Source organism: Gossypium raimondii, chromosome 11 (genome assembly GCF_025698545.1).
Source record: "Gossypium raimondii isolate GPD5lz chromosome 11, ASM2569854v1, whole genome shotgun sequence".
Lineage (NCBI taxonomy): Eukaryota > Viridiplantae > Streptophyta > Magnoliopsida > Malvales > Malvaceae > Gossypium > Gossypium raimondii.
In genome coordinates, this window is record NC_068575.1 from 26,633,320 (window position 1) to 26,705,408 (window position 72,089).

The 72,089-nt window shown below is 34.3% G+C and overlaps 1 long non-coding RNA gene, 1 other non-coding gene and 1 pseudogene across 2 annotated transcripts; 1 reads left to right on the forward strand and 2 right to left on the reverse strand.

Annotated features, from left to right (window-relative positions):
• The first annotated feature begins 22,665 nt into the window (after nt 1-22,665).
• LOC128034560 (uncharacterized) lies at nt 22,666-23,240 on the forward strand. Its single transcript, XR_008190623.1, has 2 exons — nt 22,666-22,741; nt 22,930-23,240. It is a non-coding gene; the product is annotated as an uncharacterized LOC128034560 (long non-coding RNA).
• A 496-nt stretch (nt 23,241-23,736) lies between these two features.
• Nucleotides 23,737-27,995, reverse strand: LOC105804291 (putative hydrolase C777.06c; annotated as a pseudogene).
• Nucleotides 27,996-61,388: 33,393 nt separating this feature from the next.
• LOC128035107 (small nucleolar RNA R71) lies at nt 61,389-61,495 on the reverse strand. Its single transcript, XR_008191511.1, has one exon. It is a non-coding gene; the product is annotated as a small nucleolar RNA R71 (small nucleolar RNA).
• Between the last annotated feature and the right edge of the window lie 10,594 nt (nt 61,496-72,089).

Sequence of the window (72,089 nt, forward strand, 5' to 3'; positions counted from 1 at the left end):
GATTTTATAGACGATTCATGAAAGACTTTTCGAAAATCGCGCAACCGCTTTGCAGTCTGTTACAAAAGGATAAATAATTTGAATTTTACCAAACTTGCAAAGACGCATTTGACATGCTAAAGCAGAAATTGGTCTCCGCTCCCATAGTGCAACCACCAAATTGGAACTTCCCGTTCGAAATCATGTGTGACGCAAGTGACCGAAGTGTGGGAGCTGTTCTTGGCCAAAGAATAAGGAAAGAGCCTCATGTTATCTACTATGCTTCGAAGACTTTGGATGCTACCGAAAGCAATTACACAACCACTGAAAAAGAATTATTAGCTGTTGTGTCTGCTTTAGACAAATTTAGATCTTACATGCTAGGAAATAAAGTTATTATCTTTTCTGATCATCCAGCTTTGAAATATTTAATAGGGAAGAAGGAGGCAAAACCTCGACTGATTAGGTGGATTCTGATCCTACAAGAGTTAGATTTTGAAATCCGGGATAAAACGGGATGCAAAAACTGAGTAGCTGACCATCTGAGTCGATTACCAATTCCAGTAGACAACACACCGTTGAAAGACAACCTCCCAGATGAAAACATGTTTTCAGCCAATGTGGTTCATCTCTAGTATGCAGACATAGTAAATTATCTCGTTACAGGTACTGTTCCTTCGAAATTACCAACGTCTAAAAAATATAAGATAAAGAAAGATGCTCGGTATTACATTTGGGATGACCCTTACCTTTGGAAGCATTGCTCCGATCAGGTAACTCGATGGTGTGTAGCAGAAACAAAGGTACAGTCTATCTTAACTTTTTGTCATTCTTATGCATGTGGAGGACACTTTGGACCTAAATGCACCGCACATAAAATTCTCGAATGTGAACTATTTTGACCAAACATATTTCATGATACCTTTTTATTCTACAAAACCTGTGAAAGGTGCCAAAAAGTTGGCAATCTTAGTCGTCAAAATGAGATGCCCCTTACTCCTATTCATATTTGCGAAATTTTTGATGTGAAGAGCATCGATTTTATGGGTCCTTTCGTTTCTTCTTTCGGTAATTTTTATATACTCTTAGCTGTTGATTACGTTTATAAGTGGATAGAGGTGAAAGCCACTCGCAATGATAATACTAAGACTGTGGTTGACTTTCTTAAAAGTTTTATCTTTTCCAAGTATGGCACTTTACGAGCATTAATCAGTGACAGAGGAACTCATTTTTACAATAAGCTCGTAAATGCACTTATAGAGAAATATGGAGTGACTCAGCGAATTGCCACTGCTTACCCCACACACAAACGGGCAAGCTGAAGTGTCGAATCGAGAAATCAAGTCCATTTTGGAAAAGACTGTTAAACTTAACAGAAAGGATTAGAGTTTGAGACTAAATGACGCACTTTGGGATTATAGGACAACTTACAAGGGACCAATAGGCATGTCACCTTACCGACTCATTTTTGGTAAATTGTGCCATCTCCCGGTCGAATTAGAGCACAAAGCATTTTCGGTAGTTAAGCAGTGTAATATGGAGATGGAGTCTGCAGGAAGGTCTCAGAAGTTGGACATCAAAGAACTCGATGAAATTAGAAACGATGTATATGAAAATGCTTGAGTTTATAAAGAAAAGACGAAGGCGTGTCATGATAAGTTAGTCATTAGGAAGCAGTTTTCAACAGGACAAAAAGTTCTCCTATACGGCTCCACCATAAAATTTTTTGCTGGTAAGCTTTGATCCAAATGGATATGTCCATTCACTATTACTAATTTATTTTCGAATGGTGCAGTGGAAATTCAAAGCGAAGAAACCCGAAAGTGCTTTAAGGTGAATGATCAATGACTGAAACCCTTTTACGAGAATTTTCAAATGCACACAGTTGAGGAGATTGTTCTCGAGGAGCCCAGAATTTGAATAACAGGTCGTCGACCTAATGACGTTAAACAAAGCGCTGTTGGGAGGCAACCCAAAATTTTCCCTTTATGCAAAGAAATGTTTTGGAAGGTAAAACGGAATGTGAAAATGCATGTCGAAGATCAGTTGTGTCTAAGGAAAGATTTAGTACTTAAGAATGCTCATTGTGACTCACCTCTCTTTCCTGGGAACTTACCTGGTGCATTTATCACGACTATTTTACTAAATCCCATAATCTAGGTTTTTAATAATTTAAGCATAGCATTAGCTAATCTATAAATTTGAGAAATAAAAATTACACATTTTATTTTTATTTTTATTTTTATTTTTATTCCTTCTATTTTATTTTATTTTGCATGTAGACCTTCTAAGACAAAGTTGAAGCCCCCCACATCTGTCGAAACTCGATTAACCCAAATCGAGGAAGGACTCGACTCTTTACACACCTTAGTAATAGACGTTCTCACACACCTACGAGGCAACCCTCCACGACGCTGAAATACATGGGGAGTTTTTTTTTCCTTTTCCTACTTACTTTTAATTTATATCCTTTAATTTAATTCAATTACATTGGGACAATGTAAAATAAGTATGGGGGAGGGGAACATAAATTGATTCTAATTTGCTTATCTATTGTCGCTTTTTGCATGTTTCTTGTAAAAGGTAAAAAAATTTCTTTATAAATTGGGATGGTCCACTTATGGTTTGACATAATTAGGTATTTAGATCTTTATGTATAAACTTTTCAACAGCTTTGGATTGGCAAAAAAAGAAGAAGTAATATTACTCCTCTGATACGAATGTTAAGAGTGAAAATTGGGGTTGTACACTGGACTGAGTAACCGAAATATGTTGCTTGGGTTGTCATCACATCTCGCGTAAAAAGGTTCGTGTGGCTGTCCAATTTCTTTGCACTGACTTCACTAACTAGCTATCACGAGTAGGGCTAAATAACCCACTTAGAGATATCCGAATCGAGTAACCGGAACATGGTGCTTGGATTGTCATCATGTCTCGTGTCAAAAAATTCGAAAATGTCCCAAGTACAAAAATAAATAAAATGAAGGGTAGGTCCTTCTTATTTCTTAGGCTTGGTTATTTGAGATGATAATATGTAAGGACTAAATTGTTGAATTGTGCAAACCATGGGGGTCAAATCCCATTATAGAGGAAATTTTTCCTTTTACAGATACATACAAAATGCTCGAGGACTAGCATGAACTAAATAGGGGGATTTGATTAATACAAAAAGTACATATTTTATGTAATTTAATTGGTCAATTTATGAGAATGCACCACTGATTTTTCCATGTTTATATTGAATTTTATATAGGGGTGCAATTTGGGGCTAAATAGAAAAAAAAGAAAACAATTGGGATAGATTGAAGAAAGGAGCAAAGAAGACGGGTAAAAACGAAATTTTTCCAAGATGTAATTAGCTGAAATTTTATTTTGACTTAGTGGGGGATTATGTAAGGATTTTTTATATCATGGGAATATTTTTCCTTAATTTTCTATGGCTAGTTGCCTTTAATTAGGCAAATTTGTTCAGGGCCACTAGTATAAATAGGGGCTACTATGTTCATTCATTCATCAAGTTTTCAATCAAGCTTTCATCTTTTGAATTCAATCTTTTCTTTCCTCTTTGCAAATTTATTTGCTGACATTGATTCTTTATATTTTTTCCATTTATTAGTTTCCAGCTTTGGAAATTCTGCACCCAAACCTTGCGTCACCCACATTCATCCACTTACATTTCTTTTTCATTTTTCCAACTCTCTCCAAATATGCCCAACTCCAATATGCCCCAAACCTTAGTTAACTAAACCCATTTCTTACTTTAAGTCGGTGTTAGCTACGTTAAGATCCGTGAATTACGAACCCAGGAAATTCAATTCCTAATTTTCAGTATTTATTACTTCTCCGGATTAAGAGTATGACTTCATCAACTTACAAAGTTGAATCAACATTAAGTCAAAAAAGACGTTGTTTAAGTTAGTGTGGTTAGACGTACAGTTGAAATTCCGAAAGGATCGATTGTCTAATCGATTTTCCGTGAACACATTGGCATGCCAAGTGGGGATTTATATTTGGTTTCGTCAAAGGAAGTAGTAACCGGATTTAAATGTCCCACACGGTTGAGGACATTGGTTCGTGCTAGGCTCTTCTAGAACGCAAAGTTACCGGAGTTCTAAACCACGAACGTTTCGTTGGTTGTTCGATCGGTAAGGGTTAGGTATAGGACGTTCCATAACCAATTTACACAAGAAAGAGTTGGTGTTCGAGGCGTCCTTGGTAGCTATAACTAGCTTATTGGAAAAGAGGAGTTCATCTAATTTCGAGGATCGGTTCAAAGACGAGGAAAAACCCGTGCCTGAAGTTGAGCTAAGTTTAATTGATTTTCCTTTTGTTTTATTTAACTGTTTTTTATTTAATTGTTTTCAGCTTTTACTTTTTACTCATTTTTATTTAATTTCTTGGGCATGACAACTGTCCAGACACGAATCTGGTCGAGAAAGAGCAACAATTTTACGTGAACCCAGTCTCTGAGGGATCGACCCTACTCCCTATACTGCTCAAGTTTGCAAATTAGGTGTAGGATTATATTAGAGGAATCGACAACCATCATATTGTTACGAATAAGTTCACGGCAACTCAGTAATTTGATAACTTATGAACATACTCACCTACCAAAATCTATTTATCTCTTGACTATATCCCTATGTAAATTCAACCGATTAAACAAATCTTAATAGGCAAATATGTTATTGCGCATACATACTTATTAAATCGAAATAATCTCTTGTACATATCCCTATGTCAATTCAAACAATTAACTTGATTTAATAAGCACATAAAAGACTATGTGAGGTAACAAAGTATCCTTACCTTGAAACAATTTAATCACAATAATCTTGCAAGTTATGCAAGGCAAATGTATTGTCAGATACCATTGCTAATCTAACCCTCCTCTACCTTAGATGATTAAACATGCACTAATTAAGTACCATGTCCATTAGTTACAATTTCAATCCATTTAAATAATTAATTCATTTGTTACCTAACAATTGCTACTCCAAATAGCTGATGAATGCCCTTTTCCCAAGAGGAGAAATCAGCAAGAGAGCAAGGGAATTTTGGAATGGAAAAGAAGAGAGAAAGTGGAGAGAAGAGAGGAACTATGTGAATGCTTGAGGTGTGTTTCTAAAATGACCAGCCTAAGGGGGTTTTTATAGTTGAGGAGGGCTTCTAAAAATAGCTAAAATTATCAGCCAAAGAGCCCTCCCTTGGCTGGCCACACATGTGGCAAGGTTGATAGTTTCAACTTTTCTAATTTATGCTTGGGGCAAATCTATAAAGCCACCAATTGTGGAGGGGTTTGAAAGAAACTTGAACAAGTCTTCAAGGGCCTCTTTGCAAGATTAAATAATCAGGTAATAAGCTGATTTGGGTCAACTATTGGGACGGTTTTTGGGCTGTCTATTTCTTGGTTGGTTCAGTTCACTCGGTCCAGTTCAACTAGACCACTTATTCATAATTAATTAATAATAATTTATTAACCCAAATGAAATTGGATATAAATTAATACATATAATTTTGGACAGTCTTAGGGTGAAATTTTGTTCACCTCGATACTTCAAATTGCTTCTCGGTTTTGCCTTTCTAGCAGTGTCTGCTGAGCCATTTTTCGCCCTTTGTGCAAATCTGTCGGAAATAACCAAAATTCATCAAAATTAATTATAAAATTAACTAAAATTCAACATGTTCATATTTTTAGTGCACTTCAATTATTTTGTAAAAATTAATTATTTTTTCGACAAGAATTTTATCGAAATTGTATTATTTTAAGTTAAAAAGGGTATGTAAAAATGTGTAAATTTTTGTGTTTCCAGGGTGGCACGATGGAGGTCGGGTATTGAGGCAGTTCGGTTGCACACAACCTATCCTGAACCCTCCTGTCGACATCAAATAAGTCCACAGAATGGAGAAAAAGGGTTCAAGTCGGGACACTTAAATTGGGCGGAAAAACATAAACCATATATCTTTCTGTGGAATGATCGACATTCGACGCGCCCTCCCTTGTATGTCTGAGAGGGAGGGTTCTCTTCTACGCGTGAGTACGCAGAATGATTTATGGCACACGGGAAGCCCTTTATATTCCAAGCTTGTTATATACTGATCCTGAATGACGCGCAACCGGAATCTTTCCGATGGAAACATGGGAACACATGACCGCACCGTAACCGAGTTCCACCATTCGGGAACACCGAAACTGATTCTGCCTCGAACCCCGATCCCAAGCCCCAACACAAAGTATCCAGTTCGTCATCACACCATCCGGAGCCCGAGCTCGAGCCCCAATTTCCTCCATCGTTCAAGGATATTTTTGGTGACGACCCCGAGCCTCAACATTCGACACGATCTGGGTCATCCTCATACCACCTGAAGCTCAATCGGGAAGCATGTACACCTACTACTGAGGATATTTTTCCATTGGCACCTCCAGTCACACAATACCCCTTAACTCCCGGTTATGGTTTATATGATTATACTACTTTTCTAAGTACACTGGGTGGGACACCGGAGGCCGGACCGAGCAACTATCAAACGCCTCATCAAGGTGCACGGCATCACCGATGGAGGCAGCTCGACCATTACACACCAGCGCCAGGGACGTCGCCGAGATCACAACAATTTTGATTTTTATTTGTAAATATTTATTTTATTTTGTAATTATTCTCTTTTTAATTTTAATTTAATTTCTCTAAAATAATTATTTGTTTGAATAAATGACTTCGAAATATTTAATAAAAATATATAATTGAAAAGTAATAGTACAAAAAATTAAATTCTGAGATACAATAAAATACAAACATTCTACAATATTAATACACAAAATATAAAAATGAAACAAAATGATACGCACAAAATTAAATTTAAACACCCAACAAACTACAAGCAGATGGGTAAAATTAATACGAAAATTTTAAATTAAAACTACATATAATACGAATAAATTAAATTTACAGATACAAAAAAACATAAGCATTCTAAGAAATTAATACACGAAAATATAGAAATGAAACCTTAAATCCTAAAAAACTACATTAAATTTACAAATATAAAAAAATACAAACATTCTAAAGAAAAAATACAATTATTCTAAATAGTAGTTTCTTCACAATTACTCGTCTTCTACTTGAATCAGGACTACATTGCATTAGTACCCCACTTATAAGTTGCGGAATAAATGCTATTGCACCATAGATAATGTCCATCTGCGTTGGACATCTCGGTTAGCCATCTATGGCGTAGAAAGTCATCCAACCCTTAATGGCATAACCTTTAAGGTGGACATGACAGTATATAATTCAACTCCGTTAAAACATGACAGTATATAATTCAACCTTGAATTCGGTTGTACACTATGAAAAATTCCCATCTACAATCCACTACAAAAAAACTCATTTGATGATATACTACAAAACACTTTCATTTTGATGGCTCTCTCAAAAAAAATTTCTCATCCATTTCCACTATCAGAACCCAAACCACCCACTAAATATAGGGTATGGTGCTGGCCGTCTGTGTTCCAAAATAAGAAAAAAAATTTAATGTGATAAAGTTGGTGCCATCCATCGGTGTCCCAAAACCAAAAAAAAAGAATTTTGGGACCCAAAAAAGGTGGTGCCGGCCATCAGTGTCCCAAAGTAAAAAAAACTTACATTAGGAGGCAAAAAATGTATTTGGTGCCTACCATTACATGGCCAGCACCCAAAATTTTTTTTAAATACACTGTTGCCGACCATTAGTGTTCCAAAATAATAAAAATATGCATTGGGAACCGAAAATTGTACTTGGTGTCCCAATTTTTTTTAAATACACTGGTGCCAGCCATCAGTGTCCCAAAGTAAAAAAAAATGTGCCTTGGGAACAGAAAATTGTACCTGGTGCCGGCCATCTACTGGCCAGCACCAAAATTTTTTTTTGTTGTCTCTAGTGTTGGCCATTAAATTGCCAGAACCAATTTTTTTTGAAATATTGGTATTTTTGCATACCAATATGATACGATTTAAAAAAAATACCTTGGTGCCGGCCATTAGGTTCCCAAACTCAAAAAAAATCATTTTTTTTAAAGCTTGACACAATCATCAAGTAATGATGGGGCCAAAACACTAGGTAGTGCCACCCATTGGATTCCCAAAACCCAAATCTATTATTCATTTCAAGCCATTTTGGTGAATGTTTTTGAAGCAGGGTCATTTTTGTAAATATTAATATTTTTGGGTTAGATGGGTAAAATAGCCCCTCTTCGAAATTCTGTGTCTTCAAACTCAAGAAGAAAACTATTGAACAACTCGATCTCTCCTCAGATCAAAGGCATCTCTATAATGTGCAAATTTTGCATCCTAACTCTTCCCTCCATCAATTTGAGTTTTGTTCAATCAAATCTGAGACATAGACTAGATTTTGATCAATTTCAGCATGCTGGATTTTATATTCATCAGTACTCGGGACCCATGTCTCATTCCTAAACCAACACGCCAACACATCCCTTTCTCAATGAGTCCTTTAGCCAACATAAACTTTTATAGGTATATGATGGTAAGTTTCCCAACCTTGCTTATATGAAATCTGAATTTCGGTAGTATTTAGCTTTCAATGATTTAGCTAATAACGAAGATGGATAACAGATTAAATGCCGACCTTATTTTGCTAACAAAGCCACGATAAACTTTGATAAGCATCTAAAGCCTATTCCCCCATCTTCTTTCAACTCTCTAAGTATCCTCCAATCACACCAGTAGATTCCATGTTTATCATGTCATTTTTGCCACCAAAATTGCCCCATAATGTTTTCCAATTCTACGTAAAAAGATTTTGGTAATAAAAAACATGCCATAGAATAGGTAGGAATTTCCTGTAATACTTCTTTTATGAACACCTCCTTACCCCCAATTGACAAGAATTTTGTACTCCACCCTTTAACTTTGCATGCAATCCTATCTTTAAGGATCTAAAAAGTTCTTTTTTATCCCTCTCTGCCATGTTTGGAAGCCCCAAATATTTCTTTGAATTTCATGAGGTTCAGACTTCCAAAATATTTGCTATTTGCTCCATTGTTTGCTCCGTAACATTTGAACTAAAGAAAGCCATTGATTTATCAAAAATTATGCGTTGACCAAAGCAAATTTCATGTTCTCATAAGATAGTCTTAAGATCATGGGCTCCCATTTCTGTATCGTCCCCAAATAAAATACAATCATCAACGAAAAGAAGATGCGAAATAGTAGGGCCCTTACAGCTTACCTTTGCCCCTTTAATAGTACCTTCCTGAACTGCTAACCTCATCAACGAGGTTAAGTCCTCACCGCAAATTAAAAATAAGTAGGGGCTTAAGAGATCACCTCTTCGCAATCCCCTCGTTGGTTTGAAACATTCATCTCTCTTTCCATTCAAACATACCGAATAAGTTACTGTTGTAATACACTGCATGATTAAGGACACAAATCGTTTCGGAAATCCCAGCTTCTTCATTCCTTTCTCCAAAAAGGACCACTCCACCCTATCATACACCTTAGTCATGTCCAATTTTAAAGCTAAACTTCCATGTTGTCCCAATCATTTTTGTTTTCAAGAATGCATTAATTCATAAGCTAAAAGAACATTATCCGTAATGAGTCTTCTTGGCACAAAAGTACTTTGGGCTTTATCAATACAAATGTTCAATACTATTTGAAGTCAATTAGCCACTGCCTTTGAAATAATATTCTAAATAACTGTAGAAAGGCTGATAGGGCAAAAAAATTTTGAAGTTGGTCGGACTTGCTACTTTAGGAATGTAAGACAATGTTTGTCAAATTAATCTCATCAACCAGGCCTTCATTATTTAAAATGTCAAGATAGAATTCTCCAATCTTTTGCCTAACAATGTGCTAATACTTTTGGAAAAAAAGTGCTAGGAACCCATCACACCCGGAAGCTTTGGTTGGCCTCATGCTTTTAAGAGCAAGAATAATTTCTTCCATAGTAAAGTCTTCAATTAGGTCTTTTTTCATACTAATTGAAATACATTCCTTAATCCTAAATAAAAAAATACTCAGGATTTCTAACTTCTCCTGAAGAAAACATGTTTTCAAAATATCCCTTTACTACATCAGCCATTGCTCTTTTGTCCATAGTTATTTGTCCCTGTTTATTCTCAATTTAATCAACCCAATTTGCTCTTATTCTCTGGGATGCATAATTATGAATTATTTTATTTTTATCACCCTCTTTTAACCAATTCCTCCATGCTCGTTGCTCCCAATATCATTCTTCTTTCTCAATTCTCATATTTAAGTGAATTTTAACAACAATCAGTTCTGCCAAATTCTCATATGTTCTCTCCATTCAATCAAGTTCTTCAATTCAGGTAAGTAACTTTCTAGACAACCCTCTCCAAATTTTTTTTAATTCACATTGCCCGCCTTTGTAGTCGTTTTCCTACTGCCTCTAATCTCTCCATCACCCTTCCTCTACTCGTCAACCATAACCTCTTAACTTTCCCCTCACAAGACATCTTTATGGTCCACCATGTTTCAAATCTAAAGCCTTCCCTTCTTCAGTTCACCCTTTCTTGTTTAGTTTGAAAAGACAAAGAACAATAGTCAGAAAAAGAATAAGGCAAATACCAAATTGAATATTCAGGAAATAAATCGATCCATTCACTCTTCGCAACCCCTCTATCAGGCCATTCTTTAATATTTGTTTCAGGAAGGTTACCTCACTCCTATGTAAACCACCTACCAACAAAACCCACATCCTTCAATCGACAATCATTCAAAGCTGTCCTAAATTCTTCCATACGTCTTTCATCCCTTAGCAAACCCCGTTCCTTTTCAAACGAGTAAAAAATCTCATTAAAGTCACCACAAAGCAACCATGACATAACTTTCTCTCTTCCCAAATGCCTCAAGTATATTCCATGCCTCATTTCTTTCGCGAGCCTCCAGTGCTCCACAAAACCCCGTCATTCGCCAAGTTGATCCAACTCCATTATCCTCAATATTAACATCAATGTGATTATTTGAAACTCCTTAAACTTCTTGAAACATCATCTTTCCATCGAAGACTTAACCCCGCTCTTGTACCAATTGCCACTACATCAACCCCATAATGAAATCCATATCATCGCCCAACCCTTTCATTCTAAAAGTTGTCTAATTTTGTCTCCAAGAAGAAGACAACCTGGGGATTATATATTTTTAGCATATGCTGAAGTCTTCTAATGCCCCGTGGACTCCCTAAGCCATAGACGTTCCAACTTAAGATTTTCATTGTGTCTAGTCGGCTTTCCTAATGGTAGCCATCGATATCTCCTCATTGTAAAAAGTTTTTCTTTGTTCTCCTTGTTCAACCACCCCTTTATGTACAAATCCACTTTGTACTTGACAATCTGACCTATGTCTCGTCTTCCCTTCACCATTCTCGAAAGGTATCTCCCCATTATCCTTATCCATATCCTCTTTATCCTCCTCATTTACCCATATTTGTAACACCCCTAACCCGTATCTGTCGTCAGAACAGGGTTATAGAGTATTACCAAAGTTTACAGTACAAACAAACATAATTTCAATCATTACATAACTTATACATATTCATAATAAAACTAATTAAAACCATACATACTGTTCCTTATATGAGCCCTAGAGGCCCTAAATTCGCATTAGAAACAAGTCAGGACTAAATCAAAAACTTGTAGAATTTTTCAAAAAACATTGCAAATTTTCAAAACTGCAGGGGTCACACGGCCATGTGGGCATTCTAAATAAAGACACACGGCCGTGTCTCAGCCCATGTCCTTACCCGTGTAACTCACTAACTTGGGTCACACGGCCAAGCCACACGCCCGTGTGCTAGGCCATGTGCTAGGCCGTGTAACAGCCTGACTTACAACCATTTGAAACCTATAGGGGACACAGGACTGTGTCACCTGGCTGTCTCTCTGGCCGTGTAATACGATAACACTATCATGCTATAGACCATAAAATAATAATAAAATAAATTTTTTGACCTCAAATTTGTGGTCCCGAAACCACTATTCCTATTGCGCTGAAAACGGGTTGTTACAATATTACCCCTTTTCCTTTATCTTGCCTCTTTCTACCTTCCACATTAAACCCTAAGGTATGGTTCATGAGTCCAAAACTATGTTGTACACCGAAATCACTTATCCCTCTTCCTTTAATTTGAACATCTTCCTCACCCCCTTCTTTTCCAAAATTTCTTCCCATATTATCTTCCCTTAACCATACACTCGGTGCAATGCTTGCTCGTCATGGTGGAGCCGTTAGGGATACGTCCCATCCAAATTCCACCTTTCTCAACCCTAGATTGATCCTTTTTCGACAAAATCTATCTCTATGCCCCAAACATCAACAAAGAAAACAAAATAAAGATAGTTTTTCATATCAAAATTTCACATAAATTGGGTCTGAATGGGGAATCAAAAAATTTTTCTTCCTCTTTAACAATTTTCTAATATCAATCTAAACCCTAATGCGCATAAAATTTCTAAAGCCCTGATTAAGTTGTTTTGTATCATGTTCCAGCAAATTTTCCAGAAATTTACCAACAAAATCCCCCAATTGTTGTGCCACATGATCAGAGAAAAATCCAGTTGAAAGTTCATGAACTTGTACCTAGAAATTAGAAAACACCAATGGCATTAAATTCAGACCATCACATTCTTTGAGTCTATAAAGCAAAAGAAGATGGTTATTGAAGGTCCAAGGCGTTCCAATCATCATCCACTCCACATCAACCTGATTCTACATCAACCTGATAGAAGAATCTAAAAATTTAGTGTTTCTTTCCTAGGTTAGAAATTTGGATACCCCAAATGAATGTCATAAATTCACCATCGTGTTCTTCATTGCCTAAAAGTGAATGACACTTGCTGTGAGACAACAAGCCAATTAAACACAAATCATACATCGGTTTTTGTAGGGTGACCTCAAAAGCGAATTGCAAGCCTTCGACTTCTTCCTCATCAAGACTTCACTCTGCCAATTCTTTTTCCGTCAACGCCATCTCTACCACAACTCAATTGATAGCACTTTTTCTTATATGTAATTAAGATACTGACCCTTCCATTATCAATATTTTACAATCGCAATTTAGAATTTAAATATTTTCCCAATGAATACTTAGTCGGTGTGAGAAAATAAATTCTTGCAGAAAACAAAAAAAGTTTAGACTCCCCTCTGGGAAGATAAAAAATTCTTGTCAGCACTTAAAACCAAACCCTAGAAACAACCTTTTATTTTTTTCTACTTTTTCGTCCAAAAATTTCCTTAAAATGCTACCTCTGACTTTTAAAGAACAAAAGACAAAAAAACACTGCCACTTCAAAATCAATAAAAAGCCACAAGACTTTCTTTTGAAAGAATAAAAAAAACTTATTGTCGATGCTATTGGAGCAGACGATAACGTGCTATGGGAGCAAACTTTTATTTAAATTCAATTTTTAATTTTTAATTTTTAATTTAAATTTTTTGAGGCATTTATAACTACCAAAAAAATACATATTCATTTTACATTTAAATATTAAATTACATATTTGTTGAATGAACTACGGTGAAAATTTTGTTAATTCAAAACCATTATTAATTTTGCTTTAGCTCAGAAATAAAAAAATCGCAAAAAGTGCCATTATATTCAAATTTTCTAACCTTTACATTTATAATGTAAAAATCTCATGCTAAAGTTCTACAAAATATTGCATGTCAAAGTGATAAAACTAACAAAGTCATAACAATGATTTCAAAAATAAAATAAAATTTCATACAAAATGTAACATTCTACACTTGACCCGATTAGAATATCCAAATACAAGGTACCACATTCGTTACTGAACCAACTCAAATAAACAATTAAAACAACTATTGAATATATAATACAAAAGTGTGACAATTAAAACATGTAATGCATATTAATTGAGCTTAAATGGGCTCACAAATAAGAAACTAAGATTAGACACAGTAAAAAAAGGATAGACTACGAAACCTAGGACAAAATGGCCATATGCAAGACAATGTCTCAAGACAACAAAGTCATGTCTCGAGACATGTCTCCCATATATCTCAATTTTTGCTTCAAAGTTTTACATATCAAGATAATGGGACCATGTCTAAAGATCCTGGGCTGAAGGATCTCTAATTTAGCTCCAATGTTTTATTTACTCTTAAGACAATGTCACCATATCTCTAGACTTCACAATTTACGTCTCGAGACATGCTCTTGGTCTGTCAATACACAAGTGTAAAATTGTAGGAAAACAACATTCCAAGACATGCAAAAGGTCTCTTATATGCTCCTAAACATGTATAACATTTCACCAAATCATTTCCCACATAATATTCATATTGGAACAAGTCTAAAACACATTAGTTCACTTTATATAACTCATTAAATAAAAGTATCGCTAGGTAAGTATTTGAAACATGTAAAACATATTTGAAATATATCAAATCCTTCACCAAAATTTAGCACAAAAGAGTCCAAGAGACTAATACAGTAACCACATATACCAAATAAAAAGAAGCATTCAAAATACCAACACTTAAAGCTTTTAGACAAGAGATTCATCTAAAGACCTAGGTACATACCATTACTACAAAAAGATTCAAAAAAAAATTACAAACTTAAGAGGAAAGTTGAGATCTAAGTCTTTGGGTTTTGTGAGGAAAAATAATAAGTATAACATCCCTGAAATTTCAAGAATTTGAAATAGTGATAAATAAATAGTGAATTAGTTGTAATATGAGAAAGTCATAAATTGAAATTTTTCAGTTTTATAAGGTAGTGAAGACAAATGCTAAAGAAGTTTGGAAAAGACTATAGATTGAGCGAAATAAATCCGGGGTCTTGACTAGATTGTAAGGAAGTGAAAAGCATTGGAGTCAAAGTAAGAAATTAAGAATTGAAATGATTAAATTAAATTAAAGGAAAAAAGATGAGGGATTAGAGGTAAAAATTTACCAAAAAGAAACATGAACCATGAGTGATATTATAGGAAAAGTTGAAGTACAAAATGGTAATTATATGAAATAGATAATTATGGAAAGTGTAATGATTAAGGATTAACTTGTGTCATAACATGATTGGTGGGGAAATGGTAATTTTCATTTTAAGGATTATTTTAATGAGATATTTTTATGGAATATTGAAGAAAAAGATGGAGAAATCTATCTATTTAAGACCATTTTCACGTCACCTTCATACGCCTCCATTTAAATTTTTGAACTTTTTACAAATAGGTCATTTTTACCATTTCTAAGCCAATTAAGCTTAATCCCTCCAATTTCTCTCATGATTAGTGAGTGAAATCAATAGAAAAGTGTAGTAGCCACCTAAATTTCATAAGAAGTGCATCCATGAATGCCTTGGAGAAGGGAAAAAATAAGGGTTAGTGTTGAATATAAGTGATTGAGGTAAGAATGATTAACTTTTCTTGAAATTCATGTTAGTTTCAATAGAAGAACATAGATTATGATGTTTTATAATTGAAAATGATGAAATGAAGGAAAGTTAAAAATAAGTGGAAAACTAAAGCAAATGAGGAGCCATGTAACAGCCCGATTTTAGCTAAATCAGAATAGTGGTTTCGAAACCACAAATTCAAAGTTTTAAAATTATTTTAAAATTATTTTATGTGTTTACAGCATGTGAATTAATATGTGTGAAATTTTCATGAAATAATTTTATCTATTGGTTGTTTAATTTGATAAAATGACTTAATCGCGTAAAATGCAAAAGTAGCATGGTATATGTTAAAGTGCTTAATTGCTTAATTAATTATTTATAAGGTCCTTATGTTGTGATTTGGCCATTGAATAATGGTGTGGACGGTTATGGGTTTATAATAAGTGATTTTGTAATGTATAAATGATGGATAAAATTGTAAATTTTATATTATTATGTAATTAAATAAAACAAAACATAAAATGCATGCATTATCATCTTGGTTGGCCGAATGTACCAAAGAAAAAGAATCCATTTTTGAAGCTTGAATTTTGGCACTTAGGGGACTTGATTTAGGTATGTTTTTTGCTCGGTTATTGATAATTTTTACATTTTTGAGATCGTTGCTTCGTATACTAGCTAGCCCATGCTTAAAATTTTGAATTGGTTGATGTATTCATGACATGCCATTGATGAATAATTAAGCTTTTTATTGTTTGATGATGGATTATAAGAGTTTGATGTTAGATTATCATGTGTTACTAAGTAATTTTTGATAAAAATGCTTATTAAGGATTAAAATCTGAAATTTGTAAATTGAGGGTTTTAAATGTGAAATAAATAGAATTAATGGGCTTCTAGGGACCTAAGGGACATTTGGCCAAACATGGGTTAAATGAAATTTTGAGTATTTTGTGTTGTTTTGAAATAGGGACTAATTATGAAAATGTAAAATGTTAGGGGCTAAAGTGCAATATGCCCATTTATGTGTTTTTGGATGAAATTGAATGAATATGTCTTTAAATAAGTTAAATTTAAATATATTTAGATCAATAAAGGAAGAAATTGAATTTGAATCAGGGAAAGTTGAAAGTTGTTAAATAGTCGTTTCGATCTGTTCGTTTCCATTCGAGGTGAGTTCATAAGTAATTAAATATTTTTAAATTCAAATGTATATATATTATATGTAGCCAAATTGAATTGTATGTATTGATATATATTGCCGAATTGATTTGAGCATTGGATGACTAGTTTCGAGCATGAATTTGTTCAATCACGAAGTCGAAAGCCCGAACGAACCTTAGGAAATGTATAGGATACTGATGTCATGACATAAGGACTTTCGAGATATGATTTCATGTAAGACCATATCTGGGACATTGGCATCAAAGTGAGAGAACGTGTAAGGCCATGCCTGAGACATTGACATCGTATATGAGTCGTATAAGACCCTGTCTGAGACAGTGGCATCGAAATGTGTTAACATGTAAGACCATATCTGGGATATAGCATTGTACGAGCCTTATATTATTTTTGTGTATCCTTAACAATTTCGAATGGTTCATCGGGCATTGACAAAACGAGACCAAAGAAGAAATTGAGGTTTATATATTCATGAAAGATCAAGGTAAGTGTAATATTTAATGTGGTAGTATGCAATTATATAAGGAAGATGATTTTATATGTGTATGAGGTTGATTAAATTTGACCTATTTGAATTGAACTATTAATGTTCTTGTGATAATTTAATTGCTTATGACTTACTAAGTTTTCAAAGCTTACTTTGTGTGTCTTTTCATTTTTTTTTAGATTTTGAAAGCTAGTTTTCGTTATCGGGGATTGTCAAGGATCGTCGTCACACTATCAATTCCTATTTCGGTACTTTAAGAGTTTGTACTATTGACGTATGGCATGTATAGGCTAGTTTTGTTATGGTTGGTTTTGATTTGTATATGTATAGCCACACGAATTGGCTTGAAAGTGAGTGTGTTATATGGTATATCTTGTGCGATGTATGATTTTATGAACCGGTTTGAGTGATGTTAATGTAGTTGATGGATGTATTTATGAGTAGTGGTTCTATCCATGCGAGTTGGTTAGTAAATGGTGTAATTGTTGGAAGTTACTTTGACTATATAAATGAGCTTATTTTGTGCATTGATAAATGATAGATGATGTCTATAATCTATCTTGAGATTCAGCAAATTTGATATTTTCATGTGGTTAGTTATTCGATTAAATGTTAATGTTGGTATGTGTTTGTATTTTCTATGTGATGACTATGCTATGCCATGTGAATTTGGCTATTTGGTGTGGCTTATTAATAACCTATGTTTTGATGTATAAATTGCCTTGTAAGTTGTTTTGTGAATGATGAAAATTGCTTTGGTCATTAGGTGAGATAAATTATGATACATATATGATGCATATTTATATACTTGGTTCATTTTGATAAGCATGAGATTTTGGTATTTGGTATAATTAGTGTAAAATTTAATTGCGGTATTGATATGATTTATGAGGGTATTGATTTGTTGAATATAAGATGTTTTGACATGATATTTTGTTTTGAAATTGGTATGCTTGATTTGTTATTTGTGCTCAAAATGGGTAATTTTGTTATGGTGGAATCGCATGAATTTTGGTAATGTATAAAATTATATTTAACTATTTGTTAATGTTTGCTAATGAATCATATTTGGATAACTAATAAATGGTATAATATGATTTTTTAACTCGTTATGTGGAAGTGCATAGGTATATAAAATGGCTCGTATAATAATTAGCCATTGAAATAGATGTATACTAAAGAATGAGGTGATATATGTGATTGATATATGGAATAAAATATGCTTGAATTTAATTTAGGTATTCAAATACCATGAATGCGATGCCTTTATGGTTCGTATGTTATATTTATAAAGTACATGTAATACGACTTTGTTACATGTTAGTTGGTTCAAATATGTGATTAAATAAATGACTGTGCTAAACTATATTTTGTACAGTAATGCCTCGTAACTCTAATCCGACGACGGTTATGGGTTAAGGGTGTTACAAGCCAAAAGAAGAAGAAGAAGAAGAAGACGAAGAAAAGGGTTTGATTTTACACTACACCAAAACAGGCCTTTAGCGGTATTTTTAGTGGCGTTTGAATAAAAAACACCGCTAAAAATCGAGCATTAGCGACGCTTTACACAAAACATCGCTAAAGATCGAAAGCGCCACTAAAAACTAGCATTAGCGACGTTTCTTAGAGAAACACCGTAAAAAACCTAAGCACAACGACATCGTCTTCTGATCTTTTGGGGCTTTAGCGGCGTTTTTGGAAAAGCGCCGCTAATGCTCGGGGCTTAAGCGGCGTTTTTTAAAAAGCGCCACTAATGTTCGGGCATTTAGCGGCGTTTTTTAAAAAGCGCCGCTAATGCTCAGAGCTTTAGTGGTGTTTTCCAATAAGTGCCACTAATGCTCGGGGCTTTAGCAGAGTTTTCCAATATGACCCGCTAATGCTAGGGGCTTTAGCGGCGTTTTTGGAAAAGCGCCGCTAATGCTCGAGGATTTAGCGGTGTTTTTGAAAAAGCGCCGCTAATGCTAAGGGATTTAGCGGCGTTTTTGAAAAAGCGCCACTAATGCTCAGAGCTTTAGCGGCGTTTTCCAATAATCGTCGTTAATGCTCAGGGCTTTAGCGGCGTTTTTGAAAAGGCGCCGCAAAAAAAATTTTATTTGCCTATTTACATTTAATGTTTATTTATATTAATTAAAATTCAATTTATTTTTAATTGAATATTTGTTAAAAATGGATAAATTTGAAATAATGACACGTAGAAATAATTTGAAATAAAAAACATAGAAAAATATTTGTTAAAAATAGAAAAATTAAAATAATATTATTTAAAATAATTTTAAAATTTTTTGGGTACATGACTGATTGATTTTTAATTTATATATTAAATAATTTCATATATAATTGTAAAAGATACGATAGTATTAATTTTAAAATATTTAATTAATTATCATTATAGTTTAGGGTTTAATATATATGGTTTAGGGTATATGGTTAATTTAGGATTTAAGGTCGGTTTAGGAGTTACAATTTTAAGGTTTATAAATTTTGGAATTAGGGATTCTGGTTAAGGGTTGTGATTTAGGGGTTAGGGGTTAAGGGTTAGAGATTAAGAGTTCGGGATTTAGAGTTTATAGATTTAATGTCAGGTTAGGGTTTAGGGTTTAGATTAATTAGTTATTTTAATTTATATTAAATAAAGTTTAGGGGTTAGGGGTTAGGGATTTGGGTTAGGGTTAGGGTTTAGCGTTTAGATTAATTAGTGTTTTTTAATGTATATATTAAATAAGGTTTAGGGCTTAGTAGTTAGAGGTTAGGGGTTAGGGGTTAGGGGTTAGGGGTTAAGAGTTAGTGACTTAAGGTTTAGAGATTTGGGGTTAGGTTAGGGTTTAAGGTTTAGATTAATTAGTATTTTTTAATTTATATATTAATTAAGTTCTTATATAATTGTAAAAGAGGGGTTAGGGGTTTAGGGTTTATGTTTTATGATTTAGGGTTTAGAAGATAGGGGTTAAGAGTTTAGGGTTTAGAATTTAGTGTTTAAGTTTGTTCTTTGGAGTTTAGTTTTTATAGTCAGAGTCTTAGTGTTTAAATATGGTTTTAAGGGTTAGGATATTAGGGTTTAAGGGTTAGGGATTTTGATAAAAATGATAAAAAAAATAAAGTTATTTTAGTGTTTATGCATTAGTGGCGTTTTAGTAAAAAATGCCACAAATATGTCAGAGTATGCAAAACGCTGACATTTTATTTTGTGTTTCTAGTGGCGTTTATTGAAAAACGCCGCAAATTTGTTTCAGAAATGGCAAAACGTTGCGTTGTGATCCGTGTTCTTAGTGGCTTTTTTCACCAAACGCCGCAAAAGGATAGAAATTAGTAGCGTTTTTGTAAAAAGCGCCGCAAAATTTGTGCCTGATACTGCAAAACGTTACGTTTTGATGCAAAATTTTAGTGGCATTTTTTTGAAAACGCCGCAAAAGACTATGCTTTAGTGGCGCTTCAGCAGAAAACGCCATAAATAGGTTTTAATAGTTCCCAAACGATACCGCTTTTTCCTATGCTTTTAGTGGCGCTTATTAAGAATCGCCGCAAAATTTAATAAATCTAACCTAAACGACGTCGTTTTATTAACCTTGAATTTCCTTTAGTTTTCCCCATGTCAGATTTCCCCGACTTCATTTCCCCAATTTCCTAACTTCGTTTCCCCTAAATTTCCCTAAGTTATTCTTCCCCAAATTATTTTCCCCAATTCCCAAACTTCCAATCCCTTTGTGATCCAAACCCCTAATTTTCCAAATCCCTTTATTTCTTATCGGGTTCCTCCATGCTACGCCTTCCATTTTCTCCCAAATTCAAACTTTTCCTTTCAAAATTTAAGCTCCCAATTCGCCGGAAAGCTCGATTCTTCAACAAAAAGGTGTTGGAACTGCGTCGCATACAAGACTAGAACAATGCCGTTCCTCTATTCTGATTCTTGCAGGAGCATTCGACCCGTTGCTTTATGCATCGATTACTTTCAGATTTTTGGGCTGTAAGTGTTCTTTCTTTTTTTCCCACTAGTATAGAATTTGAATTTACTTTTTTGTTCCGTAATTGCTTTTTTTAATTAACACAGAAAATAAGTATGAAATTGAGGTTGACGGTTTAGAAGGGAAGTACGAGGTTTGGCAGAGGAAATTGCACCCTAACCTTGTTCTCAAAATCCACCAGGTTCAAAATCCCTCAACTTAACCCTCGTCTATTTTTGTTTTTCTAAAAATTTTATAATTTTTAAACTATTTATTTCTTAAAATTTTACATATATATGAAAGGCATAAATGCCTTTACAATAAGAACTGTTGATTTTAAATTTTTGTAATAATTAAATTAGCATTAGATTAAATCGTAATTGAAAATTTTATAAATAGTACAATGATGTCTTCCATGGTCAAGCATGCAAGAAAAAATAAAAACAAAACCATATGTTTGAAAGGGAAAAAGAAGTCTCTTAATACGTTACAACCTTTTTTTTGTATAGGCATTTTTCTTGTGATATAGCTGTCTTATGCATGTATGTTTGTGTTAAAATTTTTGATTATATCAAGTCATAAAAGTGATCTTTTTTGTACATATGCCTTTATGCTTAATAAATTGTTATGTTTTACAGAAGTTAAGTGCTCTTCATGGTGCCCTCATGACAAATTTGGACATGTCCGTGATGTGTCATTTCAACATCCAATAAAAATTTACTTTGGTATTAGTCTTTTTTTCTTCCTGGAGTTATTATTTTATGCTGAGATTAGCATCATTTCTTATATTTGTTGTAATTAATTAAAAAATTGAAATAAGAAGAAAAATCTTAATGCCACAAAAAGCTTATTTTTGCTTTTATTAGCTGCTGAAGTGAACCATCTTTTGGAATATGTGGTTGTCTTAGGTACTGGTCCTTTTGAAATTTACGTAAATGCTTTATATTGAAAAATTAGGCTAATTTTATATTAATTAAAATTCAATTTATTTTTTTTCTTCCTGTTTTGGTTTTGTGGATAATATGTTTTGTGTAGTTATGGTTAAGTAAATATCTTTCTTCTCCATCTGCTGACTTTTAATGTTAGGGATGTTGGGTCTTTAGCTATAATAAAGATTCTTTCATGGCAAGCTTAAAGTTTGTCCTTGATGTAGTTGCTAAACTCGCTGGCTAATGATTGTTCTATAGATGGCATGATTTGGGGGATTCCTTTATTATTATTATTATTATTATTATTATTATTATTATTATTATTAATGATTTTTTTTTCTTTGATCTCAATTGGCACATGATAGAATCAGTTTGATTTTATGAATAAATAGGTAGCATATCTAATCTTATAGCATAAATTAATTTATTTATGTTCATCATAGTCCAAGCAATCGACTTCACTTTCCGATTTTGATATAATCACTTTCACTTTCGATGAAGATTATATTTTGATGATTAAAGAAATTGCTTGAGTTGTCTTGTTGCCCTTCTTGGTAGTGATTTATTTTGCAAGTAATTTAGGGTGGCGATTACATGGTCGATACACTTTGGTGATATATATATATATAAGAAAATTGTAGACATATATGGCGTTTCAGAACAGTAGAGATTTGCATTTTGTTTGAGTTTGGATTGTAAAGTAGAGATGATTGAGTGAGCTCATAATAATCAAAATTCCACATGCTCTCCGCTTTGCTTTGTTCGGCCTTTTTATTATTTGATCCCTTATTAGGCCACTTTTTCGTATCCATGAAAGCTAAGTTCTCTCTTTCAAGGTAACTAAAGTTTTCTTTGCTTTGTCTTATTTGTTATTTTTTAATTTTATTTTTTTCACAGTTTTTTTCTTGCTCTGCCTGTATTTATTTGCAGCATGAAAAGAGCAAAGAGGAAAAAAGAAATATTGGAAAAAAAAGTTGACAATCAAAGTTCAAAGATTTATAACAATGAAAATCTATTTTTCCAGGTTGGTTTTGGCACGTGGGTTTTAACGTTCGAGTTCTTCTATGAAGGTTAGACATGTGTTTTTCTTTTTCTTTTTTAAAATCTATTCTTTTGCATGTTTATATACGTTTCTTATCAACAGTTTATTAGTTAATGTAGTTTTTTTCACTGTTTTCTAGCTTTTTTTTAGTTTGTAATAACTTCAATGAAATGGAGTGACATGTTTTCTTGATTGATTTCATTTTAATGGATACTACAGTTTCAATGAGATTGATTGATGTTGATGTATTGACGGCTATATGTAATTGGGATTAGTTTTGGATTTTGGTTTAATGTTCACTACACCTAAACAGGCTTTTAGCGGCGCTTTTTTAGGCCTTTAACGGCGCATTTTAGCGCTGCTATAGCGTAACTAACTTTAGCGGCGTTTTTTAAAATAAACGCCACTAAAGACCATGACCTTTAGCGGCGCTTTTTCCATAAACGCCGCTAAAGACCATGACCTTTAACGATGCTTTTACCACAAACGCCGCTAAATATCATGACCTTTAACGACGCTTCTCCCAGAAACGCCGCTAAAGACCATGGCTTTTAGCGACGCTTTTCCCACAAACGCCGCTATAAAATAGACCTTTAGCGACGATTTTCACACAAACGCCGCTAAAAATATATCTTTTAAAAAATAAATTTTTTTCAAATAATATTTATTTCTATGATAAATATTATATTATGTTTTAAGGATAAATAAAAAAATATTATTTAAATTAAATTTTCTACGAAAATTTTAACTTTAAAACTAAATATAAAAATAAAAATTAATGAATTTAAATTTAGAATTTAAAATAATAAATTAATAACACAATTAAAATCAAAAAGTTAGAACACTTTAGTAAAAATAAAAATTTAAAATCAAAACTAAAATAAATAATACATATGCAAGGTAATAAAATATACAATGCATTTTCTTAATCAAGAAAATCTTGTAATGAACTCAAAGCAATGAGCTTTAGAGAAAAACTTTTGAGCATGGCTTCGAATTTGAACCGCAAATTTGGCTCCTACATGCTCTGCATAAAAATAAGAATAACTTAATCTGTTCAAACCATAGTGAACATGGCAAAGATAAGTAAATTAGTTCAACTTTTTAAGATTGTTTTATAATGTTATAGTAAATTAGGTGTCTTATAATGTCATAGTAAATTATTAAAAAATACATCTAAAAATAATAATAATATCTCAACTTTTTAAGATTGTTTGTGGAATAAAAAAATGTACACTACTGATATATCTACTCACTTAAGTCAATATAGGTAGAAAGTATTCATCAATATAAATTTAAACTATTAGAACATATCATGCTTAAATTCCAATTAAACCCTTAAGCCTATATTCTTAAATTCCAATTGCCATCAACAATTGCAGAATCTCCTTATTAGCTTCTTTGTAGAATATTTGAACATGATATTCCATAGTCAGAATACATACATCAACAGCTTAAATCAAAGTATTAGAACATATCATGCTTAAAGATGATAATTAGATTTATCTAAAATCAAGCCCGATTTAACTAGTACTAAGTAAACCTATTTCAAGTTTTTTTTTTCTGGGCAGCCCAATTTTTGGAAAAATTTAGAACAAACCTGAGGTAAGCATAAGTGAACGTTATGGGATCCTTTCTGCCATGCAGAAAACATAAAACATTAGTTCAGAAAAGATATATACAATTAAAAATACAATAAATAATAAAACAGAAGAGTAATTTTACTATTGCAGTGTACATTCATCACAAAAATTACTAAGATATCCGTGATAATCAGACAAAGGAAACATCTCAAAATTTTCATAACCATTTAATTCATTTCTATATTCATTATATCTCTATAATAGTAGTTTTGAAGTTCCTGAAAATCGAGTTAATACTAATAACTTTTTCAGGACTTACAATTAAATAAGCCACCATTTGTAACCCAAAAGCAAATCCACACATGGCCTTTCAACTATGTTAAACAATAACCTATGGTACAACACAGTGATGTAACAAGAAAGAACATAATATGCACAGCAGCACATACATAGATGCAGATAGGTTATGAAAGAATCAGCATGGATTAAGATTGTCTTTTTGTATTTTTCTAATTCTAGACAATTCACTAACAAAAAAAGATGAAGAAAAGTATTCAACAACTGTGAAAAAGAAAGAAGCAAGGGAGTAACACACCTTGTACAAACAATCCAATATCAGAAGATCCAATTGGCCACTGCCGCTTTTGGAAATAACTGTGAACATAATATTCTGATCAAACACAATTCATGACGTAACATATTTTACCATGAAAACAAAAATCACAAACAAACAATTCATAAAAGTGAGAAAACATGTGCTTTCTTTTCACCAAGTTGCACTCAATATCAAGAGATCAGAGTAAATGCGTAATGAGATGATCCCAAACTATCTTATCTTTTGAATTTTTAGTCAAGTCATAAGAGGTTTCCTGTTTGTGAACCGTGCAGAGAAGCACTTTCATTAAGGTTGACAACAATAATCTGTCTCAAGTGACAAAAAAAAGGATTTGAGTAAAATATTAAAACAAATGCTTGAAGGGCTCTTCAATTGTTAAGTCATGAGGAAAATCCAATAAACATATATTCTTACAACTTTAACATAGACAAGCTACTAAAAGTAACATGTAGAAAATAGAAGTGTCCCCACCACATTTAACATCACAAGAAGGAGAAAAAATGTATAAAAGGTGTAAATGCATGTGCGCCAACATGAAAAGGTGCAAAAGCAACACCTACCATACTCTGTGTTTGAAGGAAAACGTGAGACATCAGAAATATAAGCCACTTTAGACTTTTCACCAAAAAGAAAATCTAAACAAATATAATCTTCTCCATGCATCACCTGCATCAAAAGTATGATTAAACACTTAGGCATAAACGATAAGGTGGAAACTAGATACTATCTCAAGAAAGCATACTAACTGGTAAAGGAACAAATTTTAGTCCTGAAGCAACAAATGGTTTGTCATAGTCATCCTCAATTATCCTCCAGTCAAGTTGTGCCACCCGCCTTACTTCTTGGCCTTCTCTAAGTTTCTTCCAAACCAATTATGGAAATTTTGAAGCAACGCTGTTTAGGGACATACAAAGTAAACATCATCCAACATTGCTATAGACATCATAAACCCAGAACAGATCCTTTTTGCTATTGATAGCTTGCTTGGGAAATAACCTTCAATTTTGTATAACCTACTTAAAAGCATGTTAAATCAGTAGCCTCTCACATTAGAAAAAACATGTGAAACAACAGATGTCTTGATAATGAATCAGCATAACAAGCAATTTGTAGGCTATGATCAATGACCCCATGAATAATTAAAAAAACCCCATATTATACCTATCCATCACGTACTGAGTTAGGTAAATTGCAGTGGGGTCGATATCATTCGTAGGACTATGTGGTTGCACAACACGTATATCATCCAGACCAAGAACTGCATCAGCATGTTCATGAGTCAAAACAATCTGCAGTTCATACAGTAATCAGTACTAGTTTTGGAATTCCATTCAACAACAGAAGAGATTATATTTGTAAAAAAAAAAAAGCACAAAGCCATCATATACATCAACAAACTCGGTATAAATCCTATAAAAAAAACATGAGAACAACTAAAACCAAATGTAAATACTAACTGTTATCCCAAGTTACTACAAAAAAATAAACATAAAACATAAAATAAGATAGATACTCTGCAAAGACACAGCACAAAAACCCAGCAAGACATATCAAATTTTAAAGCAAATTGCTGATGGTATTTCAAACTGAAGAATGACTAACTGATGCTTGTATTTCCTCTAGTGTTCGTCCTTTAGTCTCGGGCACCATTATCGCTAATAGGATGAAATTTGCACAGCAAAAGGCTGAAAATATGAAGAATGTCCCTGAAACAATGCCAAAAGAGATGCAGTCATTTGTAAGATAAAAGAAGCTTGAGACCTATACATAATACATACATGCTTACATACATTACATACATTTGAATTGTAAAGGCGATTATGAAAACCGACTAAATGCAGGAGCATGGATTTGAAGTTCAAGTTGAATCCATCAATCAATACACAAACACTAATTGACATGCTACTTGATTGAGGCAGTAAAATTGTAGTTTGCTTTAGATGCAACTATGTAATAACTAACCTCATAGCCTTAACACCCATATCCATGATGCATGCTCGATTCTCATCATCGTCGCTTGGGACCTTCTCAAGTTCCTTACTATAATGGAGGATATCATTTGTAAATGCCCTGCACCAGCACACCTTCACAAAGAAACAGAACAAACTCAGCACCATTTAAGGGTTAAAAAGCCAATAACTGGAATGTTAAATGGCAAAGGGCAGGGATAAAAAAATTGGTTGTCTAAAATATGAAACAAAATAAAAGCCTTGAAATGAGAAAAATTAAAGAAGCAAAAGGTGGGCACGTTCAACTGAGTCCAGAAAGAAAAGAAAAAGAAGAAATAAACTCAGTACAGTAATCCATCATTTTGCTCTCTGGACCACCTGAATCACGAATCTGATTATACATATTGCTGGTATGGTAAAAGAGTGAGAAGATAAACTTCATCCTGATTCTTTAATATCTAAATAAAGGGGGAAAAGAGAAAAAAAGTAAATGAGACATACCTTTCAATAATAGTATCAACATTTGCTTTGCTTTTAGGACCATGCATGAGAACTCTTATAACTGTGACTGCAATTCGATATCAGAGTCATCAAAATCGTCTTTGAAGTTGTTGAAGAAATCGACATCGGCGAGATTGTTGTCGTAAGCGATGACTCCTTTGCTGAAGATCTTTCGGGAAAATTTGGATTTTCCTGAAAAATACACCGACCGGATAAACGAGAGAAAAACAAAGACGATAAACGAGAGAAAAACAAAGACGGTGGTTGAGAAGAAGAGGAGCTTAAAGTAGCAAAAGTAGGGAACGATGATGATGAAAGACGTGGTGGCAGAGAGAAACACCTAAAGGGTGTTTTGAGGATACCCATTTTAGAGGGAAAAATTAGGGGTTTTAGGGGGAAATTTAGGAAAACAAGGCGCAATTCTTTTTAAAGTAAAATGATTTTGCGCCTTTTGAATAAAATGATATTGTTTTGCTAAAAATTTTTACTATTTTTTTATTTATTAATTTTTTTAAATCTAATATTTAAATATATCAAATAGTTTAGATTAAATATTTTAAATATAAAAGCATTAATTGATTATATAAAATTTCATCATTTAACAAATTTCAATTAAACCTTAAATCTGAACCATTTAATATATATAAAGTTTACTTATTATCTCTTAAATAATTTAAACTATAATCATAATTTTAATATATTAAAATTAAAATTATCTCTTTACAATTATATAAGAAATTATTTAATATATAAATTAAAAACACTAATTAATCTAAACTCTTAATCTTTATCCTCTAAACCTTGAATCGTGAAATATAAACCCTAAACCACTAACCACTAAATCCTAAACCCTAAACCTTAAACCCTAACCCTTAAAGCGTAAACCATAAACAATAATCCCTAAACCTATAATCCCTAAACTATAATGATAATTAATTCAATACTTTATAATTAATACTATCTCTTTTACGATTATATAAGAAATTATTTAATATATAAATATCAAACACGTCATAGACACTTAAAACTTTGAGATAGTTATACTATTTTTTATTTCACTTATAGGAACCTCATATACTCAAGCACTGCAAGTCTTTTGTGAATTAACCAATGCTTATGAAGATCTACTACTTACTGTTATCAATGCTAGTTGGAATCACAAATATATATTAACAAGAATCAGACATAGATAGCAAAATTAATCAAGCACTTTCAAGGGACATCATTCTAGCAGTTCTTTAAAGAAATGGATTTCAATCCAAAATTCAGCAGTTCTGTAACTAGCCTAGCAAACAAATGGAAAAATAATATTTATTTTAGAGATCAGTCTACCTCTTAAGTGGAATAACTTTCTGTAAACTTTAACCTTGTGAACTTTTTTATTAATATATTTCTTCTAATACTTCTTAGGGATAATCACAGTCAAGAGATTCAACCATTAAGATTCAATGGATGGTTAATATAAGACCAAACAAAGACAATGCATCTAATTTAATAAGCTAAGCAGTGCTCATGAACAAAGCAAAGGAGAATTATATTCACCTCAAAAACTTCCATGTGGAAGTATGAATTAATTTCATTTATCGTTGCTTTTGTAGGGGCTGTTAAAGCTCTTTGAATGACCAAAATAACATTATAAACATTATCTACTTGCATACACTTTGCACAATTTCTTACCATAGGAAACACCAACCTTTACTTCTGCAGGAAAGAAAACATAAATCTAGAGAGAGAAATACCATCAGTACATCAACATTGAAGTTATAAAATTATTTGTAACAAAAAAGTAAAGAAAAGGGAGTTGCTCTATATTTCTAATATTAGAGTTAAAAGCAATGACCCGTTCTAACTATGCAATCATTTAAAACAAGAAAGTGCAAACTCATGCAGACTGTTTAAAGAATTCTAAACATTTCAAAAATTTCAAATATGGGCTTCTGATTTATAGGTGATGATTACGAAATAAGCGCACGACTTGCTAATTTGATATGCTTATTACCTTGTATAAGAAATTATTTAATATGTAATTTAAAAACATTCAGTAATGTACCCAAAAAACTTCAAAATTATTTTGAATAATAGTATTTTAATTTTTCCATTTTAACAAATATTTTTCTATGTTTTTTATTTCAAATTATTTCTACGTGTCATTAGTTTTTTTGCGAAGATTTTGAATTCTATTAAAAATAATTTGAATTTTAATTAATATAAACAAACCAATTAAATAAGAGAGATAAAATATTTTTTGCGGCGCTTTTTCAAAAACGCCGCTAAAAATAGAGCAATAGCGGCGCTTTTTCAAAAACACCGCTAAAGACTCGAGCATTAGCAGCGCTTTTTAAAAAACGCTGCTAAAGCCCAGAGCATTAGCGGCGCTTCTTCAAAAACACCGCTAAAGCCCAGAGCATTAGCAGCGCCTTTTCAGAAACGTCGCTAAAGCACAGAGCATTAGTGGCGCTTCTTCAAAAACGCCCCTAAAGCCCAGAGCATTAGCGGCGCTTCTTCAAAAACGCCCCTAAAGCCCAGAGCATTAGCGGCGCTTTCTCAGAAACGCCGCTAAAGCCTCGAAAACTCAAAAAATGACATTGTTGTGCTTAGGTTTTTTGCGGCGCTTTTTGGAAAACGCCACTAATGCTCATTTTTAGTGGCATTTTCCAAAAAATGCCGCTAATACTGGATCTTTAGCGGCGTTTTTTCTAAAGCGCCGCTAATGCTTGATTTTTAGCGGCGTTTTTTATCCAAACGCCACTAAAAACGCCGCTAAAAGCCTTTTTTGGTGTAGTGGTTGTTCTTTGTCTGCTCAATGGGCTTGTCAACAATTTGTGCCTGGAACTCGAATGGCGGTATGCACATGATTACTAGAAAATATAAATGTCAGTAATGACTTGAGCTTCATACTTGAGTTAAAGGCTCCCGTTTCTTTTTTCTGCTTGGAGTTGTATGTTAGTAAATTTATTCACTATGCTTGGTTTAATATTTGTGGAGCTTTTGGTTGTATTTGCATTTCAAGATTATAGAATTTATGATTTTTGGCTGATGACCTTAGACTGAACAAGCTTTTTTTCTTTTCAATCTCAAAATGTTGAAAAATTGCCCTGATAATTTTTTCCATCCATATAAAATCCCTATGTTTGCATTCAAGACCCTCTGAAGTAAATTTCAACTCAATTGTTTTTTATGCGATACTTTTCTCTTGAAAAGTGTTAGTCTTGAAATGATCCTTGTATGGCAATGTCTTAGATTCTTATGATTGTTCTTGACTTCACGAACTCAAATTCATCATGCTATATTTTTCTTATTTCATGTTGAATGCGGCATTGTAATTTATGATTTGAGGTAAACATCTTGACACATGAAGTTAGTCATAGGTTACGCACGATCAATGGTGAGAAATTTGCCAAAGGTGGAGCTGGAGAAAGTAGTTGTAGCTATCAATGCACTGAAACTAAAGTTGATTCAACGATGGGATTAGCAGTTGATTTATTTGATTTTTATGTTGTTTGTTTTGGATTCGTTATTCTTCATACTAAATTGTTTGATAAATTTATGGTTTTGCTCTACGAAAATCCTTTTGTTTTCACATGTTGTCATGCTAAACTAGTAGCACACTTATCTTAATTTTGCAGTCACTATTCAGAGGTAGGTTCTTGCATGAAAGACCTGTTGAAGAGGAGAGACCACCTTCAATGATAGTGAGTGAATTAAATCAATTAAGTCACTACTCAGAAGTAAAATATCCATTAGCCTGTTACTTTATCAGAATGTGTTATATTTCCTCAACAATGTCTAATTTGAGTTTATAGAAGCAATAAACTCATGTAGTAAACAGTGGATGTAGTAAACCCATTTCAGTCTAATTTCAAAGGGTTTTTGAATTCCCATTTTAGTCTATAAATTTTCAAGTTTATTATTGTACATTTTGAACTTGTGCATTTTTTTTGCAATCAATTAGTTGCACTATTTGAACTTGTAATTTTGCTATTTAAATATTAATATGATTTTCAATATTTTGACTAAAAAATTAATTTATTATATGATTAAATACTATCTTTTTGACTAAAAGTATATATATTTAATACTAATTAATTTTTTATATTAATAATGTTTGATTTTAATATTTAATATTTTTAAATGTTTTTTAAAAGTTAGTGCAATTTTTCCATAAACGCCGCTAAAGAACGGTATTTTTAGCGGCGTTTGTAATCAAAGCGTCGCTAAAGGTCTTGAGCTATAGCGGTGTTTTTGGGAAAAGCGCCGCTAAAGGTCCTAAGTTATAGTGGCATTTTTGGGAAAAGCGCTGCTAAAGGTCTTGATCTATAGCGGCGTTTGTGGGAAAAGCGCCGCTAAAGGTCCTGATCTATAGCGGCATTTGTGGAAAAAGCGCCGCTAAAGCTCTTGATCTATAGCGGCGTTTGTGGAAAAAGCACCGCTAAAGCTCCTGATCTATAGCAGCGTTTTTGGGAAAAGCGCCGCTAAAGGTCATGATCTATAGCGGCGTTTATTTCTAAAAATGTTACAAACGTTTGCGGCGTTGACAATAGCGGCATTTTTTGCGGCGCTTTAAAAAACGCCGCAAATACTTTTAACGGCGCTAAAGGCATAAAAAAATGCCGTTAAAAACCTGTTTTGGTGTAGTGTTAAAGCTTCGGTAGTATGTAAAACTAGAATTCTACTTACTTTAAATAAGTTGTTAATTGTTAAGTTAATTGGATGAGTAAAAGTCTTTACATGATATTTAAATATAAGTTGACATGTCACATAACTGAAGAATAAGATATGATAATGAATAAAAATAAGAAAGTGATGATTTTATTTTATTTACTAAGTAGTTAAATTACGAGAAAAAGAAAGAAAAGTGAGAAAGATTGAAAGGAGATAAAAGACTAAATTGTAAAAGTCGTAAAATAATTGATGAAATTCTAATTATTATAACTATGTGAGTAAATGAAGTGATGTTAATAAGTGATATGTGAAATGTGATGAAAATGTTATGATAATACTTAATGAATTGTGATAAAGAAAAGATTAAAATGTAATATGTGTAAAAGTGATATGTAAAAAAAAATGATAAGAATTTGTAGTGAATTATGGAAATATTATTAAGAAATGAAATATGTTACAAGTATTATTGAAAGTGAAAAATACTGTTATATGAGTGTTGCTACAAGGAAATAATGTAAAATATTTAAATTTTTTTGTAAAATGTGAAAATATAATCAACTCTGATATGACTGCCAAAGTAGATGAGATGAGAACTAGGGGGATATAGATGACATGCCATTAAGGAAATTTAGCACCCCATTTGTTTACGCACTTCGGTGTTGTCCCGTTACACGCTTTGGCATTGTCTCGTACTATTTCGTATATCCTATGTGTTTTGTTTAGTCTACTAAGCCTCTGTTAAAAGGTGAAATATCATATTTGTTAAATGAAAAGGTAAAAATAGTAAATGTATTGAAAGGGACCAAATTGTGAATTGATAAAGAATAAGAAATAGAAAAAAAATGTAATATTGAATGGTACGTTAAAGATATTAATGTGTTCATGTTCTAAATTAAAATTATAGAAATGATCAAAAAATATAAATCTAGATTCTATAGTAGTTAAAATGTTAATTGAACTTTAGTTGTACTTACTAAGCTAGCAATAGCTTAACGCGTGTTTTATATGCATAGATAAAGATCAAAAGAAAATGGTTTCTGAAAGCTTAGTGGCAATGCATCTCATCACATCAACGGATTTGAGGAATGAGTAAAGTTCCTTCTCTATTTTATTTTGGTAAATAACATGTTCCTAGGTATGTTTAAAGGTTGAAAAATTTGAGGGACTTAAGTGAAACCTATACTTGTTTAAATGTATGGTATAGTTTACGAGTAACATGTTAGATTCTGAGTATTTGGAAATGAGATGTATAATTGATATGTAAATTGCTTTGGTTTTATTTGACAACTGAATAGGTATAAAATAGGTAAAACATGAGGAACCAATATGGTAAATAATCCTTGGTTTTAAATGGAACATCAAACCTCATTTTGGTATCAATACTTAAAAGGACGTATCAATACCTTGACCTATGTATTGATACTTAGAGTATTTTTTTGAATTTTTTAAACATCAAAACTCAAAACGGTATCGATAATTGGCATGGGTATCGATACCCAAGTTAATGTATCGACACCATTGGCTGAGGTATCGATACCCAAGTCAATGCATCAATGCAATTAGCAAAGGTATCGATACCTCTCATTTGAAACAATTTTGTTATATGAATATTTATCTAGATGTATTCAGTATAACTGTAATATGTGTATAATATGTTAACAATAGCAAAATATTCCTTGTAAAATGTTTAGTTTAATAGTACATGACCATGGTTGCTCTGGCATCAAATGAAACATTACTTTACCTTGACCACATGATTAAGTCCTGTATATGGGTGATACATTTAGTGGTATCAAAGCCTAGGGTTTTTCATCTTAGGGTTGAAAATGAGTCTAGAGGTAGATGTCATTTGATATACTGATGTGATGTGATAAGATGTGATTTTTGTTTATTAATGAAATTAAATTATGTGATATAGAATTGAAGATGTCTCGAAATACTAGAGATGCTACGAGTGAAGAAGTAGAAAGTAGGGCTTTTAACCCTAACATAAAAGAAAGTGTACCATCGTCTCTAGCCCAGAATGAGCCAGAAAAACCTGTAAGATCAAGATTTGAACAAAGACGAGTTTGATAGGGAAAGAAAACCAGCACAAGAAACTACTTTCCAAACATTTACCCAATTTCTTCAACAATTTATGAGAAATAATGTCCCTTCAATTCCTCCTTCACCTCATATCCCTCCTGTACAAGAACCGTGGCCCCAACTGCAAGTTTCTATTTTAAATCAACGATATTCTCTTGAGAAAATTACAAAATATGGAGTTGAAGAATTTAAAGGTAGGAAAGAAGATGATCCTGCTATGGTTGAATATTGATTAGAAAACAGTTAGAGATTATTTGAAGAATTGCAATGTTAAGACGAAGACAAGTTGAGATGTGTTGTGTCATTATTAAGATGAAACATATCAATGATGGGCTACTGTAAATAGTATGAATCTGGTTGAATGAATTACATGGAATTTCTTCTTATCAGAGTTTAAAAAAAAGTTTGTGGGTCAGATATATTTGGAATGTAAGAAGTGGGAATTCATTGAATTGATGCAAAATAATATGAGTGTGTCAAAATATTAAAAAAATATGTGAGATTAAATGAAAATGCTCAAGAGCTTATGGCTACAAAATCTGATATGTGTTAGAGATTTGAGTAGTGGATAAATGAAAATCTTTATATACGCATCGTGGATCTGAATTTGCAAGATCTATCATCTCTGGTCAAAAGAGCACAAAGAATAGGAAAAGGAATGAATAGAAAAAAAGACAAGAACTCTAGAAAAGGAGTAATCACTAGTTCTGAAGTTCCATCTGCAGCAAAGAAAATAAGAGATTTCTGAGAGCCTGGAAATCCAACTTCTGCTTTTGGACAGATATCAAAAGGACAAGAAAGACAAAGTCAACAAACCACATGAATTTTTAGTACCGAGAGATTAAAAAGAAGACCTATTTCGTTATGCGTATACTATGGCAAATCACATTATGACGAATGTCAATTAATTATTGGGGCTTGTTTTAGATGTGAACTAAAGGATCATTTAATGAGAGGTTGTCTAGTAGTGGCAGAAAATACTATTGAACAACCTATGAAAACTACTCAAGTTTAGTCAAGGGGCAAATAATCAAGAACAATAAGTGGCACCATCAGTAGTCAGATATATGGAAAAGAACTAGCAAACCGATTCGAATCTCAAATGATACCACGATCTTATACCATTTGAACTCGAGGAGGAAAATATGAAAATCCGGATATGATAACAAATATTATTTATTAAACTGATACTTTTATTTTGTGACAACTGATAGTGGTTCTGTTTATTTATATATTAGTATTGCATTGATAAAAGAAAAGAGAATTACTACAGGAATCTGTTCAAAAAGTATGATTTGATTACTAATTCTTCTGTGTAAAAGAGAAATGAAAGAGTAACATATGAATACAACTTTTGATGTGATACTTGGCATGATTTGAACATCAGAATATGGGGAAATTTTGGTTAGAATTTTATTATTGCCTTGCAAAAATTTCTTCAAGGTTGATAGTTAGTTTGAATTAGTGATTTAGAAATTAAAAGACAGGTTAAGAAAGTATATTATTGCCTCTAGAGTTTATTGGATTATATGGGATTTCTGAGATGAATGAGATCAGTAGTATTGGTTGGCTTTGGTTAACAACATTGAAGAGAATTTATGATGCTTTTCATGTTCACATGTTGAAAAAATATCATTTGATTTATTTCATGCAATAGTTTGAGAAGACATTGAAAATTAAGACAAATATGATATATGAAGGAGCAATGTGTGTGAGTGAAAAAATTATAAGACAATAGTATATCCAGTTACTAGAGTATTATAAAAATTCGATAACGAAAATTTTTAAGGGAAAGAAATTTAACATCCACAAAATTTCAGGAATGTTAAATAGTGATAAATAAATAGTGAATCAGTTGTAATATGAGAAAGTCAGAAATTGGAATTTTTAGGTGTTATAAGATAGCGAAGACAAATATTGAAGAAGTTTGGAAAAGTCTATATATTGAGAGAAATAAATCCGAGATAATTACTAGATTGTAATGAAGTGAAAAATATTAGGGCCAAAGTAAGAAATTAAGAGTTAAAATGATTAAATTGAATTAAAGGAAAAAGGAAGAGGGCTAAGAGGTGAAAATTTACCAAAAATAGAAATGACTTATGAGTGGTATTACAGCAAAAGGTGAAGGACAAAATTGTAATTATTTGAAATAGATAATTATGGAAAGTGTAATGATCAATGACTAAATTTTGTCAAAACATGATTGGTGGGGCAAAATGGTAATTATCATTTTAAGGATTATTTTAATGACATATTTCGATGGAATATTGTAGAAAAAGATGGAGAAATCCATCTATTTAAGACCTTTTTCACGCCACCTACATAGGCCTCCATCCAAACAATTTTCAATTTTTACAAATAGGTCATTTTTATCATTTCTAAGCCAATTAAGCTTAATCCCTGATCATCTATAAACGAGTTATCGTTTATAGTAAAATATAACACCAAAAATATAAGAGATTAGAACAGTGGTGTTCGCCAATGCATAGCTGAAATTATAATATAGTTTCTACAACAAAATACCTTGGAAGTATTCCGTGGATCGTACAAGTCTAAGTAATAGTAATTAATTCCTATATTACGATAAACCATAAAACAATTTGATGACATAAAAATAAATAACGAAAAATAAATAAATAAGAAAAATAAACAAATGACTTAAAATATATCAACCAAAAAGGAAGATTAACTCGCTTCAAGGTTTGTAACTAACTTCAATTAGGGTTTTAGGGTGGATTAGCTACCGATTAACCAATTATTACCTCCCGACATCTAATTAACTAATCGATTGGTTGATACTCGTTTATCTTCCAACCTCGCTTTCTCAACCAAGATAAATTACAATTTACTCGATTCAACTTATCTCCTGACCTCGTCTAGCCTATGATAACTTACTAGGGTTGTCAATCCTAATGGTTTAAGCACACGTAATTCATACAAAATAACCTCTCAAGAAACCCTAAATCCTCGTTAATCACATCCCTATCCACTCGTTAATCTTCCCTAAATGATTTAGTTGCTCAAGTTATTCATAATCTCTATCTAAATTGAACAAATCATGTGAATAACACAATTAATTCAGAAGGGAAAAGTGATTTGAATAACCATGGATTGAATATTGAATGGGAACGAAGCAGCAAATCACTTGATTGGAATAAAGAAATAAATCGAATGCAAGAACGAATAAAATAAAAAAATTTAATAATATAAATAAACTCTTGAATCAAAGATGATTCCAGGTGGAAAAACAAAAGAGTTATCAACAGCCAAAAGAAAAATAAATTAATCCTACTCCTCAACTACTAGGGATTTTGAAGGCATTTAGGATGACTTAGTTACATCAAATGACTAATCTCTTATTTATAGAAGTGTTGGCAACCCAAATTAGGTCGTCAACATGTCCTAGTTATTCCTATAAGGTTGATTGCACGGACGAAAATAACCTCAATATTCTTGGGTAGCATGTCGACTTGTGACGAGACACACCAAGTCTATGGTGCGACACAACACACATTTTTTTGCCTTAGTTGTTTGTTTTCTATTTTGACGTCCCGAGAAGCTTGTGCTTCATTGCTCTCTTGCTTCCATGTCAATTGGGTCTTTCTATTCTCATCCTACACACTCAATAAACATATTAGTACTACCTAAGGCTCGTGTTGACCTATTGAGTCACAACACTTATAAAATGTTTTAAAAAACTTATTTTATTTATATTTAATCCTAAGGCCTAAATACCGGAAACGTTAATTAGAATACTAAATTTCTTAGAAAATAAAATCCTTAAGTGCGGAATTGACCTGAATTGACTACTGCATTTGACAGCAGGTCAAATACCCCCACACTTAAGTCTTTGTTTGTCCTTAAGCAAACCAAACAAAAAAAAAATAAAAATGAAAACTAAAACTAAAATTGAAAACAAGAAATAAATATGTAAAGAAAAGAAAATGTACTTGAGCCGGCTTGATACATGAGATTGGATCGAAGCATCGATACTTGGAGAATTTATCTAAATATATAACTCTAGCTAGAAATTTAAACAATTCAAAGTTATTTACACCTAAACAGATTAGTTCAATAAATTACAAAGTACACAAGTTAAAGAAAGTTAAATATATTGCTCCATCAAACCGTATATATGAATACAGTATTTATTTTTGGAGAATATAGTCAGTTTGAATATTTTCCTACTCAATTTATTTTTATCCATGCTTTGAACTCTAATGCGGTAATATTTCCGCGTATAATCCTTTATTTTTTTATTTGTGGCAATATGATTGAGATTTTTCTTGAGCACTTTTTGTAACTAGTCATACTACACCGTTTCAATAACCATGGATTTTACTTAGTAGTTTCTTTTTAATTCGAACATCCTATACTTTTACAAATATAATTATCTATTCATATCTACCTTTATCACTTGAAATATTTAATTTCTTTTTCTTACTTACAATCTAATAAGTGAACTAATTTCTCTAAATAAACAACCTAAATTATTTAATTTCAAGCTAGATTTACAATTTAAACAAACAATCTAGGTATATGCTCATAACTAATGACTTCTATTTTTACAAGCTCAAGCACAAACATGCAATTTAAAATTAAAAACTAAAAACAAAAGAATGAAAGTAAAGTAATATAACATAAAAGATTTAAAAATTTTCCTAAGTCAATCCCACACTTAATTTAGCACATTGTCCCTAATGTGCAATTAAAAATATAAAAGAAAAAGGTTACCCGATTGGCATGATATGTGCAACTCAATTGGTGGGATTACACCTCTTTTTGGTTTTGGCTCAATCTTTTAGTGTCTTAAAAATTTTGGGTTTTCTACTAAGAAAAATGCAATATCTATATTTATAATATACCAAAGTTTTAAAAAAAAACTAAAACAAACCAATAACAATCATCCTAAAAAAATTTAAAACTTAAGTATAATGTCCAAATTAAAAAAATAACTAAAAAATTGTCCAAAATTAGTCAGAATCAGGCTCTGACTCATCCTTATCATCTTCTTTACCTGGTGGTGGAAATTGCACGAACATGTTTAGTAGTGGCATTGGTGTTGACCATCTATTTTTTTTGCGCAATACGGATCAGGATATCGCCCATGTCTTGCATCCAAACCATTTTCCATTCGGAGATTGACATGTCTGTTAATCTCGTCATCCATGACGTCTGTGCTTTGGTCTTCCACTTATCTGACCTTTGGGGATCCCTCTTGTGTTTTTCTCGTTGCTCGGCTTCTTGCTTTTGCTTCCTTTGAACTTGGATGAATTTTCAGTATACGTTGTCCCCAATTACGCTTCTCGTCGATCACACGAATGGTTCGACATGAGACATAGGAACTTCAAGTCGTCTGCATAATGCTGTGATCAAGTGCGAGAAATACATACTTTGTTTGCGGCTCTGAAAGACTTCATCATCTATTTGTAAATCCAATGACCAATGCAAAATTTTTCTTTCTTTAAAATAGCATAAAGCATAACTACTCTATATTCGGTGACATCAGACGCATTGTGTGTCGATGCCAGATAGGTGCAAATAAATTGAATCCACAATTTTGCCATTGGGAACATGATAAATGTGTTGAATTTTAAGGACACATTGGTGTTGACATTGCGAGTCTACTTGCCACGATCCTCCGTCAAATAATTAATTATTCCCTCCATATGTAGTCTCTCAAATGTGAATAAATTTATATTTTCCAGATAATTGTGGGAATAATATGGGGCATCATAAAATTGACATATTTCTTGTGGTGCAATCAACACTTCCTTTCCCTGAATGGTGACTTAGGTAAGAATCTCACCTTGTTGTCTATGATTTTCCCAATCCTTTAGGGTGGTATAGAACTCATAAACAATTGTGTCAATCGTTGGTTCAGTTGGTGTGGCGTAAAAGTTATTCCAGTTGTGATATCACACCAGATCCTAGATCTCGTTGCAAGACGCAATGGTAAGGTTGAATCTGCATTCTTGAATGAATGATCGACCACTCATCTAGAGATAGAAACTCTCCACTTTCGGGTTTGTGAATTGATTATCAAAGTTGATCAGTGCCTCAGTAGTGCATTGTTTCTTTCTTTATACCATTGAAAAGATTGCGACAACCCAAATCGTTAGAAGTAATTGATAGCAAAGTTAGAGGACGAAACCTTGAGTTGTTGCTGATAGAGATTGACCTTGCACTAGTGGAGATTATAAGTTTTGATCCAAGGAAGACAAGTAGACGACAACTCGAGTTAGAGGAGAATGAAGGATGAATCTCTTGTATTTTTCTAAGATTGGGAATATGAAAGAACAAAATTACTATTCAAGATGAATGGGTAGTGGCTAATGGATTTTAGAGCTTGTTTAGGGTGTTTGAAAGATGTGTATTTAGGGTTAAAGATGATGAGTATAAATAAAGTTTTGAGTGGGCTTTAAGTTTAACAATGGGATAAACCCTACTGAAAATTGTCGGTGTGTGGCGCTACAGAATGTGCGTGGCACGACGTGATGACTAAAATTTCCTTTAGTAGCAATGAGGATATCGTGTCGCACCATAGAGGCCTTATGTCACACCACGATGATTGATTTCAGTGGATTTGACTTTGAAATGGTTGTGTTGTGCAATGACTTCAGTGTGTTGCAACACGATCTTGCCTCCACCCCTTTTCTTAGTGCATTGATGTCCTCCGATCGTTCATTCTTGCCTTGATTGTCTTTAATTTCTTCCATCCTATTTGTAAACATGTTCGCTCTTAAATTTAGCATGCGATATTAATAAATAACTTCTAAAGTCTAACTATTGAATAATAATATAAAACATGTACAACTAAATATGCTTCCAATTCATTAGTTTATTTGATGTTTTCGGACTCGTCCAACACTCGATTTCCAATGCTCTTCAAATTCTCATATCTTGCCCCTCCTCTCTGATATGGCACTACATTTTAATACCTTATTCTCAACCACTGATTCTGTAACGCCCCAGAATTTGGGCCTATAAGTATTGGGCCTTCAGCAAGGGAACGGTTAGGAAACTATGCATAAAAGTATGTCTGCTTTAATGGTTAAGGGTCCTGAGAGGAGTTGGAAAAGTCATGGGTTCAAACTTGAGCTTTAGCAAAAATTTTGGTTTTAAGTGGATAAAACCCTGGATGCTTGGATGTAGGCCTTTTAAATTATTGTGTTAAAAAAAATGACATAAGGAAGCATGTGGTCTAATGGTTGTGGCGTCATTAAGGTTGCAAGGGAGCCTGGGTTCAAGTATTGGCTCTTGCAATTTATTTTTGTTTTTCTTTTAAAGGAACCTGGACTTTGGCCTTTAGACCTTTTAATTAATTGAAGATAAAATGTGGCACAAATGAGCTTGTGGCCTAGTGGTGGTGGCGTGAATTGGCTGATGCAAGAGCACTCTGTTGGGTGCAAGTTTGAATGGGTCTTGGAGGTTGTTATGGAGGATGTTAAGGAGGGATAAGGGGAGAGATTTGAGGAGATGTTTAAGGGATTTGGAGGAGAGGAGCATTGTAGCCGAATTTGCAGTGAAAATTCGGCTAGGGGAACCCATTTGGTGCATTTTTGGTAATTGCTTTCTTTTATGGCAATTTGTTTTATTTCTCTATTCTATCGATAGTACCAAATATTGCCATAGACCTTTTTGGGTGTTTTTCCTATTTCGGTTTTCTTTATTCTTTTCTCTTTGTTTCCTATTTTTTTCTTTTCTTAATGTGAGTCGAATTCAACTTTTCTTTCTCCGCCTTCATTATTTTTCCCTTCTCTATCGATCGAATGTTTCGTCCTACAAGTGTTCTGACAAATCATTTCTCCAGCCTCTAAAGTGTCGAATCTGTTCTTCTCTTGTGGGTTGGTTGAGTTCAATTTTATCTGGTTGGCCGATTGTTAGGGATAAACCACAAGGGGGTGATATCGATTCATAATCAAACGACTTGGGAAGTAAAAGCCGATTTAGTCAGGGTTCTACACTCGTGGGCTACTGCATTTCCCTCCCTCTTTTTCTTCTCTTCTTCCCTCTCTCTCCCCATCCCAACCATTTTGCTTCAAGGCTCTTTTGTGTAGTAGCCTTTCTGAGGGAGGATCAAGAATGGTGCCAGCTCAGAATGGGCACGTACCCCCTGCCCCAAAATATAAACAGCGTAAAGTGTCAGCTGTTCGGGATTTTTTGCCGAGGTGCGGCAGGATGGCTGCACCAATCTCTGGATCAAGTGGGAAACCACAACCGACTGATCTAGTCAAGGGAAAGGTAATCTGTTGGACAAAGTATTTTTCGGTAGATGTTGTTTTTGATAAGTTGATTGGGATTCGGTTAACCCGATTGATAAGATTGCCTTGATTGAACGTAGGTTGTCGTTCTCGTGGGTCATTCACACTTTTCGCAATCAGGTGTGTATTTGTATGCAGTATTCGATGATCGGCTGAAAAGCCGAAAGTATGTGTTGTTACATTGCTATAACTATAGATCGGCAAAATGCCGAAAAGTAAAAAATATGGCTATGATGCCATACGAGCGTGCTATCGTGCATGTGGTGAACCGAGCCCACGAACATGGGCGATAGACTGTTGATGCCACCACGAGCGTTCTCGTGCTTTTGGGCCGTTATTGGTCTCGTTGGGCTGAAATGGATCGTGTGGACCTAATGGGCTCGTGGGCCCCACACAGATAAAATCCATGTTAAATGGAAAATTCTGGACTAGGCTATGTAGTTTGCGTAGCTGTGACTGAATTTGGCCTAAATGGGCCACACGAGCGTGTGGGCCCACTTGGGCCGAATATGGGCCTTGTGCCTATTTACACCATTTTGACCATTTAGGTTATCTGTGTCGCTCGAGGCAACTGTAGACCTTCGAAAAGGTTGTTAAATTACTAAAATATCTCGAAGAGTAAAATTACCGAAATACCCTCATAGGGTAAAATGACCAAAATACCCCCATAGGGTAAATTGACTGTTATACCCCTAGGAATTGAAATGTGTGTATGACCGACTTTTTCTATGATATATATAATTGTTACTGAGTATGATATACTGCATACACGTATGATTTATGACATGACATACTGCATGGGGTTGGGAACTTGTATTAGAGAAAGTGATTGATATGTGAGGGTTGCACGGGTCACATGAGATGACTCTGGACCCACCAATGGCTATAAGCCGATTATGTTGGCAGCTCTACTGCAATATTGGTTAGTCCCGTAACTGGTGCTACATAAGGAGTGTAGGGATGGGTGGGTCGATTTAATCCTTACACGAGTGTAGGGTTGGACAAGAGATGGAGTGTAGGGTTGGTATGGGTATTTATGCATTACATATACTGATTTTGATATTGAGATGGGCTTAGGCCCAGTTATATGTGATATGTGCCATTTTATTTGGGCTCAGACCCAATCGAGGCTGATGGGGGCTAAGGCCATTTGCCACCGTTACCGTAATGGGCTAAGGCCTACACTGATACTGTTACTGTTAAGGGCTCAGGCCTAGTCTGATTCAGTTTCTTTAATGAGGGGATTACACACTGAGTTTTTGTAAACTCACCCCGTTTTTAACCTTTCAGGTAATCCCCAGCATTAGACGGTTCGAAGCTACGAGGGACTCGGAGAGGGCACACAAGGACACTTGTTTTATTCTGTTTTGCTCATTTACTTAAGCAATTTGATTTTGATTCGGGTTGTAATCAGGCCTCTATAATTTCTGGATTTTAAATTTGGGATTTGATGTGATTGTGATTTATATTTGTTAGAAGTAGAACATGGTCTTTCAAAATAATAATTGTTTTCTAACACTACGTTTTCGTACCTCAATTTTTAAATATCACATTTTCATAAATCATTTGCTTTAACTTAAGCTTTCACAACAATAATGTTTTGAAGGTGATAACTTTTTAATAAACCTCGATTAAAAATAAGCAAACACAAACTGAGGTTTTGTACAAGTTTTTAAATGGCAAGAAGTTTGAAATTTCAAGAAGGGTTTTCAATGAAAACATGGTTTTCGAAAAACACTTCAATGTGACACACCAGATTCGACAATAACGTCTAGGCCGGGTTTGGAGTGTTACAGATTTAATGAAACCTCCAAAATACCGTTCAATATTTTCCATTTACTAGGAAGTTCCAACCGTCTTTGGTTTTGAGTTTCACAGTGCTACGGGGTAATCTACCATAAATGGTCCAGTACACCTTGACCGTAGCTTTCCTGGGAAGAATTTTAATCTCAAGTTTAAAACTAGTACTTGCAGTCTCGGTGAAAAGGATTTTGTTTTGATCATTGCGTTATGTCTCTTTTTATCCTTTTCTTTGTAAAGTTTGGCATTTTCATAAGCCAAATATTTGAACTCTTTTAACTCGTTTAGCTAGAATAATCTTGCTTCCTTGGCTAAGGTTGGATCCAAATTCAGTTCTTTGATTGCTCAATACACCTTATTTTATAATTCTATTGACAGATGACAATTTTTTCCATATACAAGCTTGTATGGTGACATACTTAATAGAGTTTTGTAAGTAGTTCTGTAAGCCCATAATGCGTCATCTAATTGCAGGCTCCAATTCTTATGGCTTGGATATATTATTTTTTTCTAAAATCTACATGACTTCTCTAATGGAAAGTTCTACTTGCCTATTGGCTTGAGAGTGATAGTGTAACAACCCAAACTCGGCTTGGACGTTATGGCCAAATCTGAATAAGTTACACCAACTTGCTTGAAAACCTAGAAAAACCCAAAAATCTAATTTGTAAATGTAAGGTAAAGCATTGTTATCCCCAATAATCAGTTTTCCAGCTTTAAGGAAAAATCTTCGTTAAAAACTGTTTATACTATTAATATTTTGGAAAACCATTTAAGTGATCATTTCGATTTGTAGCGGAAGTTCTGTAAGTAATAAAGCTTTTGAAAATTATGGTTTGATTTACACCCCAAAAATGTGGTAGTATAAAAAATATTTTTTTTAGATACGGTAAAACAATTCAGCAACTAGAAATAAAATTCGAAACCATTTACAGTCTAAAAGTCCCAAATAGTCTAAATTCAACAAAAATCCTTAGTTTAACCGTATTTAACTAGAATCTAGTTTCGATTTCCCTTGCGTCGTCTGATCCTAGGTTTGTTAATTACCTTGGAAGAAACAAACAAAAGGGTGAGCTAACAAGCTTAGTGTATAGCTCAACCCAACAAACAAATTAGATATACAAAAAGTACATATATGCATACAGTTGCAGTTTATATATAGAATCAGATGAATTTTCATAGTCAATTACAGATGCATAATCAGAAACATATTCAGATCCAAATACAAATACAAATCCTACCCCCATTCGCTACACACCATCTCTGATAATCCCTACAGACCAATTAGAGTAACGTGTACCCATCCAACCCCACACACCTATAAGTGAGCATATGTCACTTTTCAGAATAATGCAGTCAAGCTACCAAATCAGACATGTGGTCAAGCGACCAGAACAAATATACATGGTTTAAACCACTAGATAAGACAGATTATTAGAAAGCCAACACTTCCTCTGTCAAACCATTATGCCACCCCAATGCACATGCACATACTAATATATATCAAATGCATATATTTCTTACATGCTTTTCACATCAAACAAGCTATCAAAATTTTAGATTACATAACATATACAAATTTCATATTTTAGACATGCTAGCACTTAAAACACATACAATATCTATATCACATTCAATAATAGTATATCAAAAGTCATGTTTCAAAGTCATTTTCCTAAATAGTATGGACCTTACGAAGTGGCTAAATACGAACCACACATCAATACGACCCAAGCCGTGTGGCCTACACAGTCTGGCACACGGCCTATCACACGACCTGGTACACGAGCGTATTCCGTCAATAGTCCACTTTTAGGCATCATGTCGTTTCAATGCTAACACCCATGTAAGGATTCCAATGCCTAAAACGCCAATTAATACCCACCATTTAGCAATGATTTTACAAAACCCGATTCACTAATTCTACACGACCATCAACAATTGAACTTAATTATAGAAAAAACAGCTCCTACAATGACAAAGTCAATTACCCTTGAACGAAAAATAAAAAATTTATTTGTTGGAGGGTCAATCATCTCGTGATCTTCCCTAATTGCATCAAAACACATGAATTAAACACTAAAACCACTTGTAACCACTTTCTTCGAAAAGAACTTAATAAACACAAATTACCACATCAACCAAAAGGAATTATAAACTTACCCAATACCACAATCACGCACAACCAACACCAAAAATCAGAACAACCGAAAAAGATTCAAACAGTAGAATTCACACTACACTAGCAAAGGGTTTGGAAACAATAGAGAAAGAACAGAAAAAGAAGTTATGCACAAGGAACAATTTCGATCAGAAGAGTATGGAGGAATGAAAATTGAAACAGGAAAATTTTGGAAAATTGATAGAATAGATGGAAAAAAGGGAAGTAGAGAGAGAGAAAGTGGGAAAAGTAGGATAGATTTTTTGAACTTTTTGAGGGATAAATCAAAAATAAAATCCCACTACTAACCACTTATCAGATTTCAAATTTCAAACTCAACCCAACACTGCCATATAGGCCACACCAACTAGGGAATTAGCAAAAATATTTTCCACCTCGCACATATAGTGTATCAAACATAACACCTCTGGGTAAAATGAAGCCTTACCACTAAACCAGCAGGCTCATTCTATTATTAGTTGAGAAAAAATAATATTTAGGCCAGCAGTTCAAGGATAAGGGTTGGGACAAAAGTAACAAAAATTCAAGAGAAATGATTGAACTTAGAACCTTTATAACTACTCATAACACTTAACCACTAAACCAGATTACTCACTTTGATAAATTTTAAAAATTCAAAAACTAAAATTTTAGGGTGTTACAACTTTCCCCCTAAAAGAAATTTCAGCCTAGAAATTTACCTGATTTAAACAGATGTGGGTATTACTGTGGAATAGAGTCTTCAGGTTCCCATGTAGCTTCCTCATGCAGTTTCTTCCAAAACTGAAATGTAAATCGTGGGTCTCGATATAAGATAATTGACACAAGAACCCCATGAAGTCTTATTATCTTCGAGATTTACATCTTCGCCAATTTTTATAGAGAATAATCAATCATAACTAGAGGGAAATGAGTAGACTTGGACAATTGATCTACGATGACCCAAACAAAATCCTACTTAGTGGGTGACAACGACAATCCATTAACAAAGTTTGTACTTACATGTTCCCATTTCCACAACGAAATCTTAACAGATTAAAACAAACCTAAAGGTAGTTGGTGCTCAACCTTAACTTTCTAACACGCCAAACAACGAGAAACAAAATTAGTTACCTCACATTTCAAACTAGGCCACCAATACAACTCCCAGAGATCACGATACAACTTATTCCCATTGGAGATCACGGGCCACCATAGCATAAAGGCTACTGTGCACTTCTTGCAAGATTGACTGCCTCAACTTAGTATCATTCCGCACACAAACCTGACCTCTGAAGCATAACACACCCTCACTATTAAACCTAAAATTAGAAGTTTTACCCTCCTCAACCTACTGACTCGAAGAATCAGAGAGTTTTTTAATAATTATTTTCCCGAATCTGATCAATCTATGTCAACTTAACTTGAAACTCGGCTAGCAGAGCACTGTTGACAAACAAACAAGTGATCAAACATTGCCCTCAAATCAGACATCAATCTCCGACTAAAAGCATTGACCACAACATTGGCCTTACTAGGATGATACTCACTGACGTATTCATAGTCCTTACACAACTTAATTCATCTACCTTTACTAAGATTCAACTATTTCTGAGTGAGGAGGTACTTGAGGCTTTTGTGATCAGTGTAGATGATATACCTCTCACCATATAGGTAGTGCCTTAAAATTTTTAGTGTGAAGAAAATCATAGATAACTCAAGGTCGTGCAGGGGATAGTTGCCTTCATGCGGCTTAAGCTGTCTGGATACAGAAGCCACCATTTTATCCTCTTGGATCAAAACACAAACCAAACCTGTATGAGATGCATCACTATACACTACAAACTTTTTTGGATTCGGGATATATCAGAATGAGTGCATAAGTCAAAACAGACTTAAGTTTCTCAAAGCTCAATTGCTACTCATCGGTCTATAGAAAAGGTGCGTTCTTACGCAACAAATTACCTATTAAATAGAGAAAGCTTCGGATATCAGACACATTCCTAGGCTGTTTCCACTCAATCTTTATAGGGTATACATAGATACCCTCGGAAAGAACCATGTGCCCAAGAAATGTAACTTATCTTAACCAGAACTTACACTTGCCCAACTTAGTGTAAATCTTTTTTCTCACAGAGAATCTACAGAACCAGTCTAGGATGTTCATCATGATCAACCTTAATCTTAGATTACACCAGAATGTCATCGATGAACACCACGGAAAACAAATCCAAATACGACTAAAAAACCCGATTCATGAGATCCATGAATGCAGTTGGATCATTCGTCAAATAGAATGGTGTGACAGGGAACTCATAATGCCCATAATGAGTCCTAAAAGCAGCCTTATGCACATCAACTTTCTTCACTTTCAATTGATGGTACCCAAAATGAAGGTCAATCTTGGAGAAAATTGATGCCCCACGGGAGTGATCAAACATATCATCAATCCTTGGAAGTGGGTACTTATTCTTTATCGTCAATTTATTCAACTATTAGTAATCCAACATATCCTCACAGTACCATCTTTCTTTTTGAAAAGGAATCAGTACTCCCCACGAGGACAGACTAGGTTTGATAATCCCTCTATCGAGAAGTTCTTGAAGCAGTACTTTCAGTTTCATAAGCTTCTTTGGTGCCATGTGTTATGGAGTAATGAACACTGGAGCTGCCCAAGGCAGAACATCAATTTTAAACTAGACATCCTTATCCGGTGGTAACCTCGACAATTCCTCCGGAAAGACATCCAAAAATTCTCTAACTGTTTGAATACTCTCAACAGAAGATCCCATAATACTTGTATCATGCGCATAAGCCAGAAACGTTTCACACCCTTTTTGGACTAACTTTTCGGCTACTAGAGCAGAGATTACATTGGAGAGGTAATCTCGAAGCTTACCAACCATTATTATCTCTATATTATTCTCAATTTTTAGAGTTAACCTCTTAGACGCACATTCTAAACTAATTCGATACTTCACAAGCCAATCCATACCCATATTCAGATTAAACATTCCGAATGGTAAATCCATCAGATTAGTCAAAAATACAACACCTTGGATCTCTAACAGACACCTCCTATACACCTTACTAACTTATACAGACTGACCTGTCCTGGGTGAAATGATGTGTGAATTGTCCAAGTATACACGTCGAATCAAGTAATAAAGTGATAAGTGAGATTGTCTCCACAAGGATCGGCTAGGTATAAAATGGTCAAGTTATTATAGTGATTATGATAAATGTTATGAAAATAATAATGATAAGAATGCAATGGTAATTTGAAGGAATAATGATGAGTGTAATATGTGTAATGATAAATAGTGGAAAATGCTATGACAAGACAAGAGTAAGGATACAATGGAAAATTTGAGAATATTTACGTGAATAATATGCAAACAAACAAGTAAACAACTAAAAATACCATGGCAAAAATTCTACAGCAAATGATAAAGGGTCTACAATGTTGATTTTGTAGGTCGAGATAACTAAATATCTACACTTACTAATAGTAATGCGTCGAAAAAACCATACTCTATCTACTGCTTAGAAGAGTTCTAAAATGGTTTGCTTCTTTCAAGAACAAGACATCAAGTTACCTTACCTAAGCGATATATGTTTATAGGTCTTTAGCACGGTACGCTGCACTGTTTTGTTTTCTTTACGTATGAACGCTGCTCTATGCCTTGAGGCTGCTACAATTATTCAGTCAAATACTTGCTCATATCATTCAATTTCAATCTCATTAACCTAAACTTGTCAGAATTAGATTAGTTTAATGAACATGTTGTACATCCATCTATGTCTAGAGTTTACAAACAAGGAATTTTATAAAAAAACCATTCAATGAAACAGTGTATTACAGCTTATCTACGCTTCAATCATTAAAGGAAATAAGAGTTTCATCCATTAGTCCTAACCCTATGAGATTTAGCTCATGAGTTGGCAATTTAAATTCAAATCCATAGTATCATTCAACATCAAATCAATTCACGAAGAGTAATCAAGAAATAACGGAAGAACTTCGGGAAGATAGTTTCTACTTATCCAACCCACACTCCAGCAATGGAGTGTCCTGTGGTTGCTGAGAGGGACTGTCTTCGTCTTCCTTTTTCCATCACTACTCAGCCGCTGCCCTCTGTTCTTTTGCCTATGTTTTTTTTCTACCCCTTTTAGGGTTTCCTCCTATTGCTTTTATAATTGTTTTACCCAGGGTAAATCCAACAACCCATGATTTTCTTCCCCCTTTTTAAGTATATATATCTGTTACAAGTTAACTGGGCCTAAAACCGGTACACTCTGAATGCTGACTGGACATCTTTTCAGCATTGCCATGATATTCATGTTGACAAACTGCCCAACCCTTTACCTCGACAAACCTTCACTCCTTTATTTCTTATTCCTCATCCTGCACCTACTAATCCACCACCATACACAACCCTTCCATAAGCAATTAAAAATAAATAAAATTTAAGTACAGTCCAAGCTCATAATGTAATGTTAAAACAAGAAAAATACTAATGGAATATCCTAAAATTCAACTAAATGTACCTAAGTATAGGCAATTAGCTAGATCTAAAGGCATGAAATATAACTCTTTCTAAGAGTTAGCATGACCCAATCAACTAATCACAGAAATCTCACCAAAAGTACTGTCAATAGGAATTACCAGTGTAACCCCTCAAATTGGGTCTAGACATTACGACCAAATCTAAGCAACTGCTCCCTAAAATCAAAGGTTTTCTTAACAAAGGTAGTGCAAAAAATTTCTCCCTAAAAGAAAAATTTCCTAAGTACTTATGAATGCTTTCGGACCATAACAATCATCTCCTAATTTAATCATTTCATTTGTTACCGAAACTCAAGTTACTTTGTAACTCTTTTAAAATATTTATTTGTATTTATTTGTATTTTTCTTCTATTTTTTAAGTATATTAGGGGATTTAACATGTCACAAAATTCTTTAACTTGATAATCACAATGTAGCATGCACTGAATTACCTAGTACGCAATCATGTCACAATTTTAATAAAACTCACTCTTGAAGCTAACTGTTTTAACTTAGAAGATGGATAGACCAAACAACTACCTCCTTAGCTACCCAACCTGTTACTACAGTGGAGTGCCCCTAATTTGATTTACTTTATTACACACTCTTACTTGGACTCACCTTTCTAGTCAATAACACAATGGAGCAAACAAAGTGGTGCTGACTTACTTGGCAATTTTAAGCATTGGAATTTCTATTGTCCTTTATTTAAGTAATGTCGTGGCAATGTGACTGAGTTTGGCTTCAAAATTCTTTAAGTTCATTAAAAGATACTTGTTATAGTCCAAAATTAATTGAGGTTAGGACATCTAATTTTTAGGAGGTAATCTTCAAGCAACCTAACCTAAGCTGAATTCATCTAATCCCCTGTCACATGTTCTAAGTGTATTAAAGAATTTAAGCTCATCATCGAACATCACAAGTAAAGATTATACTCTGCATAGGCAAAACAATACTTTGTAATTATGTAGTAGTGGCAAAACAAATTCAACGAGTTTAGAATGAGCATACATACTAGATATATAATGTAGCCTAAATGCACAATACTCCGCCAAACCTAAGGGATGCATTGTCCTTAATGCATGTACAAAAAAAAACAAAATATAGATATGGATAGAAAATGTCATGGAAAAATAAATAAAATGCATGAGGTAGGAAAAAAAGCTTCCCTTTCTTTGATTAGAGTGTAGTTATTTACTTTGGCCTTGCGAGTGGATTTACGGGCACTGGCTTTATACTCTAGCTTCCTCTTCATGAGGTTCATTTCATCCCCCTTCTTATCAGTTTCCGTGAGCTCATCAATAAGATTATTAATGTCACGGTCTTATACAATTGTGGAAGCTGGTGGGGTGGGTGGAATAGGGTCCTTACCTTTCATGGTGGCAATAGTGGCAGTGGTAGTTTTATCTTTTTGTCCTTCTGTTTCATTCTCAAGATTTAATGATGGTGTCTTTTTAGGCTCCTCAGCAATAGTTTCCCCTTCATTAGTAGTGGTTCCCAAATTTGCGAATTCAAGTCTGGCAGTAAGAGTTTGAGTAGGCTCCTCTGCAGCTTTAGGGATTGGGAGCAAAGAGGTGGGGAAGGCAGGGAATTCTGGCATTGGCTTTGTAAAGTTCTTCTGTAAGTATCTTTTAAGAGCCAAATCTCTACTCCTCACATAAGTGCAATACTAAGCCTCCTACTTCTAGGCCTTGACCATCTCTTCAGCTAGTTGAAACTGCTAAATCTCAAAGAGGGCAATCATTTGCTCCAGTTACTTTGAGGAGTGCAACACTTGTTGTTCGAAGGAGATACGGTTGCTGAGGATGCTGTCGTGGGAAAATGTGTAGTAGTATAAGTGGTAGCCTGACTATGCTAAGTTGCAGCATCAATGCCTTGAACTTTGGCAAAAATGGCTCAAGATAGTCCACCCTTTTTGAGGGTGACATCCTCATTAGCATTGAGAGAGACTCTAGTAGTGTGGCACAAAGTAGTAATGATGGAGGGGAAATTTAGGCTGCCAACATTTTTCATGGCACATCGGTGCACCTCTTGAAAAATGATCCGACCAATATTGATTCTTCTTCCCATGATGATAGAGTGTAATAAGAGCATCCTCTACTTTGAAACAGTCGTATTGTAAGTTGATGGCATGAGGTGGCTCTTCAGAAAATGGTACTACACTTTCCCAATAGGCTTTAAAGAAGCCCTCTCAACGGTATAACAATCCTTACTGGAAACAGTCTAATACATACCTTCGACACATAAATCACTCAAAACTTGAGTCAATCCATCACAACCGACATTTTTAGCGAAGGGTGTGTGCTCATCTTGCACATCAACGATCCCAAATTGGTCATCGATATTATCGTTATAGAACGGAACTGAAGTGCCACGAACATATATAATAGGAGAATCAGGTGAACTAACATGCGCATAAAATTCACGAACAACCTTTCTGAGAATGTCCTTGGGTGTAAATAGAAAATACTACACCCGTGTTTCTCTATGATAAAGGACACGGACTCATCATAGCCCATGTATGGTTCGTCTTTGAACAAAAACCCATGTTCAAAATAAAAAGGGTGCTTTAGGTCGTTGTTTTTGTATTTTGTGGCCACGAAACTATTGAACAAGGTTTTAGGTTGAGTAGTGCTGGCCTATGATGATTCAGCAGCTTTCGAAGTAGTCTTTACTCGTGGCATTAAAGAAGGATAGAAATAAATCTTTGAAAATATCGTCATAGGAAATGTAGATGATGTTTGAAGAGAAAGAAACGATAAAGATGGAAACTTTTTGAGAAATGTAAGAGACGTGAATAGTTTAAAAGAGGTGAGTAGAGGAGATAATGTTGACAGTTCAGAAAAATAAAATGTGCTAAGTAATCTTTGTGGAATGGAGGAGGAAAAATAAGGGGATTTTGGGGGGGGGAATGTGAGGTGACCTGGCCCTAAAATAAAAGTTTTATCTTTTCCTCCTTGGGCTACCTAAGTAATAGAATGGGCCCAGCTATCCAAAAATCTCTCCCTTGGAATTTTTTGTCTTGCCAACCCATGTTACCTTGTACCTTGACATTGATTCACCAAGTTTTTCATGATATAATTTCCTTCTGGGATGCTGTGGCAAAGTCCTCTTAGTATCACAATTGATAATCCTTACACTATTATTCTATCTCCAAAAATTTAGAAAAACTGCTTATTAATCAAAGATAAAAACAAAAATATAACAACATTAAATAATTAACAATAATAGATAAGAAAAATGATATGAAACTAAAGAAATTAAAGAAAGGAAAAATAAAAACACAACTACTAACTTAAACATCTCGAAAGTCAATGGATTGTTTGTCAGGATCCACATGAGCACCCAAGTAGTGCTTCAAGCGTTGTCCATTAACTTCAAATGTGACCCCCATTTTTAGGTCTTTGATACTAACAGCTCCATGCAGATATACTTGAGCTACTTCAAAAGGACCTGACTAGTGAGATTTTAATTTACCAGGGAATAATTTGAGTCCAGTATTGAACAACATCTGTTGCCCTGGTTAAAATTTCCTTTGAATAATTCTGTTATCATGCCAATGCTTGGTCTTCTCCTTGTGCCGTTTAGAATTTTCATATACCTGTGCCCTAAATTCTTCCACTTCATTAAGTTCTAACAACCTTTTATGGCCAGCAGCGACCCAATCCATGTTCAGATTTTTAATTGCCTAACATGCTTTGTGTTCGAGCTCAACAGGTAGGTGACATGGCTTTCCATAAACAAGCTTAAAAGGTGACATCCCCAACAGTGTTTTAAACGTAGTATGATAGGCCCACAAAGCTTTATCCCGTCTAAAGGACCAATCCTCATGAGTTGAGTTTACCAAATTTTTTAGAATCTTTTTAATTTCTCTGTTAGAAATCTCAATTTCTCTTTTGTTTGGGGATGATATGTCGTGGCAATCGTATGTTTCACCCCATATTGATGCAAGGCATTAGCCACTAGCTTGCAATCAAAATGAGATCCTATATCACCAATAATGGCTCTAGGCATACCGGATCTTATGAAAATGTTCTTATGCAAGAACTTCATTACTGACTTTGTATTATTAGTACAAAGCGCAACAACTTCGACCCACTTAGAATCATAGTCCACTGCCATAATTATGTACAGCTTACCTACTAACGGTGGAAATGGACCCATAAAGTCTATTCCTTAGACATCAAAAAACTCGATTTCCAGAAAATTTTGAAACGACTGATAAAATTTATGAGCATCCTTGAACAAATTCTGCCAATAAAATCCTGACTGAAGTACTTTGGCAGCAGTTCTGATGCCTCCAAAGTGTCCTCCGTAAGGAGCTAAATGACGATGCTATAGAATGCTATGTATTTCATCATCAGGGACACACTTCCTAATTATCTGATCAACACAATGCTTAAATAGGAAGGGTTTGTCCTAATAATAATGCTTGGCATCATGAACGAATTTTCATCTTCTTTGGTTATTGAGATCAGGTGGCATTACACCACTTACTAAAAAGTTCACTATATCGATATACCAAGGTAATGTCATCGCAACTAACAGCTGCTCATCTGGAAAGTCTTCTATAATAAGTTCGTCATTGTTATCTTTATTTCCAGATTCTAACCTTGACAAGTGATCAACCACTTGATTTTTAGTCGCTTTTGATCTCTAATTTCCAAGTTAAACTTCTGCAACAAAAGTATCCACGTAATCAATATAGGCTTGGCATCTTTCTTGATCACTAAATACTTAATAACAGAGTGATACATGTAGATTTTGACCTTGGTACCAACTAGATAATATTAGAATTTATCGAATGCAAACACCATAGCTAATAACTCCTTTTCTGTGGTGGTATAGTTAAGCTATGAATTTGTCAAGCTTTTACTTGCATCATATATTGCACATAATACTTTACCTTTCCTTTGCCCCAACGCTGCTCCCACAACATAATCAATGGAATCACACATGAGTTCAAAAGGCAGTGTCCATTTCAGAGCTATTACACTTGGTGCTACTACTAGCCATTTCTTCAATTCCTTGAAAGCTACCAAGCAATGTTCATCAAAACTGAAAGCTCTATTTTCCTCTAGCAAGGTGCACAAGGGTTTAGATATCTTTGATAAATCCTTAATGAATCTTCTATAAAAACCCGCATGAACTAAAAACTTCTAATACCCTTGACACTGGTAGGAGGTGGCAATTTTTTTATTTCTTCAATTTTTGCTCTGTCTACTTCAATCCCTCACTGGGATATCCTATGCATAGAACAATTCCTTAATGAACCATGAAGTGGCATTTTTCTCAGTTCAAAACAAGATATTTTTCTTTACAAGGGCACAAAACAAATTCCAAACTTTTAAGCAATCCTCAAAATCATTACCAAACACAGAGAAATCGTACATGAAGAGTTCAAGGAAGTTTTCCACCATGTCCAAGAATATGGCTACATAAACGCTGAAAAGTTCTTAGGGCATTACATAACCCGAATGGCATCCGTCTAAATACAAAAGTTCCATATGGGCAGGTGAAGGTGGTCTTCTCTTGGTCATTAGGAGCTATGGCAATCTGATTTTACCTTGAACCATCCAAAAAATAGTAGAAAGCTTTCCTAGCTAATCTATCTAACAGTTGATCAATAAATGGTAGGGGAAAATGGTCCTTCCTAGTTGCATTGTTAACCTTGCGATAGTCCATGAATAATTTTCTTCCCGTGACACCTCATTTATTGGGTACACATTGTACAGGACACACCCATAAGCTGTCTGAAATCGAGTAAATAATGCCAGTATCAAGCAACTTGAGAATTTCTTTCTTGACAAATTATTTCATGATCGGATTCAGTCTTCTTTGTTGTTCAATACAATTACTATTGCATTCCTCCGACAAAATTTTATGCATGCAAAGAGTAGGGCTAATTCCCTTTATATCAGCAAGAGTCTATCCTAATTCTTTCTTCGATCGTCGAATGACTTCTAACAACTTGACCTCTGGATTGTGTGTCAACTCTGCAGAAATTACTACCGACAAACTACTGTTGTCTCTCAAATATGCATATTTTAAATATTGCAGCAAAGGTTTCAACTCTAGTGTGGGAGGTAGGAGGATTAAAAGATCGATATGATAAATCCAAAGATTCAGACTTCTTCCCTAATCTATCTACTAATTGCTTGGCTTCTATAAGTTCACCCATGTCCCACAAAATTACTACATCACTCCGCTCAAGTGAGTCTTCGTCACTATTAGAATTGCTGTGGTAAAATTTTGCAAACTCTTTCTCTACTGTTGTTTCTATCAACCCAATGGCGTGCCATTCGTCATTCTCATCAGCACATTTCAAGGCATCAAATACATTGAAAGTAATTTATTGATCATTTACCCCCATGGTTAGTTTGCCTTTCTACACATCAATTAAAGTCCTGCTAGTACCAAGAAAAGGTCTTCCAAGAATAATTGGCACATCCTGGTCAGCTTTACATACTAAAATAAGGAAATATGTAGGAAAAATAAATTTATCTACTCTTACCAACACATCTTCAATTTTACCTTCCGGATGTGCGTAAGATCGATAAGCCAGTTGAAACTTCACCATGGTAGGTCTTGCTTTCTCAATTCCCAGCTTCTTGAAAATAGACATAGGCATTAGATTTACATTCACCCCTAAATCAGATAATGCCTTACCAACATAATAATTTCTGATTGAACACAGTATAGTGAAACTCCTTCGGTCCTTCAACTTTGGAGGTAATTTATTCATCAACATTGTTGTGCACCATTCAGTGAGAGCAACAGTCTCAAATTCTCCCAATCTGTGCTTTTTTGACAATATATCGTTCATAAACTTCACATAATTAGGCATATGCTCCAAATCTTGTACTAGCGATATGTTAATGTGGAGTTGCTTCAAAACATCCAAAAGCCTTTTGATCTGGACATATTTTTTAGAGTTATGGAATCACTGAGGAAAAGGTAAAGGTGATCGTCCTTTAGGTTGCTGATATTATTTTGCTATGACATTTTTGTTGCCAACATGATCTAATTATGCTGTAACATTTTTCTGTTTACCCTTTTTCAGATGCAGTATATTGTTTTAAACTGTTCTGAATTCTTTCCATGGTTGAGTTTGGAGTTGTCATCTTCTACATTGGTGTCTTGAAAAACATCATCCAACTGTGTCCCACTTCTGAAAGTGATGGCCTTGCACTTTTCCTTCCCTTGTGTTCTTGAATTCTTGGTATCGCTTGGCAATGCTCATTGTGGCCACGAATTTAAAGCATTCATTATCTGCCCCACTTGATTCTCAAAAGCTCTAAGGGACGCAGCCTGAATTTGAATTAGAGCATCATTCTTTGCCATATATTCCTTCAATAAGGCTTCAATGGAGGTAGAAGATGATGCTTGACCCTGTTGAACATTTTTCCTCGGCATAGGATGATTATATCCAGGTGATGCACTATTAGCATTATGCCTTGCAAAATTGATTAAATTCCCCGCACCTTGATTATTCTAACTAAAGTTCAAATGCTGCTTCTAGGGGATTAGTGAGTGGAGGCATAATCCCTTAACTGTTTTGTAGGGGTACTCAATGAATCAATTATTTGCAAAAGGAGGAACATGAAACAAACCCTAGGCCTGACAACCCTGGAAAGTTATCAAGGTGGGAATTAACCCAAAATTGGTATTGTCCTTCTTGAAAATCTTTACCCCAAGCCAGTTTGGACTATGAGGCCAAAAGATAAGTAGTTCTTACTGACTCGTTATGTTAGTGGAAGATCGAAAGATCCTGTTAGGGTAGCAACTAATTACTTGACGAGGAACCTGAGACGACAATTAATTGGGATTGCCGAAATGATATAATCACCTATCCTTAGATTTGATTCTCTTTATCTATCTCTATCTCTTGCAATTTTAATTCTTTTTTATGTTATTTTATTTTATTATTTTACAAACCCTAAAGATATTTCTTATTTTACTCTCGTACTATAACTGACTTAAAGTATTAATTAGATCTATAATTGTTTAGGTTAAGAGTGATTTAGTACTCACCTCCCTATGGTACGATCCTCGGAGTACTTACCTACTTCGTTGTAGAATCTATATTATATCTCAACTCGTATACTTGTGGATATTGCCTCATAACTTTCTATTTTATTGCAGTATTCACACTCTAGACGTTAGCACATATAGAGGCAGTCAAGTTTTTGGCGTCGTTGCTGGGGAGGCAACGTCACTAGATTGATCTTAATTTTCACATCCCAAAAGAATAATTAGGCAATTTTTTAGTTATAGATATGATTTCATTTTGTTTTAATATTACTAATCTTTTCTCTCTAGGTTTGGTGTATGACTTGTAGTAGATGCATGCCTATTGTAGCAACCACATATCCAGAAAGAATAATTTGAAGGAATCACTAACAGCAGCTGCAGCAGTAAATGTAAGATCCACAACCACCAGCTACAGTTAACCATACCATGTGATAATCCTTTGTTCCGCAATGATAACTCTTGAAAAGAGTTATATTTCATGCCCTTAGACCTAGCTAATTGCTTGTACCTGGGTATATTTAGTTGCATTTTAGGACATTTTATTAGTATTTTTATCATTGCATTAGGAGCTTGGATTGTTTTTACTTGTTAGATACCTTTAACTGTTTGTGAAAGGGTTGTGTTTGGTGGTTTGGCAGGTATAGAATGTGGAGAAAGAAATAAAGGAATATGATTGAGTCAACACTCATCGCAGACCAGTTTCAGCTATTTTGAAATTGAATTTTAATTGCCAACCCATGAGCTAAATCTCATAGGGTTGGGATTACATGATGAAAACTTTTACTTTTTTTAATAGTTGAAGCATATATTCGATTTAATCTTCATTTCGTTCAATTAGTTTATTTCCCAATTGGATGCTTACATTCTCTAGACATAAACGAGTGTGCAGTATGCTCATAAACTGAATCTAGTTCTGAAAAGGTTGGATTAGTTGCACTGAAATTGAATGATACAAGTGGGCATTCAATCGGATCTTGTAGTAGACTTTAGGCATAGAGCAACATTTGTCTAGAATGAAGACAAAACAATGCAGGGTACTGTGCTAAGGCCTATAGACACAAGCTACGTAACTTGAGATATAGCTCTCAAAAGAACTTGAGGTCTCTTCTGAGCAGTAGAGTAATTACAATTTTGCTAAGGAATTACTGAAAGTAAGGGTAGATTCTTCGTAATCCCAACCTTCTTAATCTACATCGTAGACGTTCGATCATTTTCCATAGTACCTTTGCCATTACATTCTTAGTTATTTACTTATTCAGTCACAAATTATTCACGTAATTATTGTCGTAATTGCCAATTCATTTTCACTCTTGCTTTGCCTTAGCATTTTCCAGTGTTAGCCAGTATTTATTTCACAGACATCCTTATTATGTTAAATTACCATAGTGTACTTAACATGGTTTTGCCATAGCATTAATCATAATTCATTATAATAACTTGACCACTCTTATACCTAATTCGATCCCTGTGGAGTCGATCTCACTTGTCACTTTATTACTTGATTCAACATGTATACTTGCACAATTCGCATATCATTTTACACGCGACAAGTTTTTAGCGCTGTTATCAGTGATCGACAATTTGGTGTAATTTGGTTTGGTTATTTTACTTAATTCCAGTAGTTATATCTAACTTGGTTTAATTTAATTTCTACAGGTTTACCATTAGTGCATGAGAAGAGGGACTCCTGGTAACAAATTGTATCATTTACAAAGAAGGCGGAAAGAACTGCAAAAAAAAAAGGCTAGGAACTGGAATGACCCTAGTCTCAATGATAATCCAAATTGTTAAGATGTTAATCCTCCTATTCGTAGGATGATACCTGGTATTAATGATATTTGAATGGTCAAGATGTTAATCCTTATGTTCGTAAAGTGATAAATGACCCAGACTGACCAATCTAAGAGCATATTATGCAAATTTAGGATGATCTTAATCCTAGGATAGTCAGACCACAAATACAAGCTCAGTAGTTTGAACTGAAATGAGTAATATTCTAGATGTTGCAAACAGTAGGACAATTTGGTGGGTTTCCCACTGAAGATCTAAGACTGCATTTAAGGCTTTTTCTAGAGGTTTGTGACTCGTTTAGACAACAGGGTGTTCCTGAAGACGCTCTTCGACTTCAGTTTTTTTCATATTCTTTAAGAGATCATGCGAGAGCATGGCTGAATGCTCTACCGTCAGGAATAGTGGCATCATGGAATGATCTTTTCTCAAGGTTTTTCCTATGATATAATCCTCAAAATATGAATGTCAAGCTTAGAAATGACATTACATCTTTTCATCAATTTAAGGATAAAACACTATATAAAGCTTGGGAATGATTTAAAGATTTAATTCGAAAATGTTCGATGCATGGATTTCAACACTGGACTCAAATGGAGATATTCTATATGGGTTGAATGCACATACAAGGATGGTAGTTGATGCTTCCGCTAATGGAACCTTGTTGGATAAATCTTATAATGAAGCATATGAGATTTTTGAAAATATGGTCAATAATGATTATCAATATCCGACTACAAGAGCTGGGACGGGCAAAACAGCTATTGGTACTATGGAGCTTGATGCAATCACTTCGTTGAGAGCCCATGTATCTTCTTTTCCTAATATGATTAAAATAAGAAAAAAAAAACCCACCACAGTTTAGGAGATGAAAGTAGCCGAGCTATCGTGTGTTTATTGTGGTGAAGATCATGTGTTCAATGAATGCCTATCAAATCCAGCATCTGTGTACTACAAGGGTAATTTTAACCAGAATAATAACCCCTATTCCAACACCAACAATTCAGGGTGGAAGCAGCATTCGACCTTTTTTTTGAATAATCAAGGTGGGGAATTTTAACAATGCTGTAAGACAGAATGCCAACAGTGCACCACCTGGTTATAATTATCCTATGTAACACCCCAAACTCGGCCTAGATGTTATGGCCGAATCTGACATGTCACATAAAAGTGTGTTATGAAACCAAAGTCTAATGGGGAAATTCGTTCAATAAAAATCTGATTATTTCTTACTTCTTAGCACCATTTGGTAAATTTTTAAAAAAACCACATGGTAAAACAGTTTATTATTGTAGGTTTAAAATTCACGGAAGCTACTCCATATACACATATCTTGAGGTTGAAAAAATACGTGTTTGCCTTGAAAAACTGTTTTTGTTGTGAAAACTTATTTGTATCCGTTAAGAAATTCAAAATAAGCAATTATAACCCAATTAAAGAAAATTAAAATACCAGAGGCCTTATTACATAAAAATCACTACAAAGTAACAATTTAAATAACTGGTCCAGAATAAAATATTGGCGAATGTGTGTCCACCTCCGAGTCCCTTGCAGCTCCAAATCATCTAAGGTTGGGGATTACCTGCACGGTCAAAAGAAAAGGGTGAGTTACGAGAACTCAGTGTGTAATCCCCTATCAAGCAGTAATAGTCTAGGCCCAAGCCCTATTCAGTATCAGTTCAGTGTGGGCCTTAGCCCAATATAAAAGCAGTATGGGCCTAAGCCCAATACAGTATCAGTATGGTGGAAGTATGCAAACCCATCCCAAATCCAGCCAGCACACGACCCGTACCAACCCAACACACCATGTGGGGACTAAGTCGACCCACCTAGCCCTCACACCAATATAGCAGCATAGCTGCCAGTAATAATAATGCTGCAAAGCTGCAGTACAGTATATGTGGCAAAGCCACGAGTAACAGTAGTTGTGGCAGAGCCACTAGTATTAGGACTTCCTCCATAAAAAAATCCCAACCCCATGCAGTATGTCATGTCATAAATTATTCGTGTATGCAGAATGTCTTACTTAGTAATAGTCATATATATTTATCATAGAAACCTAGCAGTCATTTACCCTAACGAGGGTATTACGGTAATTTTACCCATCGGGGGTATTTCGATAATTTTACCCATCGGGGGTATTTTAGTAATTTTTCCCAATAACGGTATTTCGGTAAATTTACCCATTGAGGGTATTTCAATAATTGTACCTATCGAGGGTATTTTAGTAAATTTACCTATAGAGGGTATTTCGGTAATTTTACCCTCTAGGGGTATTTCGATAATTTTACCCATCGAGGGTATTTCGATAAATTTACCCATCGAGGGTATTTTGGTAAATTTACTCGTCGAGGGTATTTCGGTAAATTTACTCGTCGAGTATATTTCGGTAATTTTACCATTTGGGGGTATTTCTATAATTTTACCCATCGAGAGTATTTCGGTAATTTTACAGCCCAAGCCATGGAAACGCCCATGGAGGCTTTAGCAGTCCAACACCCAGTCTCGTAGGCTCGATTTTCCCACACGAGCGATCGCGCGCTCATGTGGCCTCGATTACCATGTTTTCAATTTTTCAGCTTTTGTCGATTCGTACAAGAAAGGATGTGATTACACACCTGTTTGCGAAAACACACCAAGATCCATGTCGACCCAGTTTCTGCATTCATACAAGTTTTCATTAGTCGCTAATGAAAGGGTTGATCTCCAATATTCAAATCCTTAACCCCAAAATGCTTACCTTGAGCGACAACAGTGACTTAGCCCTCTTATACCACTGTCGAAAATTAACTATGATCCTTAGATGGGTTTCTGCATCACAACCAGATTTATTAACCAAAGTTGCTTAGTCAAAAGGTTTGAATCCCCTTCATGACCACTTACAATAAAACACAACAAGTATTCGACCAACATTAAGATAATAACCCACATACTTGCCTTAAAACGAGAAAAGAGAGGGATGTGTCGATACTTGAAACAAATACTTGATGTTCCTTCAACCTTCAGGAGTTCGAACCAACAGAGTCACAAACGTTAAAGGAAGATAACCCTCAAACAAAGAAAAGGAATAAAAGAAGGTGAGAATTAAGAACAAAAAAAAAGAGGACTTTCGGCAACAGAAGAAAAGAAGATAAGAAAGAAAGTTTGACCAATAGAGAAAAGAGAAGGAAAGAAGAAGAAGAGAGAATTCGGCAAAGAGGAGAGGGAATGAGAAAAGAAATGAAAGAAGAAGAAAAAACTTAAAACAAACCCGAAAAGGTACTTCCCCAAAAATTTGGCAAAAGTCGCACCAACAACAAAAAGAGGCACAGGAAACTGATCCAAAATTGAGTATTTTGAGAATCTAAAAACCAAATTCGGCAGAGCTACCCCAAAGAAAACCTCCAAAAGACGAAAATGCCAAACTTGTAATGGCCGAAATTTAAGGTCATCTGAACAGTGGTTTCGGGACCACAAATCCGATGAGGGAAAATTTATTTTTATTATATTTCTATGGCCTACAATTTCACGAAAAGATTTCGTGAAAATTTCATTCAAAAATTTTGACGTTTGGGCACTCAATTTAGTCAAAAGGACTAAATTGTAAAAAGTGCAAAAGTTGAGTTCTATATGTTAGAGGTGTCCAATTGTCATGAAACTTTAAATTGGAGGTCTTTATATGGTAATTAGACCATTGGCTAAGTTTGTGGACAAAAATGGACATGGTTAGGCATGTTTCCAAAGTTCTTCATTAGGCCGAATTTAGCAAGGGTAGAAGCCATAGTTAGGATTTTCAAGCTTCCAAGCTCCATAGTAAGTGATCCTAAGCCCCGTTTTTAATGCTCTTTACGTTTTTGAGATCCCAGTAGCTTAATTTAGCTTATTCTAGCAATAATTTAACCTAGGGTTTATATTTGGAAAAATACCCATAGGTGAAAAGTGTTTATTTTGATGTTTTATGATAGAATATGAAGCTAGAAATTATGTTAAACAACTTTTGCTAGCCGATTTTAAGCGAAAACGAGTAAGTTGATATAACCGGTAAAAATCCGTAATGTACATAAGTAAGTGTTAGAGTGAGAATTTGATGTTTTCATAGAAGGAAAAATGTTCAGCATGTTATATAACATAAGAATATGAGATGAAGCTTAATTTCCGAACTTTGGGGCAAAGCATAATTTGTAAAAGTTTAGGGGCAAAATCATAATTTTGCCAAAGTTAGAGTCGAGGGCTATTTTTATAAATGTGAGTATTAAATGAGTTAAATTTTATATTTTAGATCACGAAGAACGAAACTCGAGGTTAGACAAAGGAAAGAATAAAGTTGAAGGCTAAGTTGGTGAATTTGGCTATATTTTGTACTGAGGTAAGTTTACGGTAAATAAATACAATATTTCAATAATTATTATTAATATTGTTATTTCCAGAAATTATGCATTTATTTTATGAATTTATTTAATGTTGACTCAAGCATGAGATGACAGAGAATCGGTGTTAAAAAGCCCCGTTGAAACATGAGGAATGTATCGGATACAAATGTCATGACATTTGGGAAAAAAGGTCCCATGTAAGACCATGTCTGGGACATGGCGTTGGCACCGAGATGAGAGGTTCCATGTAAGACCATGTTTGGGACATGGCGTTGGCACTGCGATGAGAGTTCCCATGTAAGACCATGTCTGGGTCATGGCGTAGGCACTGAGATGAGAGGTCCCCCGTAAGACCATGTCTGGGACATGGCATGGGCACCGATATGAGAACATCCGATGTAAGACCATGTCTGGGACATGGCTTTGGCATGTTATTATCAAAAAAGACCCAAGTATCCGTATTATTCGAACGTGGCTTAACGGGCTAGTAAACGAATCATGTTAATGAAAGTTCATTTAAAAGCATAAATGGCAAGCTCAGATGAGTGATAAGAGTTAAGAACCTACTATATTATCAATTGATACTCAATGTTTCAGCAAGGGAAGAATAAGTTACATTCATGAGTTAGCTAAGTAAACAAGCAAGAGAACGAGCAAGAGATTAAGTAAAGAGGAAATTAGGGATCGTGTTACTTGAGTATAACTATTTGTTTTAAGTGTTGTTATTTATTTACTCGTAAACTTGCTAAGCTTTATGCTTACTTATTATATTTTTCATTCTCTTATGGTATTGTAAAGCTACTTTCGGGAACTTAAAGACGTCGGAGATCGTCCACACTATCAACTACAACAACTCGGTATTTTATGATGAACCATGTTTGGGTGCACTAGTGCTTTTTGTGAAAATGAAAGACGGTTTGATGAGGTTCTGTATAGATTATCGGTAGCTAAACAAAGTAACAATAAGAAAATAAATATCCACTACCTAGAATTGGTGATATGTTTGACCAATTGAAGGGAGCCACTGTGTTCTCCAAGATAGATTTGAGATCCGGTTATTATCAGTTGCGGGTTAAAGAATTAGATGTTTCGAAGACTTCTTTCTGGACTAGGTATGGTCACTATGAGTTTTTTGTTATGCCATTTGGTTTGTCTAATGCTCCTGCCATATTCATGGATTTAATGAGCCGAATCTTTCGACTGTACTTGGACAAGTTTGTAGTTGTGTTTATTGATGATATTCTGATTTATTCTCCTGATGAGACTGAACATGCTGAACATTTGAGAATAGTTTTACAGATTTTGAGGGACAATCAATTGTATGCCAAGTTTAGAAAAAGTGAGTTCTGGCTTCAAGAAGGCGGATTCCTTGGGCACATTGTCTCAAGTGATGGTATTAAAGTTGATCCGAGTAAAATTTCAGCAATTTTTGAGTGGAAACCACCCAGGAATGTATTAGTGGTTAGAAGTTTTCTTGGATTAGCTGGTTATTACAAACGGTTTGTAAATGGATTTTCCATGATAGTTACCCCATTGAAAAGATTGTTGCAGAAAGATGTCAAGTTTGAATGGACTGAGAAGTGTTAGCAGAGTTTTGACAAGTTAAAGGCATTGTTGATTGAAGCTCCTGTTTTAGTACAACTAGAGCCGGGTAAAGAATTTGTGATTTACAATGATGCATCCTTGAATGGATTGGGTTATGTACTTATGCAGGAAGGTAAAGTAATAGCATATGCTTCCATACAGTTAAAGCTACTTGAGAAAAACTACTCGACGTATGATTTAGAGCTAGCTGCCATTGTATTTGCGTTAAAGATTTGGAGACATCACTTGTACTGTGAGAAGTGCCGAATATTCACTGACCATAAAAGTTTGAAATACTTGATGACTCAGAAAGATTTGAACTTGAGGCAAAGAAGATGGCTAGAGTTGATTAAAGATTATGAGCTAGTGATCGATTATCACCCGGGTAAGACAAATGTTGTTGTTGATGCCTTGAGTAGAAAGTCTTTTTTTACATTCAGAGCTTTGAATACTAGTTTACTTTATCTGATGATGGTTCCATTTTAGCGGAGTTGATGGCTAAACCGATGTTTCTCGAAGAAATCTATGAAGCTCAGAAAAATGACAGTGAGTTGCAAGCTAAAAGAGCTCAATGCGAGTCGGGAATAGAGTCTGATTTTTAGATAGGTTCTAATGGTTGTTTGATGTTTAAAGACAGAGTATGTGTACCAAAGAATGATGAGCTTATTCAGAAGATCTTACAGGATGCACATAGCAGTTCTTTGTCTATTCATCCAGGTAGTACAAAGATGTATAACGATTTAAAGAAAATGTACTGGTGGGCAGAAATGAAAAGAGTATTTCAGAATTTGTTTTTAGATGCTTGATCTGTCAACAGGTAAAGGCTGAACATCAGGTACCTTCAGGTTTATTGCAGCCTGTGTTAGTTCCTGAGTGGAAATGGGACCGAGTTACCATGGATTTTTTACCAGGGTTACCGTTGACATAGAAAAGGAAAGATGCAGTATGGGTTGTAATTGATAAGCTGACGAAGTCAGCTCATTTTATTCCTGTTCGTATGGATTATTCACTTGACAAGTTGGCTGAATTGTATGTTTCAGAGATAGTCAGACTACATGGGGTACCGTTATCGATTATCTCAAACAGAGATCCGAGATTTACTTCGCGATTTTGGAGGAAATTGCAGGAAGCTTTGGGTACAAAGTTAAATTTCAATACAGCTTTTCATCCTCAGACTGATGGTCAGTTAAATAGAGTTATTCAGTTACTTGAAGATATGCTCAGATGTTGTGTTTTAGAATTTCAAGGCAGTTGGGAGAAATATTTGCCGTTGGTAGAGTTTGCCTATAATAATAGTTATAAGTCGAGTTTGAAGATGGCACCTTATGAAGCTTTGTATGGAAGTAAATGTCGTACACCTTTGTATTGGACAGAGTTTGAGGAAAATTAGATTTACGGGGTTGATTTGGTCAAAGAAACAGAAGAGAAAGTAAAAGTTATCAGAGATTGTTTAAAAGCAGCTTCAGACAGACAAAAGTCTTATGCAGATTTAAAAAGAAAAGAGATTGAGTATCAAGTTGGTGACAAAGTGTTTTTGAAAGTATCCCCGTGGAAGAAAATTTTCAGATTTGGCAAGAAAGGCAAACTAAGTCCATGTTTCCTTGGACTGTTCGAGGTGACTGAAAGAATTGGGCCCTTAGCATATCGGTTAGCTTTGCCAACTGAGTTAGAGAAGATTCATAATTTATTCCATGTGTCTAGTTACGTCATTACCGTTCTGATCCGTCACATGTCATCTCACCGACAGAGGTTGAGATTCGGCCAGACATGACTTATGTTGAAGAACTGGTAAAAAAATTCTAGATAGAGAGATTAAGCAACTAAGGAGCAAGAGTATTGCACTGGTGAAAGTATTATGGCAAAAGCACGGGATTGAGGAAGTGACAAGGGAACCGGAAGAGACAATGAGGAAACAATACCCGAATCTCTTTACTGGTAAGATTTTCGAGGAGGAAAATCCTTAAAGGGGGAGAGTTGTAATGACCCAAATTTAAGGTTATCGGAATAATGGTTTCGGGACCACAAATCCGATGAGGAAAAATTTATTTTTATTATATTTCTATGTCCTACAATTTCATGGAAAGATTTCGTAAAAATTTCTTTCAAAAATTTTGACGTTTAGGCACTCAATTTAGTTAAAAGGACTAAATTGTAAAAGTGCAAAAGTTGAGTTCTATATGTTAGAGGTGTCCAATTGTTATGAAATTTTAAATTGGAGGTCTTTATATGGTAATTAGACAATTGGTTAAGTTGGTGGACAAAAATGGACATGGTTAGGCATGTTTCCAAAGTTTTTCATTAAGGGCAGTTTAGTCATTTAGTTATTAAAATGAATTAAAAACAAAATTAAAAGCCAATTTTTGATCATCTTCTTCATCAGGACAAATTTAGCAAGGGGAGAAGCCATAGCTAGGGTTTCAAGCTTCCAAGCTCCATAGTAAGTGATCCCAAGCCCCGTTTTTAATGCTCTTTACTTTTTTGAGATCCCTGTAGCTTAGTTTAGCTTATTCTAGCAATAATTTAAGCTAGGGTTTATATTTGGAAAAATACCCATAGGTGAAAAGTGTTTATTTTGATGTTTTATGATAGAATATGAAGTTATAAATTATGTTAAACAAATTTTGCTAGCCGATTTTAAGCGAAAACGAGTAAGTTGATATAATCGGTAAAAATCCGTAATGTACATAAGTAAGTGTTAGAGTGAGAATTTGATGTTGTCATAGAAAATAAAAATGCTCATAATGTTATATAACATAAGGATATGAGATGAAGTTTAATTTCTGAACTTTGGGCAAAAGCGTAATTATGTAAAAGTTTAGGGGCAAAATCATAATTTTTCCAAAGTTAGAGTCGAGGGCTGTTTTGATAAATGTGAGTATTAAATGAGTTAAATTTTCTATTTTAGATCAAGAAGAACAGAACTCGAGGTTAGACAAAGGAAAGAATAAAGTTGAAGGCTAAGTTGGTGAATTTGGCTATATTTTGTACCGAGGTACGTTTACGGTAAATAAATACAATATTTCAATAATTATTATTAATATTGTTGTTTTCCAGAAATTATGCATTTATCTTATGAATTTATTTAATGTTGACTCAAGCATGAGATGACAGAGAATCGGTGTTAAAAAGCTCCGTTGAAACATGAGGAATGTATCAGATACAAATGTCATGACATTTGGGTAAAGAGGTCCCATGTAAGACCATGTCTGGGACATGGTGTTAGCACTGAGATGAGAGGTCCCATGTAAGACCATGTCTAGGACATGGCATTGGCATCGAGATGAGAGGTCCCTTGTATGACCATGTCTGGGACATGACGTTGGCACCGAGATGAGAGGTCCCATGTAAGACCATATCTGGGACATGGCATGGGCACCGATATGAGAACATCCCATGTAAGACCAGGTCTGGGACATGGCTTTGGCATGTTATTATCAGAAAAGACCCAAGTATCCTTATTATTCCAACGTGGCTCAACGGGCTAGTAAACGAATCATGTTAATGAAAGTTCATTTAAAAGCATAAATGGCAAGCTCAGATGAGTTATAAGAGTTAAGAACCTACTATATTATCAATTGATACTCAATGTTTTAGCAAGGGAAGAATAAGTTACAATCATGAGTTAGCTAAGTAAACAAGCAAGAGAACGAGTAAGAGATTAAGTAAAGAGGAAATTAGGGATCATGTTACTTGAGTATAACTATTTGTTTTAAGTGTTGTTATTTATTTACTAGTAAACTTACTAAGCTTTATGCTTACTTATTTTATTTTTCATTCTCTTATGGTATTGTAAAGCTACTTTCGGGAACTTAAAGACGTCGGAGATCGTCCACACTATCAACGACAACAACTCGGTATTTTGTGACGAACCATGTTTGGGTTATGGCATGTATAGGGACTTAGTTATTTTGAATGTTTGTATTTATGATTTTGCTAAAGAATGATATGTAAGTATTTGATGATGAATGGTTGTTAAAATGACTAAGTATGAAGGTGTTTGTTGTTGCAAATGTTTAGGTGATAAATCATGCATAGAAATCATGAAAGAGTAAAATTTGCAAAGAAACAGATTTCAAGCAGCAACAGTGATGTGAATTTGAAAAATCACCTAGGATAGTATAAAATGAATTAGAAAGTGAATGATATATAGAATTAAAGATTATTTAGTCTACTTTCATCGAAAAATAATGGTGTAGCAAAATGAATCTTATATTTTAAGATATGTGAATTTTAGTGAGACAGGTTCAGAACTGTTTTTGGAGTCCTCTGTGCTGAGTTTAGAAAATCATTAAAAATTTTAAAAAAATGGTTATGAGTTGTAGTTTATATTTCTAGATTCCCTATTTAGTTTATTTCTTTAGAAACAAGTGAGAACGCCATATTAAAATCTTACAATGAGAAAGCTTATTTTTAGTGACAAGAGATCAGGATAGTCGAGTGGTGAAACAGGGGAGACTTTAACTAATAAACTGTACTAATTGGAATTCAGAGAAATTTATGGTAAGAAGACATATGAGTCTAGTTTCAGGGTAAATTTATAGATTTAAATTTTGAATTTCGTAGCTCGAGTTATAACTAATTTAGTAACTACTGCGCAGGTGGACAGCTTTGTTGTGAATAGTGAAATTAATTTCAAAAGTAAAATTTTATGCCCCGAATTTTTAAGTTAAGTAAAGTAATGCTTCAAGCTCGACTCTGGAAACAGTCTCGAGTAAGGAGTGCTACAAAACTAAACCCCCTAGCCAAATTCCAAAGCCTTCACATACCCCAAATGACACACACTACCCATTCCCCATCCAACTCCTTGATTTACTCCTAAAAATCCTCCCCTTATCCCTCCTCGATTTTCTCCACCATATCCTCCTTAACTCCTTCTCTATGACCAGTTCAAACTCTCCACCATTGTGTTTCAGTCCAACACTAACTCGTACATAGCTCAAGCAGTAAAATAATTACTTCTTTACACACCACAAGACTTGAACCTCAGACCTCAAGGATACAACACACGCCACCTACCACTGGACCAATAGGTTCCTTAAGTCATAAAATAAGTATTAATATTTATAAAGCCTACAAACCAGCGTCTAGATTCATTTTAGGGAAAACTAAAAATTTTACCAAGGCTAAGACTTGAACCCAGGCTTCTCAAACACTCCCATACATACCCAATTCAGTTAGCACACTGAAGCAGATATTTAATTGTGTCAAAACATACAAAAAAATAAATACTAGAATTTT